This window comes from Somniosus microcephalus, chromosome 11 (assembly GCF_052327205.1).
Source record: "Somniosus microcephalus isolate GS21.2 chromosome 11, FLI_Smic_1.0, whole genome shotgun sequence".
NCBI classification, from domain to species: Eukaryota; Metazoa; Chordata; class Chondrichthyes; order Squaliformes; family Somniosidae; genus Somniosus; species Somniosus microcephalus.
In genome coordinates this window covers 41,761,550-41,833,638 of record NC_140997.1, presented here as the reverse complement: position 1 = coordinate 41,833,638, position 72,089 = coordinate 41,761,550, and the positions used below count along the sequence as shown (strand labels likewise).

The following is a 72,089-nucleotide window of genomic DNA, read 5'->3' as shown; positions in this document are numbered from 1 at the left end:
CCCGGTCGCGCGCTCTCTTCCCCCCCGGTCGCGCGCTCTCTTCCCCCCCGGTCGCGCGCTCTCTTCCCCCCCGGTCGCGCGCTCTCTTCCCCCCCGGTCGCGCGCTCTCTTCTCCCCCGGTCGCGATCTCTTCCCCCCCCGTCGCGCGCTCTCTTCCCCCCCCGTCGCGCGCTCTCTTCCCCCCCCGGTCGCGCGCTCTCTTCCCCCCCCGGTCGCGCGCTCTCTTCCCCCCCGGTCGCGCGCTCTCTTCCCCCCCGGTCGCGCGCTCTCTTCCCCCCCGGTCGCGCGCTCTCTTCCCCCCCGGTCGCGCGCTCTCTTCCCCCCCGGTCGCGCGCTCTCTTCCCCCCCCGGTCGCGCGCTCTCTTCCCCCCCGGTCGCGCGCTCTCTTCCCCCCCCGGTCGCGCGCTCTCTTCCCCCCCCGGTCGCGCGCTCTCTTCCCCCCCGGTCGCGCGCTCTCTTCCCCCCCCGGTCGCGCGCTCTCTTCCCCCCCGGTCGCGCGCTCTCTTCCCCCCCGGTCGCGCGCACTCTTCCCCCCCGGTCGCGCGCTCTCTTTCCCCCCCCCCCCCCCCCCCGGTCGCGCGCTCTCTTTTCCCCCCCCCCCCCCGGTCGCGCGCTCTCTTCCCCCCCGGTCGCGCTCTCTCTTTTTTCCCCCCCCCCCCCCAGTCGCGCGCTCTCTTCCCCCCCCCCCGTCGCTCGCTCTCTCTCTCTCTTCCAACAACAACATGCCCTCAAAAAAAGCCTCGGCACCACCGGGCACTCTAGCTAGTATATATAAACGAGTTTGTCTGTCTGTCTGTCCGGCTATACAATCAAAAGTTGTAGAGCGTACCTACACGCATGTTATATCAAAAGAAAGCTTATCATTAGGGCAGTCTCATAGGCGTATTTACTTTTTGGTCAGACAAAAATTGTTCGGACAGTATGCAAAAAACTTTCAAAGATCCTCTAAACTCCACTCATTACCTGTTGACCAATCCTACCTCTCATTAGCATTGAGTAACGTGCTGGTTGACCAATCCTACAGTTCACTGACCTGATGGTTGACCAATCGGTGCATCACGGGCGGGACCTAATCCTCCAGTCTCCCTAAACTTCGCCGCCATTTTTTTCATCCCCACAGCACCAGCCAAACAAGCCCCCACATTGCGGCTCCGGGAGCGGCAGGTCAGTTTACACACAGCGGGCAGGGGAGCGGCAACGTCCGACCATCAACCACGCCACCCGCGGGGGAGCTCAGCTGGGATCCGTCTCGGCCCGACAGCCCGGCCGGGCCTGAAGCGCTTGGCCCCACACGACCGGTATCACAACGGCACCGGGCCTCAAGCGCTAGGCAGGGAGAGCGGAGGGAGGAACAGAGAGAGGGGGAGGGAGGAGAGGGGAGGGAGAGCACAGGGGGAGAGGGAGGGAGAGAGAGAGGCGCAGACGGGGCAGGGAGACCGCGCGGCCCAAAATTGCCCTGGCAACGCCGGGCACCCCCAGCAAGTATTCTATATATCCTTGTAGTTTCAGTTGAAACAAGTCTTGGTTGTTTGTCTAATCACTTTGAAATTTGCTTGTAATTTTGTATTCAAAATGGGGACAGAAACACGTTGACGTGAATTACTGGCCTGCACTAATGTGTTTATACTGTTTGGGAAGGTTATCTGTGCAGTGTCAGTTTGCACTCACTAATCTGCTAGTGTTCCTGATGGGCTTGTGATTAGGAGTGTATATAGAGGATGAAACAGCCTGGTGTTGGAAATTCTTTCTCTTTTTAGCCTGCTCTTGCTCAAAAATGCAATGTGGCTATTATTTTCGAATAAAAATGGAGGTCATCTTGCATAGATAGTTTCTGCTATTTTGATCAGTGGTTCCACAGCTCTGCATTGATCATTACTGGAATATGTAGCTTTGCCTCTGCTGAACTCAGTTAGAAATAAAAATATACAACCTGAGAACAAAACTGTTGATGACCTGTCTAGGTAGTGTTAAAAATCAGACTGCACTTTTAGCCCATGGATTTATTGTGGGCTCCAGAGAAAAGATTTAGCAGTCGGGTAACATATTGCACATTTTATTTCTGAAGTGCTGAGGTCAGGGTTGTCTTTCTGAACTTTCCTTGGAGGTTTATGACACTACCTCACAGTTTGGTTAATGCATAGTGTAATGAAATCTGTTTGTCTTGATCCTGTATTCATTTTGCACTCATGTATATTACCCTCCCCCACTGTGTATAGTTTCACTTCCTCTTTCCCGACTAACCTGGGAGGTTCCAGGTCTTGGCTCTTGGCTCCGCACCTGACTTCTCTTACATAAAGATCCCAGGATCTGTATGACTCATTCCTGTGAACCAGTCGACGTGTTGAGATGTTAGCTCTGATCTTAGTGATTAAAAGCCAACTTGTTTAAGTCTATAACTTCTAGTTTTGTGGTTATTGAAGGCCCATCAATTTTAATCACTAAAGAATACTAGGATGGATCGACTCCTAAAACCAGAGCGTCTGGACTTGGATCCACATTCTGCTGAAGCATCAAATCAATTTGGACACTGGCTCAAATGCTTCGAACTCTTCGCGGGGGCCTCATCCGCTAGCGAGGTAGATAAACTGAGTCTACTGACTACTCGCGTAAGTCATCGGATTTATTCGTTCATCCGGGACGCCACCTCTTACACGGAGGCCATCACTATCCTGAAGGCCCAATACCAGAGGCCGGTAAACGAAGTGTACACCAGACATCTGCTGGCTACGCGCAGGCAGCGACCAGAGGAATCAATGGACGATTTCTTACAGGACCTAAAGGACCTGGTCCGGGACTGTAACTGCAAGGCCGTGACGGCCAACGCGTGCTCTGACGAATTGGTCCGCGATTCCTTCATCACGGGCCTCAAATCGAATTATATCCGGCAGAGACTGCTGGAGAAGGAGGTCCTGGACTTAAAAAAGGCAGTGGCCACTGCGCGATCGCTGGACATGGCCCAGAAAAACTCTGACTCTTATTCTTCCGGCCATGCGGCCCTCACCGCCTCGTGCGCGCCGAGGGGGCCGCCATCTTGGAATCAGCCATCTTCCCCATCCAGGCCTCAGACCAGCTCTACGCCGCCGGAGTCCCCACACACAAGTTCACCCAGGAGTCCTACTACAGCGGCAATGTCTCGAGGCCTGAAATGCTACTTCTGCGGCCAGGCTAAGCACCCCAGACAACGATGCCCAGCGAAGGACGCTACATGCTTCAAATGTAAGAAAAAGGGGCATTTTAGCAAAGTCTGCAGGGGGAATCCGATTTCCAACTCCGTCACCGCCTCGTGCGTGCCGTGCGGGCCGCCATCTTGGGATCCGCCATCTTTTCCCGACTCAACAGCCGCCCAGGGCCCAACAGTGGCTTCGATCACGGTGGATCAATCCAGGCCACATCCGTTGACAAAATCCATGATGGACGTACAGGTAAACGGGAATTTAACGAAATGTTTAATTGACTGTGGGAGTACCGAGAGTTTTATCCACCCTAGCCTGGTACGGCGGCACTCATTAACGGTAACCCCTACACGGAGCAGAATTGCTATGGCTGCTAAGCCCCACACTTCGGACATTTTGGGCTACTGTGTGGTAACACTGACTAAAAGGCACGGACTACAAGGATTTAAAACTCCTCGTGATGCCAGAACTCTGTGTTAATGTAATCTTGGGCCTGGACTTCCAGTGCCACCACGAAAGTGTCACGCTAGCATATGGCGGGTCCCAGCCGCCACTCACAGTCTGTGGCCTATCAACCTTAAAAATCAGCCCGCCCTCTTTATTCGCTAATCTCGCTCCGAACTGTAGGCCCATAGCGACCAAAAGTAGACGGTACAGTCTGCAAGACAGATACTTTATCAAGGCGGAAGTGGACAGACTCCTGCGGGAAGGCATTATTGAATGCAGTACCAGCCCATGGCGTGCCCAAGTAGTCATAGTTAAAAATAGCGAAAAGAAACGGATGGTAATTGACTACAGCCAGACTGTTAATATTTATACCCAGCTGGACGCCTACCCTTTACCCCGCATATCAGAAATGGTCAACCAGATTGCGCAATACCGAGTCTTCTCGACTATCGACCTCAAATCCGCGTATCACCAGCTTCCCATTAGAACGGAGGACCGCCCATACACCGCCTTCGAGGCGAACGGGCGCCTCTACCATTTTCTCAGAGTGCCCTTCGGGGTAACAAATGGGGTCTCGGTCTTCCAACGTGAGATGGACCGCATGGTTGACGAGAATAAACTACAAGCTACCTACCCCTATCTGGACAATGTCACTATCTGCGGGCACAACCAGCAAGACCACGATCTAAATCTTGCGAGATTTTTAAAAACTGCCCTAAAGCTGAATCTAACCTACAACGAAGACAAATGTGTCTTCAACACAACCCGTCTCTGTATCCTCGGCTGTGTGGTGGAAGATGGGGTAATTGGACCGGACCCTGACCGATTACGCCCCCTAAAGGAACTGCCCCTGCCACACAATCCCAAAGCTTTAAAAAGGTGCCTGGGTTTTTTTTCGTATTATGCCCAATGGGTGCCCAATTACTCTGATAAGGCCCGACCCCTCATTAAATCGACGTCCTTCCCACTATCAGCTGAAGCTCGGGAGGCTTTCACCAGTATTAAACAGGACATTGAAAGGGCTGCAGCGTGTGCAGTGGACGAATGCATTCCCTTTCAAGTCGAAAGCGATGCGGCAGACTTTGCCTTAGCTGCGACCCTCAATCAGGCTGGGAGACCTGTGGCCGCCTTCTCCCGAACCCTTCAGGGACCTGAAATCAGGCACTCTTCTGTCGAGAAGGAGGCACAGGCTATAGTGGAGGCAGTGCGGCACTGGAGACACTACCTAGCCGGCAAACGTTTCACCCTGCTCACCGACCAGCGGTCGGTGGCTTTCATGTTTAATAACAAACAAAGGGGGAAAATCAAGAATGACAAAATACTCAGGTGGAGGATCGAACTATCCACGTTCGACTATGATATTATGTACAGGCCGGGAGCCCTTAATGAACCCCCAGACGCCCTATCGCGGGGAATGTGTGCCAGCATTCATACGGACAAATTACAGGGTCTCCACAACGACCTCTGTCACCCAGGGGGTCACCCGACTATACCATTTTATAAAGTCTCGCAATCTGCCCCACTCCATCGAGGAGGTCAGGGCACTGACCAGGGCCTGCCGCATCTGTGCGGAATGCAAGCCTCGTTTCTACAGGCCTGACCGTGCACACCTTCTCAAAGCCACACAGCCATTCGAGCGCCTAAGTCTGGACTTCAAGGGACCCCTTCCCTCTGCCGACCGTAACGTATACTTCCTCAATATCATTGATGAATATTCCCGCTTCCCCTTCACCATTCCCTGCCCAGACATGACCAGTGCCATGGTCATCAAGTGTCTCTGTAATCTATTCTGCATGTTTGGCATGCCGAACTACATACACAGCGATAGGGGGACGTCATTCATGAGTGACGAGCTGCGCCAGTTCTTGCTCTCGAAGGGGATAGCCACTAGCAGAACCACTAGCTACAACCCCCGGGGTAATGGGCAAGTGGAAAGGGAGAATGCTACTGTTTGGAAGGCTGTCACGTTAGCCTTAAAGTCAAAAGGCCTTCCGACCTCCCGCTGGCAGGAAGTCCTCCCAGACGTGCTCCACTCCATAAGGTCTCTGTTATGTACTGCCACTAACGCTACCCCTCACGAAAAGATGTTCGTTTTCCCCCGGAAATCCACCTCGGGCATATCTCTACCCGCGTGGCTGACGTCTCCGGGGACAGTACTATTGCGGAAGCACGTGAGAGGCCATAAAACGGACCCCCTTGTGGAAAAGGTACAGCTCCTCCATGCAAACCCTCAGTACGCCTATATCGAATACTCTGACGGGCGAGAGGACACTGTTTCCATAAAAGACCTCGCTCCCTCGGGGAGCGGAGAGAACGATGGGAGACTACCAGAGGTATCAATACCCAACTTTAACCTGGAGGACACTGCAGATAACCTGGAAGACACTGCGGAGGCCCGGACAGTGGAGGAACCAGAATCCACTCCCCTAGAGGCACCCCAACCGGCTTTGCGCCGATCACTGAGAACTGCAAAACCTCCTGACAGACTCACTTATCCCAACTTTTAAGAAACATCACCCCGATGGACTAAATCTATAGAAGGGGTGAATGTAATGAAATCTGTTTGTCTTGATCCTGTATTCATTTTGCACTCATGTATATTACCCTCCCCCACTGTGTATAGTTTCACTTCCTCTTTCCCGACTAACCTGGGAGGTTCCAGGTCTTGGCTCTTGGCTCCGCCCCTGACTTCTCTTACATAAAGATCCCAGGATCTGTATGACTCATTCCTGTGAACCAGTCGGCGTGTTGAGATGTTAGCTCTGATCTTAGTGATTAAAGGCCAACTTGTTTAAGTCTATAACTTCTAGTTTTGTGGTTATTGAAGGCCCATCACATAGGTTTGCTGATGATATTGTTCCAAGTCACAGAATCACAGAATCACAGAAACCCCACAGTGCAGATAGAGGCCATTTCAGCCCATCGAGCCTGCACCGACACATATCCCACCTGATCCCCGTAACCCCACGTATTTAATCCCCCTAACACTAAGGGTCAATTTATCATAGCCAATCATCCTAACCCGCACATCTTTGGACTGTGGGAGGAAACCGGAGCACCCGGAGGAAACCCACGCAAACACGGGGAGAATGTGCAAACTCCACACAGACAGTCACCCGAGGCCGGATTCGAACCCGGGTCCCTGGCGCTGTGAGGCAACAGTGCTAACCACTATGCCACCGTGCTGCCCCGTGTTCTTATTAATCTTCCTACTAGCCTGTCATTGGTGGGATTACTATTATAGATGTTGGTGAGGCTAATGTATGTGTGCCACTCACTAACGTTAACTGGGGGTGGTGAGAAGGGAAAGGGAAATTTCTTTTGAGTGATGGATTAGCTTTTCATTTTATTAATAGCAGATTAATCCATTTAAATTATTTTAGAATGGCCTCCTGAATGATATGATTATCATTTAAATTTGCACCTTGCTAAAATGTATGGAGAAAATGATAAAAAGGAAACCTAACTAACACCTAGATACATTTCACGAACCAGTTTATTGGGATTGGTAACTCGCTGAAATATATTGAGCATTTTCCACCAAGTTTAATTTGGTCCCCGCCTACTCACTAGTAATTTACTATTCATTAAATCAGAGATTGTGTTTTTTTTCAGCACATCACTGAACTGGAGTATTAATAGTTAGATTTCACTCGTGTGAGTGCCTTAATGGCCAGTGTTCGTTTTCAAAGAAGAATGGGTCAGACTGTCTAGTTAAGCTCTGAATGAGCTTTATGCAGTATTTGGTATATAATCTGTTTACTGAATAATGTATTTTATGTTTACAGCCCCATCTTCTGAGGGTTCCGATAACATTCTGATGACCTTATTTAGTCGTCTTGTCCTTTTTGTTAAATGTAACCATTAATGCAGTTCGAATGGGTAAAGTGATAACGATTGACAATCATTTAAATGAAAACCATGGTATTATTCACAGCTGCCATTTTGAAAACATCAAAATGAAGGTTACGAGTGATGTCTATTGCACTAAATTAATCAAATATAATAGCCTTTTTGCTAAAAGTGGTGGTTATGAATGAAGACTACTGTAGTATAGAGTATATACTGTATAACTGAGATTTAATGAAAGATTACAACAACTTGCATTTATATAGCGCCTTTAATGTAGTAAAATGTCCCAAGGCATTTCACAGGAGGGTTATAAAACAAAATTTGACACTGAGCCATGTAAGGAGAAATTAGGGCAGATGACCAAAAGCTTGGTCAAAGAGGTAGATTTTAACAACAACAACTTGTATTTATATAGCACCTTTAATGTAATAAAACATCCCCACGGTGCTTCACAAGAGTATTATAAGACAAAAAAATGTGACACTGAGCCACATAAGGAGAATTAGTGCAGATGACCAAAAGCTTGGTCAAAGAGGTAGGTTTTAAGGAGCATCTTAAAGGAGGAAAGAGAGGTAGTGAGGCAGAGAAGTTTAGGGAGGGAATTCCAGAGTTTAGGATCTAGGCAACAGAAGGCATAGCCACCAGTGGTTGAGCGATTATAATCAGGGATGCTCAAGAGGGCAGAGTTAGAGGAGCGCAGATATCTCGGGGTGGGGCTGGAGGAGATTAGAGTTAGGGAGGGGCGCAGCCATTGATGGATTTGAAAAACAAGGATGAGAATTTTAAAATCGAGGCATTGCTTAAACGGGAGCACAGGGCTGATGGGTGAACGGGACTTGGTGCGAGTTAGGGCACGGGAAGCCGAGTTTTGGATGACCTCTAGTTTATGGAGGGTAGAACGTGGGAGGCCAGCCAGGAGTGCGTTGGAATAGTCAAGTCTAGAAGTAACAAAGGCATGGATGAGGGTTTCAGCAGCAGATGAGCTGAGGCAAGGGCAGAAACGAGCAATGTTACAGAGGTGGAAATAGGCAGTCTTATGCTGCGGATATGTGGTCAGAAGCTCATTTCAGGGTCAGCTATGACACCAAGGTTGTGAACAGATGTTAGGGAGAGGGATGGAGTCAGTGGCTAGCGAACGGAGTTTGTGGCGGGGACCAAAAACAATGGTTTTGGTCTTCCCAATATTTAATTGGAGAAAATTTCTGCTCATCCAGAACTGGATGTCGGATAAGCATAATTTAGAGATCGTGGAGGGGTTGAGAGAAGTGGTGCTGAGGTAGAGCTGTGTGTCGTCAGCATACATGTGGAAACTGATGCCGTGTTTTCGGATGATGTCGCCGAGGGGCAGCATGTAGATGAGAAATAGAAGGGGGCCAAGCATAGATCTTTGGGGGGGACACCAGAGGTATCGATGTGGGAGCAGGAAGAGAAGCCATTGAAGGTGATTCTCTGGCTAAGATTAGATAGATAAGAATGGAACCAGGCGAGTGCAGTCCCACCCGGCTGGACGACAGTGGAGAGGCGTTGGAGGAGCATGGAGTGGTCAACCGTGTCAAAGGCTGCAGACAAGTCAAGAAGGACGAGGAGGAATAGTTTACCTTTGTCACAGTCGCAAAGGATGTCATTTGTGACTTTGATGAGAGCCGTTTTGGTACTGTGACAGGTGGAAACCTGATTGGAGGGATTCAAACATAGATTTGTGGGAAAGATGACCATGGATTTGGGAGGGAACAACATGTTCAAGGACTTTGGAGAGGAAAGGGAGGTTGGAGATGGGGCGGTAGTTTGCAAGGACTGAGGGGGTCAAGGGTTGTTTTTTTGAGGAGAGGGGTGATGACGACAGATTTTAGAGGGGGACAGTACCTGAGGAGAGGGAACCGTTCACAATGTCAGCTAACATGGGAGCCAGAAAAGGAAGTTGGATAGTTGGCAGTTTGGTGGGAATAGGGTCGAGGAAGCAGGAAGTAGGTCTCATGGACAAGATGAGCACGGAGAGGTCATGAGGGAAGATCAGGGAGAAACCGGAGAGAAATGTGAGTTTAGGACTAGGGGAGGGGGGAGCCTCAGAGGAAGTTTGGCACGGCGGGCTAGGGGAAGGAATGGAAGTGGCAGATGCTGCAGAACAACAGGTCTCAATCTTAGAGACAAAGAAGTCTATGAGCTCCTCACACTTGAGGGTGGAGGATACAGGGGAGAGGGGTTTAAGAAGACGATTAGCAGTAGAGAGTAGAAGCCAGGTTTATCTTTGCATTCCAGAATGATTCTGGAATAGTGAGCAATTTTGGCAGATGAGATCAGGACCCGATAATGCTTTATGTGGTCCAGCCAAATTTGGCGGTGAGTGGCTAAACCAGTGGTCTGCCATATTCGTTCAAGTCTGTGTCCTTTGAACTTAAGAGAGCGAAGATGAGGGGCGTACCAGGGGAAACGGCCAGGGTGAGAGAGACTAATTATTTTAATAGGGACTAGGGTGTCAAAGTGGTGGTGAGGGTGTGGTTGAGCAGATCGGTAGCTGCAGAAATGTTGTGGTGAATGGAGAGCCAAAGGCTGGACAGTTGGGATTTCATAAGTGCAGTTGTAAGAGAGTTGGGAGAGAGTTTTTTCCAGGGGCGGACATAGAAGTAAGTAGGGTTGGATGGGGGAAAGGGGATGTGGTGGAGAGTGATACGAGGAAGTGGTCAGAGATGGCCTTGTCTGCAATTGACACGATGGGAGTAGCGAGGCTATGAGAGATGGCAAAGTTGAAGGGGTGGCCGTGAATATGGGTTGGGGCGTTTACATGGAGGGAGAGATTAAGGGAGGATAGGAGGTTAATGAACTCAGAGGAGAAAGAGCATGATGAAATCACCGAGGATGAGAAGTCACTCTGTGCAGAGGCTGAGGGAGGAAAGCTGTGAAGATATCTTGCCTACTAAAATTTTTATGGCACTTGGGTGGGTGGTAGAGAACGAGAATTTTAAATGAGGTGAGAGGGGCGGAATAAGGTGAGATGCTCAAAGGGGGAGAAAGTGCTGGAGGAGTAGAGGGACAGACCAAGGCGTGATTTGCTGATGAGAGCCACACCGCTACCATGGCGGTCTGGGTGGGGTAAGTGCTGGAAGGTTTAGCCAGGAGGGGAGGCTTCATTTAAGGGTAAGGTGCCATCACCCCCATCCAGGTTTCAGTCAGGACCATGATGTCAGTGCAGTCATCCACGATAAGCTCGTGGAAGGCAAGGGCCTTGTTCACAAATTAACATTCTGGAGGGAGATGCGGAGATTGTCGGTGATGGCTGACCCACTGCCAGCGTCCACAGGGTCAGCGGTGGGAGGGGTGAGTTGGATGGGGAGGAGATTGGCAAGATTAGCCCGAGAGAGTAGGATGGAACAGTTGGGGTTGCTGCTTGTAAGGAGGCAGCGATGAGTGCCTCGATGGGCCCTTCGTAGTATGCCAAGAGAGGCACAGAGGGAAGCTGTAGGCTTATCTAAGAAGGAGTCAAGCCTGGGATGGTGGCAGGAGAATAGTAAGGTCCAAGGGTAATGAAGGATTGGGGTAGGGATTTGGAAGGGCAGAGTATCCGAGAGAGGAGAGATAAAAGGAGGGATGATGACAGGAGAGAGTGGTCAGGGAGGGATAGAGAGAAAAGGAAAGGTGGGGTGAAAAAAGTGGAAATAGAAGTGAACGGCTTGGGTCCAGAGTGGCAACCAAAATGTGACACAAACACTCAGGTTACATAGGCCTGGTTATGTAGTAATTAATGGGATACATATTTCCTGGTAGTGGCAGAGAATAGGAGGGAGACCAGAGCCCGAGTCAGAGGTCCCCATGGAGGGACAAAGGCGACGTAGGCAGGATGGAGCCGGCACGGATCATCGACGAACTGCTGTCCAAATTCAGAGACTGGTGTAGCAAGCGAGTGAAGTTCAGAAGCTAGTTGAAGGGTAGAGAGTTGGAGGATGGAGGTTGTTGCCGTAGGAATGCAAATCACGAGCGGTGCAGAAAGATGATGGCAAAATTGACGCAAGTTGGAGGTCACTGTAGATCAAAAGCAGTGGAGAAAATGTAAAACCACAAGCCAGCGATCTGCAAAGAGTGTAATCCAGTGTAGTCCAGTCCAGAAGCGTGGTGGTGTAATCCAGTGTAGTTCAAAGCAGAAATGTAGTCTAGATGTCCAGAGAAGTGCAGGAGTTCGGAACCCAATTTGAGAAAAGAATTCAGCAGCTTAAATATTGAAGCGACTGAATAGCAGAGCAGAGTCACAGCAGCTGAGTCCAACAGTGTAGTCAGTAGAGTAGTGGAATCCAGGTGATGGAAGTCAAATTTCATCAGAGTTAAGGAGCATCTTAAAGGAGGAAAGAGAGGTAGAGAGACAGAGGCCTAGAAATTCACTGGCCTTAGCGCCGCTTTTGAGGCGCTAGAGGGCCTAGCGCCGAAGTTATGGCCAGTTTAGAAATTGACAGGGGCCCTAAATCGGCGTTAGGCCGGTAGCGCTGCGCCGGCACCGATGACGTCATCGGTGTGCGCAGCGTCCCGGTTGCCATGGTAACCCGCCCGAACTCGGAAATTGAGTTGCGGCCGCCTCGCTCGTGGCAGCCGCAAGCAACGTTCTGGCAGAGGTGCCTTACAGAACTTTGCGCCGGCGCATTAAAGGCCCCGCGGCGGCCGGCCGCTTTCCCGCCGGCCGCCTGGCCGCAGCTCCCTCCCCGGACTTCCCCCCCCCCCCCCCCCCCCCCCGCCCTGGAACAGAAGCAAGCCCGGCACTTGTCCGAGGTGCCGGGCTCATTTTTAAAAAGATTATCGCGGGCCGCAGCCGGGTGCAGGCAGCTCCTCCTTAACGGAAGGAGGAGGCCTGCACTTCCTGAGCCTGCCGCACCGCAGCAGGCGCCGCAGCGCCGGAATAGCGCCGCAATGCGGCGCGTGGCGCCAGTTTTGAGGCGCTGAGACCCCTCAGTAGCGCCGGCAGCCGTTTGGGCGCGGCGCTACTGAATTTTTGGCGCGCGCAGGGGGACTTAGCGCCGGCACTAACTTCCGGCGCTAAAGCCCTCGCTGCGCCAAAACCGAATTTCTAGGCCAGAGAGTTTAGCGAGGGAATTCCAAAGTTTAGGGCCTAGGCAGCTGAAAGCACAGCCGCCAATGGTGGAGTGACTAAAATCAGGAATGCTCGAGGCTAGAATTAGAGGAACGCAGATATCTCGGTTAGTTGTGGGGCTGGAGGAGATTACAGAGATCGGGAGGAGCGAGGCCATGGGGTAATTTGAAAACAAGGATGAGAATTTTTAAATCGAGGCATTGCTTAAACCAATGTAGGTCAGCAAGCACAGGGGTGATGGGTGATCGGTACTTGGCTGCCCATGTCCTAACTCGAACCAAGTTTTTGATGACTTCAAGTTTACGTAGGGTAGAACGTGGGAGGCCAGCCAGGACTGCATTGGAATAGTCAAGTCTAGATGTAACAAAGATATGGATGAGGGTTTCCGCAGCAGATGAGCTGAGGCAGGGGTGGAGACGGGTGATATTGCGGAGGTGGAAATAGGCAGTCTTCGTTATGGCGCGGATATGTGGCCGGTAGCTCATTTAAGGGTCAAATATTAGACCAAGGTTGTGAACAGTCTGGTTCAGCCTCGATCAGATGCTAGGGAGAGTAATGGAGTCAGTGGCTAGGGAACGGAGTTTGTGGCGGGGCCTGAAGACAATGGCTTTGGTCTTCCCAATGTTTAGTTGGAGGAAATTTCTGCTCATCGGCCAAGCAGCCTTGTCAGCGTACATGTGGAAACTGACACTGTGTTTTCGGATGGTGTCGCCGAGGGGCAGCATGCAGATGAGAAATAGGAGAGGGCCAAGGATAGATCCTTGGGGGACACCAGAGGTGACGATGGGGGAGCAGGAATACAAGTAATTGCAGGTGATTCTCTGGCAACGATAAGATAGATAAGAATGGAACAGGCGAGTGCAGTCCCACCCAGCTGGACGACGGCGGAGAGGCATTGGAGGAGGCTGTTACAAAATAAATGTAACATATGTACCATTCCATATGTTTTTAATGTTTCCAAGTTGGGAAATGCTGCTGTTAGTTTCAGTTGCATGGTTTCTAAATTGAGTTTTTAAATCAGCATTGCCTTCAATTAGAAAGAATTAGTAAATCTTTTACCTGTGTTTGCAAAACATTACCATGTTGCAACTCACATTTTTTAATTTGTTCCTCGGATGTGGGCGTCGCTGGCAAGGCCAGCATTTATTGCCCCTCCCTCAGCTGGGCCATAAGGTTACAAATTGTGGTGGAGTACAATGCTGCTGCTGCTAATGGCCCACAGCGCCTCATGGATGCCCAGCTTTGAGCTGCTAGATCTGTTCTGAATCTATCCCATTTAGCACGGTGGTAGTGCCACACAACACGATGGAGACTGTCCTCAGTGTGAAGACGGAACTTCGTCTCCACAAGGACTGTGTGGTGGTCACTGCTACCAATGCTGTCATGGACAGATGCATCTGCGACAGGTGAGGGTGAGACCAAGTAGGTTTTTCCCTCGTGTTGGTTCTTTCACCACCTGCTGCAGTTCTAGTCTGGCAGCTATGTCCACTCTTGGTGATGGGCATTGAAGTCCCCCACCCAGAGTACATTCTGCGCCCTTACTACCCTCTGTGCTTCTTTCAAGTAGTGTTCAACATGGAGGAGTACTGATTCATCAGCTGAGGGAGGGCGGTAGGTGGTAATCAGCAGGAGGTTTCCTTGCCCATGCTTGATCTGAAGCCATGAGACTTCATGGGGTCTGGAATCCATGTTGAGGACTTCCAGGGCCATCCCTCCCAACTGTATACCACTGTGCCACCACCTCTGGTGGGTCTGTCCTGCCGGTGGGACAGGACATACCCAGGATGGTGATGGAGGAATCTGGGACATTGGCTGAAAGGTATGATTCTGTGAGTATGACTGTCAGGCTGTTGCTTGACTAGTCTGTGGGACAGCTCTCCCAATTTTGGCACAAGTCCCCAGATGTTAGTGAGGAGGACTTTGCAGGGTCGACTCGACTGGGTGTGCCGTTGTCATGTCCGAAGCCAATTCCAAGGTCAGTGCTGAGTGGTCCTCGTTTTTCGTAGCGGTTTTGTACAACCGAGTGGTCATTTCAGAGGACAGTTAAGAGTCAACTGCTTTCCTCCCTCTCAGCCTCTGCACAGAGTGACTTCTCATCCTTGGTGATTTCATCATGCTCTCTCTCCTCTTGAGTTCACTAACCTCCTATCCTCCCTTAATCTCTCCCTCCATGTAAACGCCCCAACCCATATTCACAGCCACCCCCTCAACTTTGCCATCTCTCATGGCCTCGCTACTCCCATCGTGTCAATTGCAGACAAGGCCATCTCTGACCACTTCCTTGTATCACTCTCCACCACATCCCCTTCCCCCCCCCCCACCCACATAGCTGTGGGTCTGGAGTCACGTTTAGGCCAGACCAGGTAAGAACAGCAGATTTCCTTCCCTAAAGGGAAGGTCCCATTGAGATAAATATTTTTATGACAATCCAATAACTGATACTAGCTTTTAATTATTTAATTGAATTTAAATTCCCCAGCTGCTGTGGTGGGATTTGAATTCATGTCTCTGGATTACTAGTTCAGTAACGTAACCACTATGCTACCATCCCCATGTTGCATTCTGATAACATGTTGCATCATTTGTACTTTACATCAGTGCTTTCCAACGTTTCTGTATGGAGGAACTGCAAATATTGACCTACTCCTGGGGACACCCATTCCTAACTAACAAAAGACCACGTCCACAACCAAAAGGAAACAGTACTATCATTGCAGAAAACATGAGTGGCACTTTCAACTTTGGCAAGGCAGGAAACAGACGGTAGTGGATTGGCTGCTTGTTATACACCCCACCCGATTTTCCTTTTTAAATGGAAGTTGAAAGTTCACTGCATATGTTTTATCTATATACTGCAACTGAAATAATGTGGTAATAAGTCAAAAAATATAGAAATCTAATGACTGATGGACAGAAGTTTGATCTTGCGGATTCCCTGGAATCCCCTTGTTACCCTTTGCTCTAGGGACCCCTTTTTGAAAAATCTATGCTTCACCTCTTCATCAAAATTACTGTGCAGTTGTTCGGTTTTCTCTCCCTAGTGACCAAAGCAGGGCCCCATTGAAATAAATATTTTGACACAAATGAAGATAGAGACACTTAGGCCTAGAAATTCAGTGGGCCTTGCGCCCACTTAGCGCCTAAAGCGGTCTTTTGCGCCGGCGGGGTGGTAGCGCTGAAATTGAGTGCAGCGGTATTGGCGGCGGTAGCCGTTAGCGCTGCGCCGGGACCGATGACGTCATCGGTGTGCGCGGTGGCCCGTAACGCCCCGAAACCGCGCCGATCCCCATATTTATTTGCGCCCGCCTCCTCCGAAGCGGGCGCAAACAGCGAACAGAAAACGGGGCCATCCTGCTGCCATAGTGGGGCGCTTTAAAGCTGAAGGTGCGGCCGGCCGCTTTTTCGGCGGCCGCCTGCCCGCACCTCCTTCCCCGGCCTCCTCCATCCCCCCCGCGGCATTGCCGGCTGGTTTCCGTGGAGCCCGGCACTTCTCTGTTGTGCCGGGCTCTTTTGCCGGCACTCGTGACCGGGGCTCCGGCCGTTGCAGGCACCTCCCCCTTAAGAGAAGGGGGAGGCCTGCAGTACCGCAGCCTGCCGCACCGCATCGGGTGGCGCTGCGGCAACTAGCGCGCCGATATTCAGTTGCAGCGCCCCAAACGGAGGCGGGCACACCCTGGTATAGCGCCCGCTTCCGAATTGGGGCGCAGAAGACGAATATACGGCGTGCGCTAATGCCTCCCCGCCCAGCGCTAACTTTTGGGCGCGAGCGAGCTGCCCGCGCCCAAGTGAATTTCTAGGCCACAAACCCTACAAACTTGGAAGCATATTATAAATGAACAGAAATTTTTATTTTGAGAATTCAGTTCTATTGTATTTTTAGGAAGAGATGGTAAAGTGAACAGTAGTGACGTTGCTCAGTGTCAATCCTTACTGGAGCAATGAGACATTCAGAATCCTCATTTTTAACAAAAGGAGCACACGGATTGAATGTCAGTTGTATTCGTATTAGTGGGTTGAAAATGACTGCTTTCTCTCCCTTCAGAGGAGTTAAACCAGGGAATGCGTGGGAAGAGGGGATAATTTGCAACATTGTTAAATCACTGGAAATATGACTGGGTTAGTAAAAAAAAACAAGTAACCCTTTCCTTTTGTAAAACACTGATTTACTGTAAAAATATTAACAAAATTCTATGCTTTTTGAGAGTATCACTTCAAGACCTTGTACTCTTGTATATGTGAGTCTCCATGTTACTTGCTTAAAAAGTGAAACATTTCCTCCATAAATCAGATACACAATTTTTATTTGTAATTTATCAGCATCTAGCTCTATATACATTCCTTTCACTAAAATTAATTTGCTGTATGGATTTCACTGCATGCCTCCAATTCATAGAATAATAGAATGGGTACAGCACAGAAGTAGGCCACTCGGCCCGTCAAACCCATGCCGGCTTTCTGCAAGAGCACTTCAGCTAGTCCCACTCCCCTGCCCTTTCCCCGTAGCCCTGCAAACTTTTTTCCTTCAGGTACTTATCCAATTTCCTTTTGAAAGCCATGATAGAGTCTGCTTCCGCCACCCTTTCAGGCAGTGCATTCCAGATCCTAACCACTCACTGCATAAAAAAAGTTTTTCCTCATGTCGCCTTTGGTTCTTTTGCCAATCACCTTAAATCTGCGGCCTCCTAGATCTTGACCCTTCTGCCAATGGGAACAGTTTCTCTCTATCTACTCTGTCTAGACCCCTCATGATTTTGAACACCTCTATCAAATCTTCTCTCAACCTTCTCTGCTCGAAGGAGAACAACCCCAGTTTCTCCAGTCTATCCACATAACTGAAGTCCCTCATCCCGAGAATCATTCTCGTAAATCTTTTCTGCACCCTCTCTAAGGCTTTCACATTCTAAGATTTGGATCACAGGTCACCCAAAGGGTCTTAGGAGTTGTAAGGCTTTTTATTAGAGAGCTACAGTTTAAGCATAATCAGATACTACTACATACGATTGAAATAGATACAGCAAACATACAACCTGTGACAGATGAGGGCGATCTACGGCCCTGGAACGGAACGGAACGACCGGACGGATAGTGAGATAGTATGGTGGTCTCAGATTGGGTGGATTCCTGCAGTCTGTGGCAGCGGTCACTTCTGTTGGGTTGTCCCTCGAGCTGTTGGAGGTGTTAGGCCGTTAGCCAGCATTGATCCACCTCGGAGGCTAAACCTGACCACGGTGTTAGGCCATAGTCACCTCGGGGAAGCCTTTACTCCTAACTGCCTGTTTTCCTCTCTTGGTTGTCTGTTTTTATACCTTATTTCGATGGGCTGGTGGATACCTGGTGTCAATCATTTTTACCCATCCCATTGTCCAATTACAAGGGAGAGGTTACCTCTGACGGCCTCCCTCCCAGCCTCATGAGGTCATTTTCCTCCTTATCTCTGTTCTAAACGTCTTGTTATGTTTCTTTAAGGACATTTTATGACTTTCTGGCTCCATGTTGTTTTGCATTTTATGACTCCTTCATCACTTCCGTGTCCTGGCCTCGGCCATTTGTCTTTTGTTCTTGTTATCTGACCTTGCTGATATTCCTGCCATTCGTTCCCGGCTGCCTTTCTTCAGTTTATTGTCCTCTGTTCCTTAAGAATTAAAGCCCCATTTTTGGATCTAATAGCTATTTCTTACAACATCCTCCCTAAAGTGTGGTACCCAGAATTGGACACAATACTCCAGTTGAGGCCGAACCAGTAATTTATAAAGGTTCATCATAACTTCCTTGTTTTTATACTCTATGCCTCTATTAGCCCAGTATCCAGTAAGCTTTTTTAACCTGCCCTGCCACCTTCAACGATTTATGCACATACTAGCTGGGGGGAGCCCGGCTTTGCCAGGGCTGTTTTGGGCCGGGCGGTTTAAATCGAGTGCCAGGCTTTGGGGCCCTGTCTGTGTCCCTTTGTGAAACAATGGCTGGCAGATCCCTGAGATGAAAACGATTAGTCCCGCCCACACACACACACTTAATACCTTGAAAGATGAAAGTGAAAGTACTTATAAAACGTTTTTGGTAAATCTTATGTTATTTTTAAAAGAGATACTAACTTTCAAAGTAGTTTGAGCTGGAAGCTGAAGTCATGGCACTGAAACAATGGCTGCCACATCCCCGAGATGAAAACGATTAGTCCCGCCCACACACACACACACCGATTGGCCAACCATCAGGGGACCGTACTGTAGGATTGGTCAATCGTGACGGCACAGGATTGGTCAAACCTTGACGTCAGTCAAGCAATGCTAGCAGATAATGAGTTTAATTTTGAAGGCTTTTTGCATAAGGCGCGAACAATTTTCGTCCGACCGAAAAGTAAATACGCTTACCAGCGTCCCGGAAGCGTAAGCTTTCTTCGGAGGTAACGCGCGCGTAGGTACGCGGTATAACTTTAGAGCGCATAGCCGGACAGACGCACACCCGAGGACAGACAGACAGACAGAAGGACAGACAGATTGACCGCTTTATATATATATATATATATACTAGCTGAAGTGCCCGGCAGTGCCGAGGCTTTTTCGAGGGCATGTTGTTGTTGGAAGAGGGAGAGAGAGAGAGCGACTGGGGAGGGGAGGGGGAGGGGGGGAAGGCGGCGGGGGGGAAGGGGGGAGAAGGGGAAGGGGAGAGGGGAAGGGCGAGGGGAGGGGGGGAGAGGGAGGGGGGGTGAGGGGGGGGTGCGGCGGGGGGCCCCCCCCCGAGGGTCGCGCCCCCCCCCCCCCACCCCGAGGTGAAGACCGCCGATTGCGGCTGTGCAAGACGGCCGGGGGGCCGGTTGCCAGGGTGATGCTTGGCGGCCCCCCCCCCCCGAGGGTCGGGCCCCCCCCCGAGGGTCGCGGCCCCCGCGCCCCCCCCCCCGAGGTGAAGACCGCCAATTGCGGCTGTGCGAGATGGCCGGGGGGCCGGTTGCCAGGGTGACGCTTAGCAAGCCCCGCCCCCCGGCCGAGCCAGAGAGAGACGCCGCGTCTCAGCTCCTGCTGCACGCGCACCCTAGCAGCGCTGGGCTGAGGCTCGGCCCTCCAGCCTTCGAGTGGGACCGGGAGGTGCCTAGCTCGGGCGTGGGTGCGGAGGAGACGGCGAGGCTTCTAGGCCTACCTGGAAAAACGGGGAAAGGTAGGAAAATTAATGAGATTAGATAAGTTAATTACTTTCTAAATCATTTTTTTTAAAAACAATATGTGTTTTAAAAGCAACGTTTTTTTTTAAGACGCAGAAAGCGGGAAAAAGAAAGGAAAAGTTTGGAATCAAGATGGCGGCGACTCACCTCGGTTCAGAACGATAAGGCCCGGCCACACACGCACCGATTGGCCTGGCGGCACACGCCAGCAACCCGGCGTACGATTGGTCGAGCTCGAGGTCACTCTGTCGCTAATGAGCGGATAATGAGATGCTAATGAGCGGAACGTTGAAGGTTTTTGGGATACCGCGGGTGCGATTTTAGCCCGGCCGAAACGTAAATACGCTTAAAACCGTCTCGGAAGCGTAAGCTTTCTTTGGAGGTAACGCGCGCGTAGGTACGCCCTGTAACTTTCGAGCGCATAGCCCGACAGACGCACAGGCGATGACCGACAGAATGACAGACAGACAGACAAATGTACCGATTTATATATATATAGATAGATAGATAGATAACCGCAGGTCTCTCTGTTCATGCACCCCCTTTAGGATTGTACCCTTTCGTTTATATTGTCTCTCCTTGTTTTTCCTACCAAAATGTATCACTTCGCACTTTTCTGTGTTAAATTTCATCTGCCACGTGTCCACCCATTTCACCAGCCTGTCTATGTCTTCTTGAAGTCTACCACTATCCTCCTCACTGTTGACTATACTTCCAAGGTTTGTGTCATCTGCAAATTTTGGACTTGGGAGTACAGGGTACAATTTCAAGTCCTTAATATATAGCAATAAAAGCAGTGGTCCTAGTACCGACCCCTGCGGAACACCACTCTATACCTTCCTCCAGCCTGATAAACTACCGTTCACCACTGCTCTGTTTCCTGTCACTTAGCCAATTTTGTATCCATGCTGCCACTGTCCCTTTTATTCCATGTGCTTCAACTTTGCTGGCAAGCCTATTACAGGAAACTTTGTGTTATCCGGAGGCTAAATGTCCGGCAAGCTTGAGCCACCGGCAAAAATCAGGAGCCGTTTTGTTAGGTTTTTTTTCTTCTCGTGGCTTTTTTTTTTTTCAAACAGTCAGGCTCTGCAAAGTCTCTCTGAAGCTGTTGCTAAGCGACAGAGATGCTTCCAAGGTACGGCCGACTGTTTAGAAGCTGTTGCTAAGCAACAGTGTTTGTTGCCAGATACGGAGCTGAAAAGCTGAGTATGCTTCAACATTAACGCTGGTTTGTCCGGCAGTTTAGAGGGAACGGCAACAGCTCGGTCCCGTCGGTGCCAGATAGCACAAAGTTTCCTGTATGTGGCACTTTATCAAAACGCCTTTTGGAAATCCATATACACCATGTAAACCGCCTTGCCCTCATCAACCCTCTCGGTTACCTCATCAAAAAATTCGATCAAGTTAGTTAAACACTATTTGTCTTTAACAAATCTGAGCTGGCTTTCCTTAATTAATCCACACTTGTCCAAGTGACTGTTAATTTTGTCCCTGATTATCATTTCTAAAAGCTTCCCCGAGGTTAAACTGACAGGCCTGTAGTTACTGGGTTTATCCTTACACCCTTTTTTGAACAAGGGTGTAATATTTGCAATTCTCCAGTCCTCTGGCACCACCCCTTATCTAAGGAGGATTGGAAGATTATGGCCAGTACCTCCGCGATTTCCTCCTTAACCTCCCTCCGGTCCTGGTGACTTTTCAACTTTAAGTACAGACAGCCTTTCTAGTACCTCCTCTTTATCAATTTTTATCTCATCCAGTATCTCCACTACCTCCTCTTTCATCATGACTCTGGCATCATCATCTTCCTTAGTGAAGACAGATGCCAAGTACTCATTTAGTACCTTCATGCGTAGGTCTCCTTTATGGCCCCTAATCGGCCCCACCCCTCCTCTTCCTACTCGTTTATTATTTATATGCCTATAGAAGACTTTTGAATTTCTCTTGTACGCCAAGGGGGTTGGAGTACAAGAGTTAGGAAGTCTTGCTACAATTATACAGGGCTTTGGTGAGACCACACCTAGAGCACTATGCACAATTTTGGTCTCCTTATCTGAGAAAGGACATACATGCCTTAGAGGCGGTGCAACAAAGGTTCACTAGCTTGATCCCTGGGATAAGAGGATTGTCCTATGAGGAGAGATTGAGTAGATTGGGCCTATACTCTCTGGAGTTTAGAAGAATGAGAGGTGATCTCATTGAAGCATATAAGATTCTGAGGGGGATTGACAAGGTAGATGCTGAGAGGTTGTTACCCCTGGCTGGAGAGTCTAGAACTAGGGCATAGTCTCAGGATAAGGGGTTGGCCATTTAAGACTGAGATGAGGAGGAATTTCTTCACTGAGGGTTGTGAATCTTTGGAATTCTCTACCCCAAATGGCTGTGGCAGCTGAGTCATTGAGTACAGGAAACTTCGCGATATCCGGCACCGACGGGACCGAGCTGCTGCCGATCTATCAAAACTTCCGGATAGACCAGCGCTAATGTTGAAGGATACGGAGGTTTTCATCTCCGTATCTGACAACAAACACTGTTGCTTAGCAACAGCTTGTAAACACTCGGCCCGTACCTTGGAAGCGTCTCTGAAGCTGTTGCTAAGCTACAGAGACGCTTTCCAGAGCCTGACTGTTTATAAAAAAAAAATTTTTTTAAATGCTAGGAGAAGAAAAAAACCTAACCAAAACGGCTGCTGATTTCTGCCGTTAGATCGAGGTTTCCGGACATACAACCTCCGGATAAACCAAAGTTTCCTGTATATTCAAGGCTAAGATAGATAGATTTTTGGATTCTAGGGGAATCGAGATATGGGGATCGGACGGGAATGTGGAGTTAAGGCCAAAGATCAGCCATGATCTTATTGAGTGGTGGAGCAGGCTCAAAGGGCCATATGGCCTACTCCTGCTCCTATTTCTTATGTTCTTTTAAAAATCTGTTTTTTTTAATGAGGTATTCGCAAGTGCATTAGGGCAATGATTGGTGCTTCAAACCTCAGTATGAAAATACACTGTTCCTAGACGTAGTGATGCTAAACAAATAACTTATCCTCATGTGATTAGCAGTCACTCAGTGATGAGTTAGTGAATGCTTAAAATAAATGAAATGACACAAGGATCCCCGATGACAGTTCTGCTCCTCCAGTTCGCTGGAGTATGACGGACCTGGCTGGTTGAGTCTGCCATGGATGGTTCACTTCGTTCTAATCTTCTATCACCAGGTGTGTCTCCTTTTTTGAGCAAAATTGACCCAATGAGATCTCTCTTATCTCCCCACTGTTTACTGGTTGGTCATGAGCGGCATTTTGTGCACCACAACTCACTATAAAATATATGTGCATTGTTACCATATTCCTGACCACAGCATGGACATAAACCATACCACGCTAAACAATATACCATCAGTTCGAGGTACGGCACTTGGATAGCAACTGCTTGTATCTGTGCAATCCAATCGTGTTAAATGGAACACTCAATACTTGGCCACCTGATAATGTCTTCCAGCAGCTGTTGTGACAAACCTTTGAGTTCATGCAGCACATATACAACAGACATCTGCTTTTAGCTTGGTGGGGGGACCTGTACAGGACAGCTTGAGATGTGTCAGTCATTCCAATGCTCTAGGTGTCTGTGTCCAATGCAATATACGATGCTTGCTCCTCTCAAGCTATTTAATTCAGGCCTTCATGAGATGAATATCAAAATAAAATTGTATTAAAGTTTTAAAGGGAGTAAAATTAGAAGTCACCGTACTTTTCCGAATGGGGCCAGCAGGAACAGGAGTGCTCCTTTGGCTCCACAAAGTAAGTTATAACCCCTGCTGCCCTGCTTTGCAATCCTCACCATGAAACCCTGCCAAACACTCCCCACCTCCATGACTTGCCCCCGTGCCAGCGAGTCTTCCTGTAGTACCGTCAGTGATCTTCTTCTTCCACCCATCAGCCAGCTGCCACTTGTTAGTTAGGGTATGCAGCTGACCGGTAGCACGTAGATGAGGCAGAGCGTTAAAATATCCTGGACATCAAATTTATGCCAGTGGGTGTGTTTCGCACTCGCCCCGCTCTCTCGCCTACCTGAAACCTGCTGTGCATTAAAATCCACCGGGAATGTCTTACCACAAGTGACTATTTTATATAGAATAGCTGGGGGGAGCCCGGCTTTGCCAGGGCTGTTTTGGGCCGGGCAGTTTAAATCGAGTCCCAGGCTTTAGGGCCCTGTCAGTGTCCCTTTGTGAATCTGCTGCCGGGCAACATTTCTACCTTTTTAATACCTTGAAAGATGAAAGTGAAAGTACATATAAAACGTTTTTGGTAAATCTTATGTTATTTTTAAAAGAGATACTAACTTTCAAAGTAGTTTGAGCTGGAAGCTGCAGTCATGGCACTGAAACAATGGCTGCCACATCCCCGAGATGAAAACGATTAGTCCCGCCCACACACACACACACCGATTGGCCAACCATCAGGGGACCGTACTGTAGGATTGGTCAATCGTGACGGCACAGGATTGGTCGAACCTTGACGTCAGTCAATCAATGTTAGCAGATAATGAGTTTAATTTTGAAGGTTTTTTGCATAAGGCGCGAACAATTTTCGTCCGACCGAAAAGTAAATACGCTTACCAGCGTCCCGGAAGCGTAAGCTTTCTTTGGAGGTAACGCGCGCATAGGTACGCGGTATAACTTTCGAGCGCATAGCCGGACAGACGCACACCCGAGGACAGACAGACAGAAGGACAGACCGACAGATCGACCGCTTTATATATATATAGATAGATAGATATACAGCGCAGAAACAGGCCATTTGACCCAACCAGTCCATGCCGGCGTTTATGTTCCACTCGAGCCTCCTTCCATCCTTCCTCCTCTAACTCTAGCAGCATAATCCTCTATTCTCTTTTCCCTCATATGCTTATCTAGCCTCCCCTTAAATGCAGCTATACTATTCGCTTCAACCACTCCCTGTGGTCGCAGGTTCCACATTCTCACACACACTCTGGGTAAAGAAGTTTCTTCTGAATTCCCTATTTGATTTCTTGGTGACTATCTTATATTGATGGCCTCTAGTTTCATTCTTCCTCACAAGTGAAACACTCTGGGCAGGAGTTTCATTGGGCCGTGGAGGCAGGATTGGAGGCGTGTGGGGGGTTAAAATACCGAAATCGGGGGGCACGAACCCAACCCGCCTCCATGCCAGTTTCAAAGGAGGTGGGTACCCGACCCACACTGGGACCCGCCTCCCCAAGGAGGGAAGGGGATTAGTGCCAATTAACTGCCTGTTAACAGGTAGTTAAAAGGCAGTTTTTAGCCTAATCCCTATTTTTAATGTTGAAGTGTGGGATGCCCGACGGCTCCAAACCACACCAAGCTAGAGAAGGTGGACTGTTGGGATGAAGGGCTTGGAGGGTTCGAGATGTCCGGTGTTCAGGTGAGTGATGGGTGCATGAGTGCAAAGGTAAGCGTGTTTGGTGTGTGTAAAGTGTTTTCAAGAGAAAGGAGAATCAGCTTGTTCATCTTTTCCTGATAGGTATAATCTCACATTTCTGATATCATCCTTGTAAATCTTTTTTGTACCCTCTCCATATATCCATTTTATAATATGGCGACCAGAACTGTACCAAGTACTCTGTGTGGTCTAACCAAGGTTCAGTACAAGTTTAGCATAACTTCTCTACTTTTCAATTCTATCCCTCTAGAAATAATGCTTGACTTGCTTTTTTTAATGGCCTTATTAACCTGCGTCGCTACTTTTAGTGATTTGTGTATTTGTACTTCCAGATCCCTTTGCTCCTCTACCCCATTTAGATTCTTATTTTCCCAGTAATATGTGACCTCCTTATTTTTCTTACCAAAATGTAATACCTCACACTTATCTGTGTTAAAATCGATTTGCCAATTATATGCCCATTCTGCAAGTTTATTAATGTCATCTTGTAATTTGTTGCAGTCCTCCTCTGTAGTGACCATTTCCACCCCCCCCCCCACAATTTGGTGGTATCCGCAAATTAAAAATTGTATTTTTGATTCCAAAGTCTAATCGTTAATATAAATTGTGAACAACAATGGTCCCAGCACTGATCCTCGTGGGACTCCACTTTCCACCTTCTGCCACTCTGAATAGCTACCCTTTACCCCTACTCTCTGCTTTTACCTCTACTCCCTATTTAGTAGAGAATGTAACATTTGAAAGGTAACTGGATAAGTATTTGAAAAGTAAGTATAGAAAGGGATACAGTGAAGAGATAAGGAAATGGAATTAGTGTAGGTAGTTCCAATTGAAGTTTCCTCAATGGGCCAAATAGCCGCCTCCTCTGTGCTGTGCCTAGTTTCTATGGTTTTATGGTACATGTAAGAGACTTTGGCAAAGAGATGTGCTTGTTTTGAGACTGACTTCCCTTTGATCAATGAAGTAGACTAAAATGAAGTATTTGTAATGCCTATATCATGCTGCTACACTAACACTGTGCTATCTCATAATCGTCTATCAACATACTCGTGGATTTTTGATATGTTCTGAAAAAAGCAATATACAGAGTAATAATTTCAGAGCAGTTATGTAACAGGGATGTAGCAACTATAAATTGACAATTTATACCTGCAAATAATTGTCAAAGTTGGCCGTTGCAGTGTGTTGCATTAGACACATGGGTCAAGTGCATCTACACCTCCAGCTTTGACAGCTCAGAGAAGTTTGTTAATATGGAACTGTGCCCCTAACAGGCTTGTCCCTTTTCGCTAATGAACTGTTACTTTCATTGCTTGTTTACTGACTGTTGCGATGTGGAGGTGTGTTGCACTGACAAGAGGTATGCTTGTAAATCTTAAACATCTGTATAAACATTTCCTCTTTTAAGCTACAACTACATTAAAGATTAGTTTTACAGTCTGCAGTTGTGTCAAAAGAGGACAAATGGTTAAATACAGAAACCTGCATTACCAAAAAGCAGTTCATTACATTTATGTTGATTGCATCTAAGCAAAAGTAACAAATCTTTGTTACCACTTTGCATTTCATTGGGATTTTGTTTTTATAAATGCCTGTTGCTGTGCTCACTGACATAGACTGTTTTTAAATTTCATTTTAGAATCTTTATTTTTTGGAGTTATGCAAATAATTGTTGTGATAACCTACAATATAATGTGCCTTTTTACATGGAAACATCTGATTTTAAATTCACTTTTTGAATGTGTTATGGAGAGGCCTTTCCAGACTCAATTACAATGCTTATGACCATTTTTTATGTCTGTCTCATGTAGAAGTATAAGTAGATCATGTATAAGTAGGACGAACAGTAGATAAATAATTTACATACCACTATATAGATAAGATCTGGTAGCTGGCTTGATAAAAGGCATAGGAAGGTGTGTATTCAATGGCAGCTCATCAAACATTGGGTGCCATTTACTTAGAATAATCAATGCACTTTGGTAGGAGCTGCAGTACACAGATGCAATTTACAGGTGACGCTTGTAATCTGTGTAAAGTCTGTGGGTTGTGCAGTTAATAAATACACAGACTTCAGAAGTAACAAACAAAACAGGTCTTTACTATTCGAAGGTCCGGGCGAATCTGCCCAATAACTCCTGGCACAACACTTATATACTGGTGTGGTCACTATCGGTATTACAGTATACAGAAGCCAAACAAATAGTGCCACACCTAAAGTAGTTCCCTTAAAGGTGAACGGTTACATTCAATAGTTCCCTTAAAGATAGACGGGTACATACACTACAATCCTCCCTTTTTAGCTTATTACTTACAGAGTCCCCGTTAAACATACATATCTTCAACTTCCTATAAAACAAATTACAGATATAATCTCGGTGGAAACAGTTCACAGGTTCAGTCTCTGCGGAAACAGTTCATAGATTCAGTCTCTGATCTTGACTCGTTCCGAACAACATCTCTTTGGTGTAGCCGGTTCACATGGCTAACGTGGCTCCTCCATAGTCTTTTTCTTGACGTCACAGTTTGAACTTTCGTCCTGTTGAACCAGCAGTGCGGACTTTTACAACCAACTGGCTGTCTTGACATTTTCCAGTTTTTCAACTAATTTAGCTCCTTTCGTAATGTCCCGCCTGGAATGGTAGAAGTGCTAATATTTTAGACAATTATTATCTTCTGCTTCTTTTTCTTTTCTGCCTTTTTGAAACTCTCGGAGCTCCTTTCTCGGCTGCCAGCTATAGCGCCACCAACTCTCTATGTTCCTTAGACCTTAAGTGCTTCCTCCGGATTTCAGCACTTTGGGAGTTCTCATCACAAGCTGGGCAGACCACATCCTCGTAATATTCAGTGTCACTCAACAGGTCATGGTAATATTCGGGTTCGTCCTGAGTTAGGCCAGCGAGAGAGACTTCTTCTTCCTCCTCACCCGTCTGGACGTTAGCTGACGGTGGTTCCTTCCCTAAACATCTTTCTTGAAAAGCCGCCTTCATGCATTCATATTCATCCCGCTCTTCCTGGGTTATCTGCCATTCCTTCACGACGGACCTCATTTGTGAGTTCAATACCTTCCTTTCCATCGGTAATTGCGTTATCAGGCTATTTAACCCTTCTACTGAAGTAACGGGTTCCACATTCTTCTGTTCACCTTGACATGATTCAACGTACTTTTGGCATCCTTGTAAAATTTGTGTTGCCACCTCAGCTATCTCCGTGACTTTTGAGAGCTCCGAACTCGTTCCCCCTGAAGATTGAAGCTCGTGTTCAGATTGTTCCCCTTGCAGAGTCTTGTCCTTCAGCATATGAAGGAGTTGGCTGACCGTTAACTCTTCCCTGGGAACACGGTGGATCAGAGTCTTCTCCATTTCCTCCACCTCTTTCTCCAAAACTTCCACCTTACGTTCCTCTTGAACTTTGGCTTTCAGCGCTCGGAAAAGTTGCGCCCTGATGCTCTCTAGTTCATGTTCAGGGACCATTCTTACAGTGTCCTGTTCTTCCACTGAAAGGATTCCCAGTTGAATCTGTTCTTCAAGTTGTTGAACCTCGGTCATTGCCACCTCATATTTGTCTTGGGTGTCCTTCAATGTTTTTATAAGTTCTTGGACATCCTGTCTTTCATGCTCTGCCATGATTTTCACCTCTAATTTCTCATCTATGGATGGATCTCCTACCGATGAGTCTGTCTTGGCCTTGAGCTCATCAAGAATTTCCTGCAGCCTTTGGACTTCTTGCTCATGTTCAACCTTTAGTTGTTCATATGCTTCTACTGAAACTAGCTTTTCGGAGGCTGCCGAGTTAACCCCCTCCAGAATTGTAGCCTGGGCCTGTTCATACTGTTCTTTCAACTTCTCACACTCTGCTTGTAAGGAGTCGTAGAGAAGAACTGGAATAAAATCCTGGCTCCCTGAAGATTCCTCTTCCTTTGGTTCATTCTGTAAATATTCTAGTTCCTGAACAGCATCAGGGGAATGTGATTGGTATTTGACCACGATGGCTCTATGGTCGCTCTCTGCTTGAGCTAGCTGTCTCTGTAGTCTTTCCAGGTTCTCCCATTCGGTGTCCCAGAACCTTCCCATATTTTTCATCTCTTGTACGAGACGGTCACTCAACTGTTCTAATTGTTGTCGTACTTTGACATAAGTTTGCGTCCGAGCTCGGTGTTCTTCCGTCATGGATGAATCCTTTGCTTGAACAGGCTCAGAATTCTCTGTCAACCTGGAGTTCTGCTCTGCAGCTTTATTCTTCTTGGTACCATAAGTCCTTCTGCATGTCTTCGTTTTCTTTTCCATCGTCGGCAAGTCCCTTTTAGCCTTGTCTTCCATATTCGACTTGGTCTTATCATCATCCATTTCAGAATCTGAGCTAATAGCTTGCACCGAGTCCTCCCTCATTATGGCTTTTAGGTAATGCCATTCCATGTCTATTTTCTTAATCCACTCCCGTCCTAGAAGTGGTGGTACTCACTCAGGTAATACGTACAAGTTCATTCTTGGGTGTTCTTTACCCCTATCTCTCACCTTGACTCTTATTTTCCCCACGGGGTATACGTTATGCCCCGTGTATGTCTGTAATACGAACTTGGTATTTCTTAAAGGTATGTGAGAGAATAGCCGGTGGTAGTCCCTTCGGTTGATGACTGATAGAGCTGATCCAGTGTCCAGCTCCATTCTTACTTGGACTCCAGCTATTTTTAGTATGACCCAGATGGCCTGTAGATCCGTTTCTTTACCCACATTGTGGATTCTCAGCCTACCCAGCTCCTGGTTGTTTGGGTCTGAGTCTGAATTCTGTTCGTCTGAACTCTTCTCAGCCACCTTGTGTATCTTATTGTACTTTTCTTGTGGTGGCTTCCTTTGATTATTGGTCTTTTTCCCGGACCGGCATACCTTCGCGATGTGACCCAGTTTGCCACATTTCCTACACTCTTGGTTCTTAAACCAGCATTGATTCTGGTCATACGTGGTCTTCCCACAACGGTAGCATTTTGTTGTGCTTGAAGTAATTTGGTCCACCCCAAGTGCCGCCGCCTTTAGTTGCATTTCCGCCATTCCTTTCGCTGCGGCTTCGTGCGATGCAGCTATAAGGACAGCCCTGTCCAGTGTGAGGTCGTTCTCTTCCAGTAGTCGCTTCTGCGTCCCTTCTTTGGACAATCCGCATACGAACTTGTCCCGCAGCGCTTCTGTCAGATTCCCTCCGAACTGGCAGTATTTCGCTAGCCTACGCAGTTCGACCAAGTATTCCGCATTGCTTTCGTCTTTCTTCTGCGTTCTTGCGTAGAATTTGAATCGTTCAGCCAGCATCAGCGGTGTGGGGTTCAAATGGTCCTTCAGCACAGCCACAATCTCTTCGAAGGTCTGATCCGCTGGTTTATTTGGTGCTATTAGATGCTTCAAGAGCCCGTATGTTTTTGCCCCCATCGAGTTTAGCAATGTTATCGCCTTGTCGTCTTCCTCTATTTTGTTGGCTTCGCAATAGATCTCTATGCATTCCACGTACGTGGCCCAGTCTTCTATTTCCGAATTAAAGTCATTAATATTCCCTCGCTTAGGCATTTTTCTTCCCTTGGGAGCAGCACCAGTATTTCTTTAAGTATTCTTATTTATTTGTTTGTTTCTAAGATGGCGGTTTTCCCGCGAAATCGGCGGTTTCCCGCTCTTTCCTTCTCTCCCCGCCCACTTCAATGGCGGTATGTCAATCAAGATGGCGGTTTTCCCGCGAAAATGGCGGTTTCCCGCTCTTCCTTTCTCGCCCCGCCCACTTCAATGGCGGTTTCCCGCTTCTGGCGTCTTCTCCGCCTAATGGCGGCTTCCCGCGTTTCTTCCCGGTGGAAGGGGTACGCTTTCCCCACAGCGGACAGGTTCAGCCGCTGGCTGGCTTCCGCACAGCTCCCCTTACTCGGCTATGTCTTTTCCTCCCGCCCGCACGGCCCAACCGGCGCTGGGTACACCCCGTTAACGGAGGACAGTTCAGCCGCTGGACTGGCTCTCGCGCAGTCTCTCTCTCCATACCCGGCTCTGTCGCTCTCTCACCCGCACGTTCGGTGCTACCGGCCCTGGGTACCCCGTTGGTGGAGAACAGTTCAGCCGCTGGACTGGCTCTCGCGCAGTCTCTCACCCCGTTTTTGGCTGTGTCTCTCACCCACTCCCGCACGTTCGGTTTTGCCGGCTCTGAGTACCCCGTTGGTGGAGAACAGCTCAGCCGCTGGACTGGCTCCTCGCAGTCTCTCTCTCCGCACCCGGCTCTCACCCGCACGGTTCCCGTTCGCCTCCCCAGCCCTCTCGCAGACCGGTGTTTCCCTCCCCGGCTGCGGCTGGGTTTCTCTTCCCGCGCCTACTCGCAGGCTCAGCGCTTCGTGGCTGCGGTCGCTGCCCGGATTTTTCCCGCCGATCGCGGTCCGGCTGTCACCCGACGCCGTTGGACCCGACTTTTGGCCGGCACAGCTCCCCCTCGACCGAGGTCGAGTGCTCTGCCCTTATCCTCCGGATACTTCTACACCTTCCCCTACTCACAGTCTCTTCGGCCGCCTTGTTCCCTGCTGATCGGCTCACTCCGCACCGTGATAGAAGGGTAGTCAGTGCCTGTTGCTAATGGAAGCTTTTGTTGCTAAAGTCTTCCACCTTTCTCCTGTTGCAGCCTCGTGTTTTCTTCCAGCAGCACGACGAGGGCGGTTGCCTCTCTTCGACACTCTTCTTGCTTTGGTAATCTTGCCGCAGGGTACGATCGGACTCGTCGCCACTGTAAAGTCTGTGGGTTGTGCAGTTAATAAATACACAGACTTCAGAAGTAACAAACAAAACAGGTCTTTACTATTCGAAGGTCCGGGCGAATCTGCCCAATAACTCCTGGCACAACACTTATATACTGGTGTGGTCACTATCGGTATTACAGTATACAGAAGCCAAACAAATAGTGCCACACCTAAAGTAGTTCCCTTAAAGGTGAACGGTTACATTCAATAGTTCCCTTAAAGATAGACGGGTACATACACTACAATCTGTTTACTTAAACTCTTCCTAGTGTTCACGTACCATGACAACCAAAAAATCGCATTGTTTGGCATAACAGCTAATTTTAACTTTTACAGTCTATGAGCAGAATCTGATCTGTTTACATTGGTTGTTGCAGTTTTGTTACTCCGTCAAACAGAAATGTTAATGCCTCTGCGGAAGTCTAGTACAGTCCAGTAGCGAACGGCAAGCGATGGTAGCAGCACATCCAAGCAAAAGGTCAACTTTGAATGCTCACATATTCCTTTAGGGGGAAGAAAAGATTTCACTAAGTTTGATGATGACTGTTGTATTTTAAGTTATCTATGCAATATTTAAAATTTATTGAATCCTCCCTTTATAATGTAAAGGAGGGCCTACTATCCAAGTTGCAATCAGATGGAATCATTGCCATCAATTTTAGCTTGAGATGAGGAGGAACGCAGAACCAGTGAAGTGATGTATCCAGCCTGATTTCCCTCCCCCTGAAACTTCAATATGTCCAAGGTTGGTGTATACATTCGAGTACAGAATGTGTTCTTAATTTTAGCTAAGTGAAATTTTCATTTTAGTGTCTGTCCCATCTGATTTATTGATGATCATTTCCTGCAGTCAGACATTTTGGCATGAAACCAACTTAAAACTGCATATATCTTGTGATAAAAACCTAATCATCTGTTCTTTATATTACTTGGAAACAGTAATTTCATTCAAACATTACATGGTGCAACACTGATTTGCACTGATGAGTATGTGTTGAAAATAAAACATAAGGGTTTCTATTTACCAGTAATTGATTATCTATATCTAAATGTTCTGTTCATTACTATGGAACAGCTATGCATGGTGCTGATTTTAAGGATAAAGGTCAGTTGGCTTGTTTTTGTGCTGTATACTTACAGTAAAATTTGTTCTAAATGGCTGCTCATGATCAGTAGTGGTAGATGGATATGTTATTGATTTAAATGTGTGCAAGATTCATTCTGTTGTTATTCCTTATTAATGCATTGTAAAGGCTTGCTCTAAATGTTTCAGACTGAAATTAATCCGACTGCAAGCCGTTTTATCGCCCTGTCGTGCTTGTCGTCTCATACCTGGGTTTTCTGCATAAGAATGTTAACATAGTAGCCTCAGAAGAAACATTTTGTAATAATTGACTGGTTGCTTAGCAACTGTTTTGTGCACCCAGGATGTTTTTGCCAAGACAGCAGGTCAGTAAATTTGAACATGCTATTATTAGAGGATATGGTATATAATTTATTTGATATTGATAACATTTGCTTACGCAAAAGCATGCTTAGCTTGGTACAATGACAATATTATATCAAAATATTAGTACAGCTTAAAAATAATGGCTTTAATTGATGGCTTACTGCTAATTTGGCAATGCAATAAGAGGTACCAGCCACAATAGGAGGTTCAAAGCATAGTCAAAACAATCTTTCCATTAATGACATTTATTTTAAAAATTTGCCTGCTTTCAGTAGCAAATATGAATTGGTTTATATGCAAAGTCCACTGAGTATACTAATAATGTGCCACCTAAAAACAGTACGATAGTAAGAGCCATTGCTTTAGTAGAATGAAAAATATCATTGCTGGAAGGACTTTAAAACAAAAGTACAAGAATCGATCCAATTATTAAAAGTAAATAATATCCACAGGCCACTGTGTTTTCTGGTGCCTTTCGCATGATGTTTTAAAAAGTATATTGGCCCGTAATTTCCGATAGGAGGCTTCCTGCGTGCGGAGGCCTCCTATCGGGGGAAAAAAATCTACGAACTTACCTGAGGGCTCCTGAGGTCCGGACACTTCCGCTCCTGGGCCTCTCCAAAGTCGAAATGCGCAGGGCCCACATATCCCAGGGGCGCATGCAGTTCACAAGTGTCCCTGGGATCACGTAGGCCAGGCCAGCCAATAGGAGAAGGGAATCTCCCTTCATACTTTTGACAGATAGACCTGTCAAATATATGAATGGAGATCACCCCAAAAACACACAAACATTAAATACATTTTTTAAAAACCATCACGTTTTTAAAATGAGTTAAAATTACATTAAATTAAATATTTTAAACATTTTTTACGGGGCTAAAAATAAACTTTTTTTTAAAAAGTTGAGTGGAAAAAAAAAAATTTAAACTTTTTTTCAACTCTTTTATGTTGGTAAAAGCAGGCCTTACTCCTGCTTTTACCAGGCGTAAGCTTTCTAAGGGTTTTCAGCGGGCGGAGGTTCTGCAGAAAGCGAAACTTGACAGAGCATTCTTGACAGATCGGAAATGCCAGTTTTCGCCTGAAACCGGCATTTCCGATGGCCCTACGGGTGTGTAAACAGCTCGTACACACCCATAGGCATCGGAAAATACGGGCCATTATTTTTTGTATATTGATTCTTCACCTATAATATTCAGGTATAAAGGTATCAGTTTAAAAACTTTTATATTCTGAATTTTTGTCCTCCTTAAGATAATTGATGTAGCTGGGGTTTGGAGCACTTCACTTTTGTCAGACTGTGTCAGTATCTGGCATTCCCAGTTCAGGCATAACACATCCTGCATATAGCTCTCTCTGTACGCCGCCCCAACAATGTAATCCTCTCCCAAACTCAGAACAGCTCCCCTACTGCATGATTAGCATTTCCATTCGTAAAACCAACGATTCTTTTGGCCTCCCTTATTAAGATTGCCAATTTAGTGTTGATTTGTGCCACATTACGGGCAGTTTTGTGTTGTGGGGCACTAGGAACTGGATCTAGACTACCCATAGGCAACCCCTAAAGACAGTAGAAAGACCAAGCTTTTATCCAGTTGTGCTGGGCTGGATTTAAATATGGGTCCCAGAGATGAAAGAACACAATGTTAAGCGACTGCTATGTAGTCCCCAATTTAGTACCAATTATTAACTATAGTGTCATCTTACTGTATACCGAGAATAACTTGGTACATAATTGGAGACATCAAGAATTTCAATTTTTTGACAGAATACTATTCTGATTTACCTAATTAACCCTTGGAAGCACAAGCCTAATTGCACCCTGGATAGATTTTTGTATTCAAATAACATAATTAACTTTGATTACTTGAATATGCATGATTTCTGCTTAATTTGAGCGGGTTATGCATGAGCAGAATCTAGATTTACAAGTGCAACAGTAGGATTCTCATTGACTATACAGACTCTTCAAACCTAAGACTGAAATGATCCAACAGTTGTTACCATTGACAAGTAGAAGGGAAAGAGGGACTGCAGCAAATACCATGGAATTTTGTTTCTTTTGATAGCTGGGAAAATACTTGCAAGGGTGCTTCTCAATTGACTGCTTCAAACAGTTGTTGACTCAATTCTCCCAGAACTACAGTGCAGGCTTACAGCAAATGCATTGCTATTGACATAGTTTTCATCATTCAAAGATGTGCGGGTTAGGTTGATTGGCTATGATAAAATTGACCCTTAGTGTTAGGGGGATTAAATACGTGGGGTTACGGGGATAGGGTGGGATATGTGTTGGTGTAGGGGTTACGGGGATTGGGTGGGATATGTGTCGGTGCAGGCTCGATGGGCCGAAATGGCCTCTATCTGCCCTGTGGGGTTTCTGTGATTCTGTGATTCAGAAGAAATGAAGCATGGAGCAGCATAAGGACTTGGTCTTCATTGACCTGACCAAAATTTTTGACTGGGCCAGCCAGTAGGATCTGTGGAATTTGTGGCCAAGTTTGGGTGCCAGAGAGACTTGTGTCAGCTCCATGAATAAAGTCAAACAAGGGTGCGTACTTGCGCCTATCCTCTTTGGACTCTTCTTCATGGCTATACTTGACAATGTAACAAGGGGCCAAGATGTGATTGTTCACATATACTTACACAATTTAGGGAAGCATTTCTACCTGTGTAGACTTTGAGCCTTGACAAACAGCATATAGGAGGCCATAGTTGGACATCTGTTTGCAGCTGACTGCACTCCAGGGGTACACACTCAGGAGGATCTGTAGCTCAAATACTGACTGATTTGCCACAGCAGCAAAAAACCGTGCCCGTATTATAATCCTGAAGAACCCTGACATGCCCATGTATAAGCCATCCCCAGGAAAACTCTCTCAAACTAAGCATCAATATTGGTAATTTTGGCTAAAGTGGCAATTGGTTCATTTATTTGAGTAGAGTGTTGTCAGATGATGTGCAAATAGATGGTGAGGTGCTCTCTCACATCAAAAAAGCCAGCTCTTCATTCAGAAGACTGGAAACACATCTCTTGAACCAGCATGGGATCAAGCTGAAAACAAAGTTGAAGGGGCTTATGCTATCGCCCCTTTTTATATGGTTACAAGGTCCAACTGTCTCGGAGCCTCCTTTCCCTACAAACAGTAGTCCTTGAACAATCCAAACTTCAAACACCTTTTTTCTAACTCACTTAACACAAAGCAAAACCACACAGTACATCTTTCAGCTCTTCCCACGTCCCTTGAACCTTGCCTTTTTATGCTCAGCTGGCTGGGAAGAGTCTCCTCCCGCTCCAGCCATACCTTTAATCTAGGATCAGGGCCCTCATCAACCTGCGGCTGGCATATACCCCAAATCACCCTGCTACAGTGGATATACTGGCAGTCCATTGTGCACACCAAGGGCTGAATTTTAATGGGGAAAATGGGCTGGGAGCGGCGGGGGCTCCGAAGCGGTCGGGAGACTGGGAGAACGGATTTCCTGCAGGTCCTGCCAAATTTAACGGCAGGACCTGATTTGCAGATTGAGAGGCTGGCTGGCTCCAAGTGCGTAGGCCTGCGGCACTAGGCCGCAGGGAGGGAGGGATCACATTTGGGCAGATGGGCGGCCAGGGGCGGGGGGGGCGGTTGGAAGCGATCGGGGTCCTGGACCAGCACAGGGGCGAGGGGGGGGTGGGGGGCGATGGAAGTGATCGGGTGGCCGGGACCAGCACGGGGGGAGGTGTTGGAAGCAATCGGGAGCCAGGACCAGCACAGGGGTGGGGGGCGGTGGTCAGGTGAAGATCGGGCGCCAGAGGAGTGGGGAGGGTGGATGTCGGGTGTAGATCGGGGGCCGGAGGAGCATGTGGGGGTGCTCTCCAATCGCAGGGGTGGGTTAGCTAGAGACCCTGGATCGAGGAGGTAGTTGTAAAAGCACTTATCTCGTGGATCCAGCAGTCCTTGCCTCCCATTAGCTGGCGGATTTCACGAGGCCTGCAATACCGAACAGCTAAAGTTGAATTTAAAATAGAGGTTAAAGCAGAGGCTTCCAGCCTCATTATGATATTTAACTGGACGACCTGCCTCCTGGGAGCGGGTTGGCTGCCTGCCCCCCCCCCCCCACCCCGTCCTGCCTCTGTTAAAACTGGAAGTGGGTGGGTTGAAGACGGGTTCTGGTCTTTAACTTCCCACACGATCCCAACCCATCTGTTTTGTATTAGGATAAAATTCTGCCCCCCCCCCCCCCCACATAGCAGGACAAAAGTACAAACTGCAAAATATTCAATTGAGCCAAGACCACGAGCATTGAGACCATATTCTGTATTAACAGCTTGATCTTGTCAGATAATACAGTGGTGGTTGTGGAGTTGAAGGTAGTGGAGAAGAGATTGAGCTGGATGTCATTAGTATACATGTGGAGGCTGATTCCATGCCCCTGGATCATGTTGCCAAGGAGGGTGGCAGTGTTGGTGGCAGCAGTAGCAGTAGTAGCCTAGGATGGAAGCTTGCACCACTCTGAAGTGACTCTCTGCAGTTGGGAGGAGATGGAAAAAATATGTTGCAAGAAGAACACAGAGAAACTAGACTGGTACCAGTGGACCTTAGTAACTCCTATTGAGCATTGTCTTAGTATGCTTGTACTCTAGCCCTATAACCAAAATGGTGTGCAATTTACAGGATTTTAACTATTTGAAACTGATTCAAAGTGGTCCCAAGGATGCTGGAGATAATTTCTGGCACTTTTTCAGTATTAATGGAATTAATTGTTCTAAAAGCATTTGCAATGAGTAGAAAATAACTATTCATATGCATTAGGTACAATTTAGATGTACCTCAGTACATCTATGTACAGATGGTGTATGCATACAGAATGTATGAATTATTTGGTTTGTTGCTTACTTTCTGCAGAGAGGAAATGCTTCTTAAGAGCAAACCAAATGATGCTGTCCACTGAGGAACTGGCATTCATTTGTCTGGCATATCCAATGGATGTGCCAGCTGTACACACATTAGGTACTCCTGCATAAATAGCATACATTTCACATTATGACATGCTTGTTTCTTGTAGAAGCGGTTCCCATATTTATAGAATACATGTTTCAATGTTTTAATGTGATATGTAAATGTGCTGTGAGATTTGTCACAAGCATCTGTGGTCATATCATGGTAAGGGGTAGAGTCCCTCGGCACCAGTGCATGCTGGTATTCCCATCTGGTATTCATTTACTGATTTCTACAATTTCTTTGTACTCACCAGATAGCGTCAGATTTTGCCAGGAGCTGCAGAGTGTAGAACAACAAAGGAAAAATTTGGTGCTTTTATATTTATGAAAGTCTGCCAGAAAATACAGAACCCAGAATTATTTGTTTTAATGGCAAAGGTATTGGAATGGTGAAATTATAATGGAATAGGTCCAGCTGTTATTGCTGAACTTTAGGATGAGTGGGTATTCTGACCGGAGGAAAATTACATGGCAGGTAGTGATGTGACAGTTGCCGAGCAGTGGGTATTACTCTGGGTTAGATTCTCTCTCTTGAGCATTACATGGGGGTAGATGTTGCCGAACTTGTCGGGAAGAAGGCGAGACTTCCCCTTTCGGGTTTTTGACCCGCCTACTTCGACGTCCGGCCAATCCACGCGATTTTCCCTTGATTGACCTTGTTGAGCCCGCCCAGTGGGCTCATCAGGCCAATTAAGGGCCACCCGGCAACAGGTGACGTCACAGACTGAAATTTCATCTGTCAAGAGTCCTTGACAGATGAAATATCAGCGTTTGACAGCTGTTTGAAGCTGTGAAACACTGACAGTCTGAGTTCTGACATGAGTCATTCTGCACAGACTCAGTTAGAACTCACACTGGCACTCAAAGCTGAAGGCTGTCACTTTTGACAGATCACAGCCATTCAGCTTTAAGTTCCGGCTGAGTGATGGACTCCCGACAGCTACAGTAAGAAAGGCTGTGAAGGTAAGTATAGGTAAGTAAAAGTTCTTTAGACACACCAAACACACTTACCTTTGCACTCATGCACCCATCACTCACCTGAGCGCCGACATCGCGACCCCTCCAACTCCTTCAACCCGACGGCCCGCCTGCTCTACCTGGCGTGGTTTGGAGCCGTCGGGGAAACCCACACAAAACCCCTCAAAATAGGGATTAGGCTAAAAACTGCCTGTTAACTACCTGTTAACAGGCAGTTAATTGGCACTAATCCCTTCCCGCCTGGTTTCGGCGGGTCCCAGTGCAGGGCGGGTACCCGCCGCCCCTGAAACTTACGTGGGGCGGGGTTTTGGGCGGGATGGTGTCGGGACCCCCCAAATTCAGGATATCCCCCTCCCCCCCCCCCCCCCCCACATGCCTGAAACCCCGCCTGACGGCTCCCCGAAAATCTAGCCCATGGCCTCTAAACCTGGAAATTACAGGACCAAACTAAGAGTTTTTCTCCTATGTACAGAGACTTTGCACTTGGAACATAAAGGATTAGAATGGCAAATACTGTAGTGGGGGAGCTTTAAGTACCATGAAAGAGGGACACAAGTTGTTGTCATCTGGAAGAGCTTGTTATTATTGTATATTTTTATAACAGTACTTTTTTCATTATCGGAACATAATCATGGCATTTGTAGAAAATATAGTTTTCTTCATTTACCCACTTTGTTCCCAGATGTTTAAATATTCAGGGAGCTCATCCCTACTACAAAGCAATTGAAATCTATTTTATAAACGTTTTGAGAGTGTCCATTAAAATCAAAGTGTCAAAAGTGTAAAAAAAAGAAAAGCAGTCATTTCAGGCAGCTTTTTTCTGACCCCGGAGCAAGAAATTTACAAGCTCCTTGTCTTCACCAAGCAGTAATTAAGTTCTGACCCCAGGATGTGTTTGCTTACAGCAATTGGACGCTGGCCCTGAATTTGCGGTCAGAGGCTTCCCGTGGGGAAATGCCTCTGATCCGTAAATAAAATGCCCGCGTACTTGGTGGTCCAGGAGGTACGGAGACTCGTGGTCCTGAGCCTCTCCGGGTACCCGCGGATAGAGGCCCACATATCCCAGGGATGCAGGCGGTTCGGAAGCGCCCCTGGGATCACGTGGGCTGGCCCAACGAATGAAAGAAGGGAATTCCCATTCATACATATTGAATCCCCATAAGCATGAATGGGAATACCCCCAAAAATACATCTACACATCAAATACATTACATGTTTAAAATTAAATAAAATGCCATTAATTAAAAATTTAAAGCAAAAATGTAATTAATTTTTTTTTTAATTGTTTTAAATGGGCTAAAAATAACCGTACCTTATTGCACAGGTTTTTTAATGTTTAAATGATTGAAAAAATGTATTTTTATGTTCATTTACACTCTTACGCTGGTAAAAGCAGGCCTTACGTCTGCTTTTACCAGGTGTAAGAATTTCATGGGCATTCGCTGGGCAGAAGTTGGGCAAATAACCCAACTCTCCGCCCACGGATACCCTTTTCCCAGGGATGTGGCGTATTTGTCAAGAAGATTCCTGATGGATCGCAAGTTCCTGGTTTTCGCGCATGTGCTTCACGCGTGAAAACCCGTAACTTCCGCGTACATACCTCATATGCACCTGTAGGGGCCGCAAGTTACGGGCCTCTGATTTTAAAGGGATAGGTCAACTTCAGCACACTTCCATCTTATCAGAATAATGCAAACGTAATTATTCTGTGTGCTTAATAAGAATATAAAAGGATGGCTGCCATTTTCAAAGAACTGATATTTTCACAGCAACAAGTAGCTGGAATAGCTAAATAAAACCAGAGTACATCACTCTGACTTTTCATGTATACTTTTACAAGAATCATTTTTGCCAACCACTGGTTATGTGTTCAATTCATATTCAAATCATTCATTGCAAGGGACTTTGTGAAATGTCATTGAATCACTTGCATATGGCATTATTATAACGAAAATGATGCGTGTCAGCTCTTTATTCCTGCATAAAGACATTGGCTGGAATTTTCCCCTAAAGAAAAAGGTGGGTTTGGAACGCGGGGGCAGTTAAATTGTCCAACCCGCTCCCAGGGGGCGGTACCTTAATTTAAATATTGTAGTGAGGCTGGCAGTCTCTTCACCTCCATTTTGAATTTAACTGCCTGTGGACGGGTTTCACACAATTTGTGAATCTGGCAGTTAAACTGAGGCGGGGACTGCTGCATCCAGGATGTAAGTGGCTTTATACCTACCTCCTGGATCCAGGGTCCCTACCATACCCAACCCCTCCCCCGCGATCAGAGACCCCACCATGAGGCCTCTGATCACCTTCCCAGGCCTCCGATGCCCACCACGTGGCCTCTCCCACCCACCACCCCACCAATGATACTGAGGCCAGCCCCGATCCTCTCTCCTCTTCCCCCCCCCCCCCCCCCCCACCCCCGCCGATCCCCGGCCAACCCACCCTCCCGATCCTGACCTTCCCCTCCCGATCCCGACCTAGCCCATGCCAATCCCCAACCTCCCGCCGATCCTCGGGCAAACCCCCTCTCCCGATCTCCTGCCAATCCTCCGACCCCCTCGGCCGATCCCCTGCCAATCCTCCGACCCCTTCGGCCGACCCCCTGCCAATCCTCCAGCCGACCCCGTCCCCATCACCGACCCCCTGCTGATCCTCCGGCTGAACCCCACGAGGCTCGACCGTGCTGACCCCCAATGCGCCCCCACCAATCCCTGACCATGCCAACCCCCTCCTCGCACCGATTCCCCAACCATGCCGACCCCACGATCTCTCCCCCGGACCAACCCCTCGCATCTGAGGCCTACGCGCCCGCAGCTAGGCAGCCTCTCAATCTGGCTGGCTGCAGGCGGGAATCTGAGGCCTTGCATTCAAATCAGGCCCTGCCATTGATGTCGGCAGGGCCTTCCCGCCCGCCTCGGAGGCCCCTCGCCCCCAACCCGCCTCCCTTGAGAAATTTTCAGCCATTGTCTCCTTAAGGGACTTTTTTAAACATTAGGGCTGCGAAATTCGGTACGTTAGTGCCTCCCATTAGCGTCTGGCAGGGGCGGTAAGGGGTTAGTGCCTGGGCGCGGCGAATGCAGCGACACCCGCGAACTTCAGCGCCGGTTAGTGCCTGGGCCTCTTGCGCCTTGCAGATTGTGACGTCATAAAGTGCGCAGCGCCCCGTTATCGCCCCGGATGGAAAATTGACTCTCGCTCCCTGCTTTATCGCCTCGTGCCGACAAAGTCAGCAAAAAGAGGCATTGTGAACTCGGCTGGCTGCTTCGGGAGCAGTAATTAAAGGGAATGCTTTTCAGCTAGTGCAACCTTTATTACTTGCACCAGTCTTGTGCCTGCGCAAACTTTTTAATGTTTCATTGGTGCAAGATGTCTAAGCCCTCCAGTTTGTGAGAGCATTTGGGGCTGTAATGGCAGTCGCCCAGGTCGCCTTGCAAAACAGAACTGATGACAACTAGCTTGTGCAGCATCATTGGCCCTTCCCTTTAAGCGAGGGTAGCAGCCTCTTTGATGACAGAGTGCTGTTTACAATGCGCTTGAAATTGTTCAGCGCTCTGCCACTACCGCCCCGCTGTCAGACTTTAGCGCCCTAAGAGAAGTGGTTAGCGCTTGATTTAGCGTTCCACTTCCCTCTTGGAGCGCTAAAACTGAATTTTGTGGGAGGCGAGAATGATTAGTGCCTGGCGCTAATTTTTAAAGTTTTAGCGCCTCAAACGGGGCTATACCGAATTTCTCCCCCTTGAGTTTTTTTGGGGCATTATGAGTATAATCATGATGTATGTAAAATTACAGAATACAGTTTTTTCATACACCCCAAAGGCTTAAAATCTGATATATTTATATGAGCTGATTGCTACTAAAAACCAAAAGTTATCTATTTCTACATGTACTGAATAAAAGTCTTGCATGTAGTGCACACTTCCTATTTAGTCACCCTTAATTACTTCCTCCTGTCACGCAATTTCCATTACACCTGGCTATCATGTTTTTACCTTATTTATATGCGTAACTCTATTGAGTCTTCCCACCTGCATCTCCAAGACAAATAGTACTGTGCTTCGCACAGCCACTCGCCCAGGCCACCTCAGTTCCACCTCTTGCACACTAATGTCCTTTAGGGAAGGAAACCTGCTGTCCTTACCTATATGTGACTCCAGACCCACAGCAATGTGATTGACTCTTAACTGAAATGGCAAAGCAAGCCACGCCGTTGTATTTAAGGCGGCGGCTCACCACCACCTTCTCGAGGGCAATTAGGGATGGACAATAAATGCTGGCCTTGCTGGCAACGCCCACATCCCAGGAATAAGAAAAAGCCCCTGGCAGGGCTCCTGCTGTGAGTAGACCTGGCTTTAAATCCCTGAAACATTTTTAATGCTTTTAAAAACTCTGAAACACAGAATTTCTAACTGTGGAGGTAGGATTCCCTGTAGGAGTTTCCTGCTATGGTGGGAAGCCCTGTTACTGCCACTCACACCCCTGCTGGGATCCCCATCCTTCAGTGAACAGCTATGCCCTGCTTCAAACCCTAGTCTCTCCACTAAGTAAGACTGCTTTTAAGTTCCTTAAGTGCTTTGAGCACTTTTAAGAAAACGTATGTCGATAGATTTCTGACTAGTAAAGGCATCAAGGAATATGGCGATGGGGCCGGTGAATGGAGTTGAGGCAGAAGATCAGCCATGATCTCATTGAATGGTGGAGCAGGCTCGAAGGGCCGAATGGCCTACTCCTGCTCCTATTTCTCATGTTCTTGTGTTCTTTGATAGAATGCCTTGTTTCATTTAAACAGCACTGTTCACTGTTTTTAAATAAAACAGGGCTTTCCAGCATAGCAATGGAAAGTCCTGTAGATTTTCAAGTCTTCCACTCCCACCCATCCGAGTACACATGCATTTCCCCCATCTGCTCTCCTATCACCTCTTGCCAGCTGCGCACCCACCCCAAGCGCCCATGGTTCCCCCCCAGCACCATTCCTTTTATCCACTCCCTTGCGCTGTCTCTCTTTGTTGATTTCCCTTGAGTTTCCCCTCTCACCACTCCATGGTTGCTTGTGCTGTCTCCTGTCACTCCTGCCTGAGGCACTAGTACCTTTTCCATCCTTGCTCCCTCCTGCAGCATTTTCCTGCTATCAGCCCCCTTAGAACATCGAACACCCCATCTTACCAATATGTTTCCCCACAGAGCACCCATATCTTCATCCCATTGTTAACCTAGCCCAAACAAAAACCCCTATTTTCCACTCTTCCGGCCTCGCCCACCCCACCCTCCACCCCAGTGCACTCATAACCTGACATTCCACTTCCAGTCCTCCTATACCTTGGTGCCCCATGACAAAAATTAAGTATTTTTGTCTTGTTTTAGTTTGGTAGAGGTTCCTTTAGCTCAGTCACAGGATTTTATAAATATATTAAGAGTAAGAGGATAACTAAAGAAAGGGTAGGGCCTATTAGAGATCATGAGGGTAATCTGTGTGTGGAGGCAGGAGACGTCGGTAGGGTTCTTAATGAATACTTTGCGTTTGTTTTCACAAAGGAGAGGGGCAAAGCAGACATTGTTATCGGGGGAGGAGTGTGAAATATTAGATGAAATAAACATAGTGAGAGAGGAAGTATTAAGGGGTTTAGCAGCTTTAAAAGTGGATAAATCCCCAGGCCCAGATGAAATGTATCCCAGGCTGTTTAGCGAAGCAAAAGAGGAAATAGCAGAGGCCCTGACCATCATTTTTCAATCCTCTCTGGCTTCAGGAGTGGTGCCGGAGGACTGGAGCACTGCTAATGTGGTACCCTTGTTTAAAAAGGGAGAAAAGGATAGACCGAGTAATTACAGGCCAGTCAGCCTAACCTCGGTGGTGGGAAAATTATTGGAACGAATTCTGAAGGACAGGATAAATCTTCATTTAGAAAGACACAGATTAATCAAGGATAGTCGGCATGGATTTGTTAAGGGAAGGTCGTGTCTGACAAACTTGATTGAATTTTTTGAGGAGGTAACAAGGAGGGTAGATGAGGGTAGTGCGTTTGATGTTGTGTATATGGACTTTAGCAAGGCTTTTGATCAGGTTCCACATGGCAGACTGAACGTGAAGTTAAAAGCCCATGGGATCCAGGGCAAAGTGTCAAGTTGGATTCAAAACTGTCTCGGAGACAGGAAGCAGAGGGTAATAGTTGATGGGTGTTTTTGTGACTGGAAGGCTGTTTCCAGTGGGGTTCTGCCAGGCTCAGTACTAGGTCCCTTGCTTTTTGTGGTATATAGCAATGATCTAGACTTGAATATAGGGGGTATGATTAAGAAATTTGCAGATGATACTAAAATCGGCTGTGTGGTTGATACTGAAGAAGGAAGCTGTAGACTGCAGGAAGATATCAATAAATTGGTCAGGTGGGCAGAACAGTGGCAAATGGAATTCAATCCGGAGAAGTGTGAGGTAATGCATTTGGGGAGGGCTAACAAGAAAGGGAATACACATTAAATGGTAGGACACTGAGTAGTGTAGAGGAACAAAGGGACTTTGGAGTGCATGTCCACAGATCCCTGAAGGTAGCAGGCCAGGTAGATAAGGTGGTTAAGAAGGCATACGGAATGCTTGCCTTTATTAGCCGTGGCATAGAATACAAGAGCAGGGGGATTATGCTTCAACTGTATAAAACACTAGTTAGGCCTCAGCTAGAGTACTGCGTGCAGTTCTGGTCACCACATTACAGGAAAGATGTGATTGCACTAGAGAGGGTACAGAGGAGATTTACAAGGATATTGCCGGGAATAGAGAATCTTAGCTATGAGGAAAGACTGGATAGGCTGGGTTTGTTTTCCTTGGAACAGAGGAGGCTGAGGGGAGACCTTATTGAGGTGTATAAAATTATGAGGGGCATAGATAAAGTGGATAGAAAGGACTTATTTCCCTCAGCAGAGGGGTCAAAAACCAGGGGGCATGGGTTTAAAATAATTGGTGGATGGTTTAGAGGAGATTTGAGGGGAAATTTCTTCAGCCAGAGGGTTGTGGGGGTCTGGAACTCACTGCCTGAAAGGGTGGTAGAGGCAGGAACCCTAACCACATTTTAAAAAGTACTTGGATGTGCACTTGGGATGTTCTAACCTGCAGGGCTACGGACCAAGAGGGATTAGGCAAGGGAAGTGGGATTAGGCTGGATAGCTCTTTGTTGGCCGGCGCGAACACGATGGGCCGAAATAGCCTCCTTCCGTGCTGTAACTTTCTATGATTCTATATGAAAAGGGGTAGATATTTGTGGGGGTTCTTCCTCTCATCCGCAATAACTTCAGTGGAAGAGCTACGGAAACCTTGGAAAAACGGCATTTTTCCAGGATTTCCATGGCTCTTGCACTGAAGCTACAGCAGACGCACACAAGAATGCCTGTGAAAATTCAACCCCAAAGAGTTAAAAACCAGCTGCAGTTGAAATCCATGTCACAACCTAACTTGATACAAATCTCATGAATACAGATGGTCTGGCTTTCTAACTGAAATACTGCAGGGAACAGCCAAGCCACATTCAGACAAACGCATGCTGTATGATTTACTCCGATATATGTAAGACAGCCAGTACTGCCAGTTATTGAAATCCAGGGAGCCCACACCAGCTAATTTTGGGGGTGGTTCTGGATTTGAATAACTGATCTGAAGCTACTCAATGAGCTGAGTAGCATCGAGTCAGTTGAAACCTTCAGAGGAAGTTAGGTTAGACTTGCTGGCTCTCCTAGTTAGGAAAAACTGCATAAGGACGTTGAGTACAAAAGAATAGCTTAGAACATAGATTTTATTGCTTTCTAATAGTTCAAGGAATTGGCTAGTATCCTATCTACGTAAATATATATGTATTGTATTATCTTATATTTTACTTATATTTGTTTGTTCATTTGTTCAATAAAGTTGCTTGATAGTTAAAAACCTAAAACAAGATCTAATATGATGCTGTCTGCTTTTCAAAGATGAAAGAAAATTTCTGTAAAGACACAAGATAGGAAGTAACTAGCACAAATGTTTTCCGTTATCCTGGGCATGGTGTGAGAAATTTATCTAGATATCAAGGCCAATGGAGATACTCTTGACCATAAGGAGCGAAGAGTTAACTGAGAGTAATCTAAAAATACAGAACCCGTATTATCTAGAGTAAGAGAGGCAGAAAAGATCCAACAACAAAAAGGCTCTCTTCCTACGAGCTACCAAATTTTTGATTTTGGGGATTTTTGATCATCATTTCTTCATAGAAAGGAATTAGGAATGAACTGTGTTTAAATGTTTTTTAAAACAAAGTGAATTAAAAAAAATATCACCAGGCTGCAGACATTGAAGCTGAGTATTAAAACCAGGTTTGCCAGTTTGTGGAATGTTCCAGCTCACAGTTTATTTCAAGCTGATACAATGAGGGTCAATTTTTTAATTCCCAGCCCATTAAGCCAGGATGTCCCTTAATTTATTCTGAGAATAGCAGGAGATGTTTTCTTTAAAGCCACACCCAAGAAGGTGGTGGTGGGGAAAGAAATAGCTGGTTTTATTGATGGGTCTGCTGGTGAATCATTGATCAGGGAAGGAATCAAAGGGACTGCCCAACCACTGTCTTGGTACACATAGAAAAGGGACAAGCCAGTCAGTCAGCCATTTGGAATTAGGGAGGAAAATTTACACTTCTCAAACCCAGAGCCAGTCAGAATCAGAAGGCTGACCAGGAACATTTAAGTGAGCCTGCTAATGGGGCATTTTTAAAAAATGCTCTCGAGGAGAGTCCGAAGTTAGTTGAATCAAGGTGAGATTTGATTACACCTGTTACTTTATCACTTGCTCTCTGTAAAGTTAAACAATCTAACAATGAGAGGTGAGGATACAGGGGTTGAGTGAATATTTCAAAGGGGTAGGTGTAATGATAGTGAATAAGGTAGCAATGGGTGAGAAGAGGTAATTGCAAGGGTGATGGGAGAGAGGGCTTAGGGGAGGGAAGCACAACTGATGGGGCGATGGGTGAAGGGATCAGGAGGGAGCTGCTGAAGGCCATATTTTGCCTGCAACACCCACCAGAAAATGAACCTTGCATTCAGTGGTGGCTTCTTTCCTTTCCACACCACCCAAAATGAAAGAAGAAAAAGACAGAGCGCAAAGCAGAGGAGGAGAGAGAAGAAAAAAATAAGTTAGTGAGATAGATGGGAAGAGAAAGTGAGGCAGAAGGAGAGAAACAGCAACACGGACTCATAGGTGGGAATGTGGAGTAATCAGATCAGCCATGATATCGAATGGCGGAGCAGGCTTGCGGGGCAGAGTGGCCTACTCCTGCTCCTAATTTGTATGTTTGTTCAGAGACCGGTAAGAGAGATGAGAGGTACCATATTCTCTGACTTACCATGTGAGATCCATTAATATATAATTAGATATTATTTTAACTCATTCCTTTTATTCACAAAACATTTAAAACCTTCCAGTATACAATATTACCTTATTTTTCAATTAATTTAATTTCAACTTCATTGTAATTTGTTTTTAGCACCTACTGTATTTTAAATGATCTTTTTTACCTTTAACCACCATTCCTTTTATTCCCAACAACATTTGAAATGTATCATCTGAAACATACATTCTCTGATACACTATATAACCCTCTCTCCTTGTTAAACAACAGTTGGGACTGATAATGAGATGGCGAGCACCCAATATTGTTGAACATGGAAGACTGAGACCAGCCCCATGTCCAATACATATAGTGAGCCCCAATGCAACCAGCCACCAACTGGAGTGCTCCAACCCGCATACAAACTGCACATAAGGCTCAGTAAGACTGCCAAAATAGTTCAATTATGGAGTCTCCCCATAATGTGATCAGAGTGCCTGAACAGTTACACAGCTCCTATTTGAAATAGACACTGAAGGGAAGGCCCAAGGAATAAAACTTTAAAAAAATTCCATTGCAGAGACATCCTGCTCTTTCCCATGAAAACTGCCAGTGCTCTATAGACAAACAGCAGCTTTTCACTGGCTGCTTGCACCAACAATTCCACTTCTGATGCTCCCAGGAAACAACACAAAAATATTAAAATCAGCTGACCTTGCATTATAATTTGTGTTGATACAGGGACAAAGGGTCCCATTATGTGCAAATATGCACACGGATATCACCAATCCATCTATAACATTCTGTAATTAAATAAAAGCAATTTGGTTTATTGAATCAGCATAGTCAATGTCCTGATAATATTTCTACATTAAATGGACTAAAATACATGTGACTCATTCATTACATAGGATAACATCGGATATACAGCACTGACACTGCCATTCGGCCCAACCAGTCCATGCTGACGTTTATGCTCCACTCGAGCCTCCTCCCGTCTTTTCTCATCTAACTCTATCAGCATAACCCTCTTTTCCCTTCTCCGATATGCTTATCTAACTTCCCCTTAAATGCATCTATACTATTCACTTCAACCACTCCCTGTGGTAGCGAGTTCTACATTCTCACCACTCTCTGGGTAAATAAGTTTCTACTAAATTCCCTATTTGATTTCTTGATGACTATCTTATATTGATGGCCTCTAATTATGCTCTTCCCCACAAGTAAAAACACTCTCTGTATTTACTCTATCAAAACCTTTCATAATTTTAAAGACCTCTATTAGGTCACCTCTGAGCCTTCTCTTTTCTAGAGAAAAGAGACCCAGCCTGTTCACCCTTTCCTTATAGGCATACCCTCGCATTTCTGGTATCATCCTTGTAAATCTTCTCTGCACCCTCTCCAGTGCCTCTATATCCATTTTATAATATGGCAACCAAAATTGTACGCAGTAATCCAAATGTGGTCTAACCAAGGTTCGATACAAATTTAGTATAACTTCCCTACTTTTCAATTCTATCCCTCTAGAAATAAACCCTAATGCTTGGTTGGCTTTTTTATGGCCTTGTTATCCTGTGTCGCTACTTCTAGTGATTTGTGTATTTGTACTCCGAGATCCCTTTGCTTCTCTACCCCACCTAGACTCGCACCCTCCAAGTAATAAGTGACCTCCCTATTCTTCCTACCAAAATGTAATACCTCACATTTATCTGTGTTGAAATTCATTTGCCAATATATGCCCATTCTGCAAGTTTATTAATGTCTTCCTGTAACTTGTTGCAGTCCTCCTCAGTATTGATTCTCCCCCCACCCGCCCCCCCCCCCCATTTGGTGTCGACCACAAATTTTAAAATTGTGTTTTTGATTCCAAAGTCTAATATAAATTGTGAACAACAGTGGTCCCAGTACTAATCCTTATGGAACACCACTTCCCACCTACTGCTACTGTAATTAGCTACCCTTTACCCCACTCTCTGCTTTCTGTTTTGAAGCAAGCTAGTTATCCATTCTGCTACTTGTCCCCTGACTCCGCATTCTCTGACCTTATTCATTAGTCTATTATGTGGTACCTTTATCAAAGGCCTTTTGAAAATCTAGATAAATTACATCTATTGCATTACCCTTGTCTACTCTCTCTCTTACCTCTTCAAAAAATTCAATGAGATTGGCCAAGCAAGATTTTCCCTTTTGAAATCCACGCTGACTATTAATTATTATATTTTTGGTTTCTAGATGTTCTTCTATTTTCTCCTTTAGTAGGGATTCCATTTTTCCTACCATCAATGTCAAGCTGACTGGTCTATTGTTCCCTGGACATGTTCTATCTCCCTTCTTAAATATAGGTATTATAGCTATCCGCCAGTCCTCTGGCACTACACCTTTTTCTAACGAATTATTAAATATGAGCAGAGTCACAGGAGATTCACTAGTATATACACAAGTTCTGAGTATTAAACCTATTAAAAACAGTAACTACTTGCAGACTTTTGAATAAATTCAGAATTAATACATTCTCCTTTGGTAACAGCAATGCGACTTCTGATTTGCATATGTTGAGTAAACCAATCAAGTTGTACTGATCTTCAACAAAAGGCTACCAGTGTTATTTATATTTCATATTTTATATTTTATGAATTACTTTTATTTCTGCTATATTGTCACTCTTTGGAAGAACTGTTACTGCATCAATAAACATACAGAAAATTAGATACTGATTCTACTTTAAGTGTTTCAGGTCTTTTCTATTGTACTGGTTAAAGAATATAATAGCAAATTAGGTTGTAACCACAAAGCATATGTTTTTGGATAGAAATATATTCAAGGTTGAAGACTGCACAAAGTATTTTGTTTTCTGCTTGCCTCACATAGGAATTATTGTTTATTCTTGCCATCATATAATACAAAGTATTAGTTTTTTGTGTTTGCTGTTTTGTGACCAATTTAATGAGTCATTGATGTACGGACGGGATTGTGTGATGTTTGTCTTCCATTGCAGACCTAAAACATACAATTACATTACTCTGTCTATAAAGACAAATTTACCCTTTGTAAATTAGTTATCTCATGAAGTTATATAGCATTTTTTGCGTAATTGAATTGCACTAGCGCACGCACACGTTGTTTTGCTGGCATGGCAACTAGCTCTTCTGGTTGGATTTGTTTATGCTCAACAGTTTAAATCTTACTGCTGGCTTTTATGATCATGTTTACCGTATTATTTTTTCTAATTACTTGCAAATAAAGCTGTAGAAGTGATTGTGGTAAAGCATGCACATGCTGTGTAGTGTTGGTAACACTGGAATGAAAATCCTGAATGGGGTGCATTGTAACATAACACCCGAGGTGTGCCAGCCAGGAACCTCTGCTTCTAACATAAGAACATAAGAAATTAAGAAATAGGAGCAGGAATAGGCTATTTGGCCCTTCGAGCCTGCTCCACCATTCAATAAGATCATGGCTGATCTTCTACCTCAACTCCACCTTCCCGCACTATCCCCATATCCCTTGATTCCTTTAGTATCCAAAAATCTATCGATCTCTGTCTTGAATATACTCAACGACTGAGCATCCACAGGCCTCTGGAGTAGAGAATTCCAAAGATTCACAACCTTTTGAGAAGAAACTTCTCCTCATCTCAGTCCTAAATTGCTGACCCCTTATTCTGTGACTGTGACCCCTGGTTCTAGACTCCCCAGCCAGGGGAAACATCCTCCCAGCAGCTACCCTGTCAAGCCCTGTAAGAATTTTATATGCTTCAATGAGATCACCCCTCATTCTTCTAAATTCTAAGGAATATAGGCCTAGCCTACTCAATCACTCCTCGTAGGACAATCCCCTCATCCCAGGAATCAGTCCAGTGAACCTTTGTTGCACTCCCTCTGAGGTAATTATATCCTTCCTTAGGTAAGGAGATCAAAACCGTACACAGGTATGGTCTCACCAAGTCCCTATATAATTGCATTAAGACTTCTTTACTTTTATATGTCAATCCCTTTGTAATAAAGGCTAACATACCATTTGCTTTCCTAATTGCTTGCTGTTCCTGCGTGCTAACTTTGTGATTCACTTACAAGGACACCCAGGTCGCTCTGAATACCAACATTTTGCAATCTCTCTCAATTTAAAAATATTCCTCTTTTCTATTTCTTCCTACCAAAGTGGATGATTTCACAATTCTCCATGTTATATTCCATCTGCCACATTTTTGCCCACTCACTTAACCTGTCTATACTCCTTTGCAGCCTCTTTGTGTCCTCCTCACAGCTTACTTTCCCACCTAGCTTTGTATTGTCAGCAAACTTAGATACATTACACTCGGTCCCCTCATCTAAGTTATTAATATAGATTGTAAATAGCTGAGGCCCAAGCTCTGATCCTTGCGGTACCCCACTAGTTAAAGCCTGCCAACCCAAAAATGACCCATTTATTCCTACAATGATCATTTTATTCCTAGCAGACTTTCCAGAGTCAGGGAGAGGTTCCTTCATATGGCTGCCAGTAATGTGCGACTAGGGGTGCATCTTCACCACCTACCTATTGAAGACATTGGAAAGAGTGGCATGCAGGGGGATAGCTTTATAATTTTTTTAATTGCTCATCCTCTTGGATCTCACGTGCATCCCACGACCCTAGCCTGGGTCTCCAGGTGAGCCCCACAACAGCTGGCCTCGCCTCTGTCTTTGCCACACCGGGCCCACTGAGGATCAGAAAAGCAGTAACTCTAGACAAAGGAAGTGCCCATTTCCTCCTTTGTCGATGGCCATATTTGGGGCGGCAACAGGTCATCCGGAATCCCCGATATATGGGTGCACCTGCCATATCTGGGCACCGGCCTAGTTTCTGGCCCTTCTGGTGGGCTCCCACCATAATGCAGCAAGAATCTTGGATTTTCAGAGCCATTGGGCTGGATTTTGATACTGGAGGTGTGTAGGAGGCAGGACTACAACTTTTGGGGTTGAAGTCCCGCTTCCATCGAGTTGTGGCCAACCCATGCGATTTTTACTTGATTGACCTTGATGAGCCTGCCCAGTGGGCTCAGCAGGCCAATTAAGGGTCACCCGGCAACAGGTGACGTCACAGATTGACATTTCATCTGTCAAGAGCTTTTGACAGATGAAATATCAGCGTTTGACAGCTCCTTGAAGCTGTCAAACACTGACAATTTGTACACTAAGTTAATTCCTTCCTCTCAGGCTAATTTAGAGATCTCTCCAGAACAGAAAGCTGAATGCTGCAACTTTTGACAGCTCGCGGCCATTCTGCTTTCTGTGCCGGTGAGATGAGGGACTCCCGAGACCTGAAGGAAGGAAGGCTGTAAAGGTAAGTAAAGGTTATTTAAACACTTTACACACACCAAACACACTTACCTCTGCACTCATGCACACATCACTCACCTGAACACCGGACATCTCGAACCCTCCAAGCCCTTCAGCCCGACGGTCCACCTCGCTAACTTGCCGTGGTTTGGAGCCATTGGGAATCCCACACTTCAGGAAAAAAAAATAGGGATTAGGCTAAAAACTGCCTGTTAACTACTAATCCCCTTCCTGCCTCGGGAAGGCGGGTCCCATCACAGGTCGGGTATCCGCCTCCTTTGAAACTGGCATGGAGGCGGGTTGGGGGCGGGATGGATTTGTGCCCCCCCGATTTTGCGATTTTTAACCCCCCCACACGCCTCCAATCCCGCCTCAACGGCCCAATGAAAATCGAGCCCACTGAGTTTAATTTGATGTAGTGCCCATTTTGATCAGTTTAACCGCAGCTGATTTGAGTACATTATTTTTAAGGGGGACAAAGTAAGCACAAGAACACTATTAGTAAAGTTATGAACATTGTAAGTTTGTGAATTTAACGCTTTAAAACTTCAAATTTAATTTCATGGTGCAACTATTTTTAAACAAATGATTTTGATACTGTGAGTATATGTGTACATTGTATATTACTTCATTTATCTCCTTGCAAATGGTGATCTGTTCACATGACCGAGCTTCCATCTGTAATTTAGGGCTGGATTTTATCAATGGGGGCGGGACTGCTGGTTGTCGGGTTTCAGTACCGCCCCCAACGACATCCGACCAACCCACGCCTTTTTCCCTTGATTGACCTTGATAAGCCCGCCCTGCGGGCTTAGCAGGCCAATTAAGGGAAAGCCGGCGACGGAGGACGTCAGCGTATGATGTTTTATCTGTCAACAATTTTTTACAGCTGAATTGTCAGCATTCGACAGCTTTGAGAAGCTGTCAAACACGGACAATCTCTGTTCTATGGTGAGCCCTTGTACTGAAGACTCACCAAGACCTCTCTCCTTAGCAGAAATCAGATGGCTGCTGCATCGGAGAATGCAGCAGCCATTCTGTCATCTCTGCCATTGAGATGAGGCACCTCCAGATCCCCAAGGGTTGAAGCCTGCAGGAAGAAGCAAAGGTAAGTAAACTTTTTCTAACACTTTGCACTCACCTCTCATACTTACCTCTCCACACTTGCACCCATCACTCACCTCCACAGCACACTTTTTGACCCCTCTCACCCCCGCAGACCCACTGCTCGCCTCGCTGACCCTGGTGAGGTTCGCAGCCATCGGGAAGCCCACACTTGCAGGGGTAAAATGGGGATAAGCCTCTTAACTGCCTGTTAACTATCTGTTAACAGGCAGTTAAGTGGCTGTAATCCCCTCCCCGCCTCAAGGAGACGGGTCCCTGCGCGAGTCGGGGACCCGCCTCCCGGGAAGATGGCACGGTATCCGCTCCCAGTTTCTGCCATTTTCCTGACAGCCCCGCCTCCACACCCGCCTTCCAAGGACTGGCAAAATTCCCCCTTTGTATTCACTATATATTAGTCAATAGCTAGCTGGCAACACACTGTTAGAAAGTTCATTTACGGAAATAATAAAAGGACACTTGGAAAAGTCTATGTGGAAATGTTTTCAACTTTCAGGAAAAAATATACGCTGCTTAAGTCTTGTTCAATTTAACTTCAAGACATTTCTTTATTAATATTTCTTTTATGAAGAATAGGCATTTTCTTCTCTATACAGATTTACACTTACAGATAGTGATAAACCCGTGAAGGAGATATCCATGGTTCTGTGATGTTAGAACTGTTCACTTGTTTCATATTAACATGTATGAAAATGCTCCCACTCAGTTTGCTACCTGAGCTCTGAAATTTAAATCACAAGCATTCCTATTTAAATACTATTGGCAGGAACTGACTGAAAGTTCAATTTCAGTCTCAATAAACAAAGGGGGAAATTTTAACCTAACCTACAACGGGGAGGAATGGGCAGGTTTGGATTGGATGCCTTATTTACACCCTGCCCGATTTTATGCTCCAGGGATTTCAAAGGAGAATAAAATCCGGTGGGGTGTAAAATGGGCGCCCAGCCTGCACCGCCCTCACTCACCCCCTCGTCTCCATGGTTAGGTTAAAATTACCCTTAAATTCTAATAAGTTGGAGACTTGTCATGATTGATTTGACAGCAGTTTCATGTTGATTAGCAAAATTCAGTGCAAAAAATGTAACTCTTCCACCCTAGTTGTTTCATTCATTACTAGTATAAGAACTATGTAATCCCCATAAATCTAATGTAAAGGATGTGTTTTCATGTATCCAAAAGCAGTGACATGACAGAATAGTGCACGAAGCAAAGTTTCCCTGTCTGTGTCATGAATGGATAAATGTTCCATTTTCCTTTACTGGATGGAGCAGTGCCTGGCAGTCCTGTAAATCTGTCGGATGCATGCCTTTGTTATGTCATATTACGAAGACTCTTTATACCCCACAAGGCATCATATCAATCTAGTGCTGGAGTCAATTTAATGAAATTTAAATGTGATAAGAGTTTTTTGTATCAAGTTATATAACCTATATCCAGATTTTCTTTATTTAGAGAATAACCAAGGATTATTCTGCAGTTTGTTGCATTATTTTTTAATTCAGAGCATTGGAAATGGAGAGAAAAGGACTTGCAATTATAAATTACTGTCCCCACCACTTATAACGAGCACATTGGTGTTAACGTGATTTGCCCGCTATAAGCAGTGGTCAGTTGGGCCAAAAATTCGGGTCGGGGGCTTCCCGCGGGTGCAAGCCCCCGATCTGCACTCACCCTGCGCGCTGACATCTGAAGCCCGGGCCTGCTTGCATTTCCTGTCACAGGCCCGGTTCAGATGTCAGCGCGCAGTGCTTACCTGATCCAGCGGCGTAGTTAGTGCGATGTGCCGGCTGGGATCAGGTGAGCACTGTACAACCAATCAGGGGAGGGGAAGGTTCATTCATGAGTTTGAGAGTAAGAACTGCCAAACTCATGAAAACTACGGGGGCCCAAAACACTATTTAAACTTTAAATAAAAATTTAAAAAAACATCCCAATCATTAAATTAAGTATAAATAAGTTTTAAAAAAAATTTAAACAATTTTTTTTTTTGAAAATAAATTTTTAATAAAAAGGGTCTAAAACTAAACTTACCTTATTGTAGATTCTTTAAAATAATAAACCTGTGGGGAAAAAAAATTCTAAATTACACTAAAACACCACTTACCTGTAAAAATAAATACTTACGTGTGCTTTTTACAAGCGTAAAGACCGGAGGCCTTTACACATGCGAAAATCCCCCAAAACGGAGGAAATCCAAGACGCACGCGCTGCCCCCTACAGCGCATGCGCTAGCCTCTTCAACTCTTGGGTTGGAGGAGAGGAAATGCCGGTTTTCAGCGCATGCGCTGTGCATGCTGAAAACCGGCATTTCCTCCGGCCAGACGCGTGAGTACCCCTTCCGTACTCGCGCGTTTGGGGAGGAATTTCTGCCCCAATACGTTAAGTCTCCTCATCTCGATATCAGTGTTAAGCTTCCTCATTCCATTGCTGTAACAGACTGAAGCTAGCTAACATATTCTTAACAGGCTGAGATCAAACAATATTTAGTTGCTAAGGATTAAACAGCAGCCTATGAATTAACGTCCAGTTTCGATTGTGCATTTCTCTTCCTCTCCTTCACGGTTCTATTTTGATGCTTTTGACGAATGCAATTACTAACAAAGGGCTGATTTCACAAATAAAGAGCATTAACAAGGTGCAAACATATTGAAGAACCTATTGAATTGCCCAAAATAACCGGCACACTTAACATGTTAGAAGCAGCACCTTTGTAATTAACTCCTATGGTATTGGCACATGATTAGTGCTATTTGCCCGATATAGGCAACTGCCCATGACAAGCGTGGACTGTATAAGTGGTGGGACTGTATACAGATTTTTTTGAGGGTGAAAGGCATATGTGGTTTGATCTTGTGTGTGATACAAATTGTATAGCATTATAGTCCCAGCACTATTTAAATGATTGGATTAAAATCTTTTGCATTTAAAGTAAAAGTACAAGCTTTACTATATAATGTAATGGACCAGTTTTTAAAAAAAACGCGAGGAGTGAAAGATTTCACTAAGCTGTGTTAAGTAAATGTTACGTTTGTAAGAAACAAAGGATTTGAAGTTGTGCTGTAATAAGATTAGTACACAGCTCATTAAAATTAATAGGTTAACAGCTCTGTTACCGTATCGAATTAAGAAATTTAATGTGAATATGTTAACGCTCATAAGATAACCTTCACAAAGTGCCATTTTAAAATGGTTGTGTATTTCAAACTTAGCCTTTGGAAAGAGGCGTTAGCTTCCTCCACCCCCATTCACTTTTGAAATAAGTACTTAGTACCCCTGTCATCTATGTATGAATGGAAAGGAAATTAAATGGTTCTAAAACCATTTAGCATGCACCTTTGTGTTTTATGTCACTTTCCCTGCATTGCAACAGTGACTACAATATTAAGCGCTTTGGGATGTCCTGAGGTCGTGAAAGGCACTATATAATAGCACGATCTTTCTTTCAAGATACAAAAGGTGAAAAAAGATCAGTGAGCGATTGCTCTGACGGGGACATTCTATTTATGTGAGAAAGAGAGATGCATTGTATGAGTGTGCCAACCAAACAGATAATTTATAATTAACAACTGTAGAAAAATTGTGAGGAAAAAAAAATTAAGAAGTTTTTTGAATTTGTAATTAAGATTCAGGTTTCACGATAATAAAAAAATTGTACGAATGTTTCAGAGCTACCCATTATGAGGCATCATACATAAGCAGGAGATTGTACACACACATAATTACACATAGATTAAATATACATACAGGATATATGTGCAGTTAAATAATAACATGGTTATGATTTAAAATTGTGAGGGAGATCCATTTTTGTTGTCCGGAGAACATTTTGTCCACTGAATATAGATCCAATATTGAACTAAACCACATTGGCAAAGAGACTTAATTGCAGTGTTTTCTTTTATCTTCTCATGAAAGAATGCTAGATTTTCTGTGAACGCTTGGGTGAGATGACAGATCCATAGAGGAATATTCCTGAATGATTTCCCTAGAGGTTCCATGAGACTTCAGTGTATAGTCTAGAAACTACTGTGGTTCCAAAAACTTCACATCATATCTATAACTTGTGTTTCAGTTTATGGATCTATGCAAAATAACCACAAAGGCTAAGTTGGCTGTAATGTAATACACTCTGCATAAAATCCTATTCTGGTGTTCCACACTGCTGGAATTATATTGTGTCAAATCCTCCTCAAATCTCCCTCTTAACACAAAGCCAAGACCCTTAGACAGAGACAGAATTACTGCCAGTAAGAAATGTATTTGTGGAGCAGCTTATTGTTCATTGCATAGGCCTGGTAGAAAAATTACACCTTTAAATAGGAGGGATGGTCGGCAGGCCAAGCTTTTGAACCTGTATCACAGTCATACAGCACTGTGCCATTAGCAATCTCTTTTAAGTAGCTATTCCTACAGTTGATTAAGGTGGTCTGCATCCACCTGCTTATCTAAGTAAATGATTCATTGGCCCAGAAATTTGGGTCGGAGGCTTCCCGCGGGTGCAAGCCTTCGCGCTGCACTTACCTAGCGCGCCAGCTGTTGAGCTGTGGGCCTGCGAGGGATTCCGATCCTGGGCCTGCTCCAACTGCCGGCGTGCAGTGTTTGCATATCCCAGGGGTGCAGTTAGTTCGATGCGTCCCCTGGGATCACGTGGACCATGGAGAGCCAATGGTAGCAGGGAATGCCCATTCATAAAATTGACAGGAAGAGCTGTCTAAACTATAAGCCCCAAAACATCACTAAAACTTCAAATTAAAAAAAAAAAAATCACATTTTTAAAATAACTATAAATTACATAAAATAACTTTTAAACAATAATTTAAATTTTTGAAAAAATTAATTACATTTTCTAACGGGGCTAAAAATAAACTTAGCTTTCTTTAAAGTATTTAAAAATAATAAACCTGTGGAAAAAATGTTTTAATTTTAATTAATTCACCACTTACCTTGTTAAAAGCAGGCCTTGCACCTGCTTTTTACATGTGTAACTCCTGGAGACTTACCCTCCTAGAGAAACCTGGGGAAAAAAACGTAAGTTCCATGTGCACGTGCTGCCTCTCCGGCGCACGCGTTCGACCTCTGAACCCCTTTAAGGGAACGGAAGTTCCGGTTTCCCGCGCATACGCAGTGCATGCACGTAACCGGCACTTACGTTGGGCCTACGGGTGAGTACCCCGTGCGTACTCACCCGTGGAGACCCGAATTTCTGGGCCATTGTGTCTACGTTTCACTTAGCTAGTTCGATTATGCTTAGATCTATAGAATATCAAAAAAAATTAGTTAGCTTCATTGAGACCAATAGGTTGTGGGAATTTCTTGAGCACATCTAATTAGCGACACCGGCTGGAATTTTCCGGGGGTCAGTGGGCATGACTGGTGGCGGGTCGGGTGGGAAATTTGATTTTTTGACAGCGGGTCAGGACCCCGCTGTCAACCCACCACAACGTGCCTTTCCCAATGTAGGGTCTGTCCGCGCTGAGCAGACCCGACAGGCAGCGGTAAGCGACCCAATTAAAATCATTAGCATCTAGATACAGATGATTAACAGGCTTTTTTAACTTCCCTTTTGACTTTAACTTCATGGCCACGGGAACCACACTGTTCGGGGACCACGGCTGTTAACCTGAGGTGGGAATTCAGTGGCCATTGCTCCAGCTGATTACTTGACAGCTTCAAATGTACAGTAAAAGCTCCCACCTGACAGATCATCACTTTCCTCAGCCACAAGCTGTTTCTCAGTCCATTTCCAGCACAGATTCTGCAGGCTTTCCACTCTCCATCCACTCTTATCTCATTGGAAGAACTCTCTCACCATTGACAGAATGCTTCTGTCATCTCTACTTCACCTGCCATCTATTCCATCAACATGGTGCTCTATCTACTGTCTCACCTTGGTCCTCAGAATCCGATCACGATCAGCCCCAACACCAGGCACACCAGCAGTACCAACAACAGCGCCAACCTTCTCCGCAATCACCTGGTGCTGCACAGGACAGAGGGCATCAACACCCGACCACATTGCTGCCAGGGATGGCCACACCATGGCCAGATTTACTTCACTTGACGCTGTACACCCTGGCTGCCACGTGATATGGGGTACCACAGGGATCGGTGCTAGGACCCCAGTTATTCACAATATATATTAATGATCTAGATGAGGGAACTAGATGTAATATCTCCAAGTTTGCAGACGACACAAAGCTGGGTGGGCGTGTGTGCTGTGAGGAGGATGCAGAGAAACTCCAGTACAATTTGGACAGATTGGGCAGATGCAGTATAATGTGGATAAATGCGAGGTTATCCACTTTGGTGGCAAAAACAGGAAGGCAGATTATTATCTGAATGGCAATAGATTGGGAAAAGGGGAAGTGCAACGAGACCTGGGTGTCCTTGTGCACCAGTCGCTGAAGGTAAGCATGCAGGTACAGCAGGCGGTTAAGAAGGCAAATGGTATGCTGGCCTTCATAACGAGAGAATTCGAGTACAGGAGCAAGGAGGTCTTGCTGCAGTTGTACAGGGCCTTGGTGAGACCACACCTAGAGTATTGTGTGCAGTTTTGGTCGCCTTATTTGAGGAAGGATGTTCTTGCCATGGAGGGAGTGCAGCGAAGATTCACCAGAATGATACCTGGGATGGCAGGAATGACGTATGAAGAGAGATTGGGTCGATTAGGCTTATATTCGCTAGAGTTTAGAAGAATGAGAGGGGATCTCATTGAAACTTATAAAATTCTAACAGGACTAGACAGACTAGATGCAGGAAGGCTGTTCCCAATGGTCGGGGAGTCCAGAACCAGGGGTCACAGTCTAAGGATAAGGGGCAGGCCATTTAGGACTGAAATTAGGAGGAATTTCTTTACCCGGAGAGTGGTGAACCTGTGAAATTCTCTACCACAGAAGACAGTTGAGGCCAATTCATTAAATATATTCAAGAAGGAGTTGGATATATTTCTTAAGGTTAAGGGGATCAAGGGATATGGGGAGAAAACAAGGACAGGGTACTGAATTTGGATGATCAGCCATGATCGCATTGAACGGCAGAGCAGGCTCGAGGGGCCGAATGGCCTACTCCTGCTCCTATCTTCTATATTTCTATGGCACCAACCCACACCAACACCATAAAGCATCCCTACAATGTCCAAGCCATTCCTTTCACACTCATCACCATTGCAGGGTGTAATGCCTCGCCATTCATTGCAACTCACTAATCCGCTTCCAAAGGTGCACACAAATCTGTCCAAGAATGCAAAGTGTTGAAAATAAAGGTTTCAATGTTTGACAGCACATTAACAGAAGCGTTACATGAACATTGGATAAAACACCCAAGTGGCTACCCTTGTGTGGTGTTAGTTGGTATGATTGCACTAGGATGAGAGTGAGTGTGAGAGGTGGCTAGTGAGATGGCGATGTGATAATGTAGATAGAGAGAGAGGGATCGGTGAAGGTGCAAGGTAAGCTGCTGTGAATAAGGATGTGCAGGAGTAGGGTAGGGAAGGCAGAGTGATGGGGATGTGATGAGAGGCACAGTAGCATGAAGGTTGAGTGTGGCTTTGCACTAACGTTTTGTGATCTAATGAGATCATTGAAAGGTTTGCGGCACTGCACCCAGGCCCTTCTGACAACATCCCTGTTTGTGACCTCCTCTGCAATGTGCAACCAGGCTGTGTTGATCTCCTGGGGAGGTGTCGTCTGCCCATTGGAAAGGAAGAGGATCTCCCTGTGTGCTCTGACTCCTTCCATAAGCATATGGAGGGAGTCATGGGAGAGCCTGGGTGCAGACCTGCACCTCTGTGCGGTCATTGTCAGTATTTGCAGCACTTTGAGAGCACAAATGTCAAAATAAAGTTGGCCATGGTCCCTTTAAGGAAACCGGCTGATGACGCGTTATGAATGACGTCATCAGACCCGCTTCCCCTAATTTGGACCGGGAAACACACTGGATGGGCTTAACAAGCCCTATCAACCAAAAATAATTTTCCAGAGCGGAATGGAATCAGCAGTGGGGCCGTGACCCACCACTGACCCTGGCCGCACTGGACCCACCAAGGTAAAGAAAATCTAGGCCATAGAAGCTACTTTCCAATTTTAAAAAAGATTAAAATGGTAGCAGCTTACCAGCATGGTTTCATAAATAATGTAAATGCTGTCTTCAACATGAGAATATTTTAGTTCAGTGCTGATCAAATCAATAGCTATATTTAAAAGGTGTTTTATGTTTGGAATTCCGTTTTGCAGGACTGGATGATGCAGCAGGGTTTTGCTAAGACTAGCTATGTACTTATCCAAACTGCTCTAATGAAACCTTTATGTGTTAATTATGTATCAATTTCTACCTGTCCTTGACACATATAACCTCCAGCTATTTAATAACACTGATCAGTTTCACTTACAGCTTAGTATTTTCTTTTCTGTTTTAATAGATAATCCTACTGGAGATAAAAAAAAAATTTGCCTTCAATATATTGGAGACTGAGACTACAAATCATATAGTTCTTAAAAATGTCTAATAGGAAATGAAATTGAGAAAGTTGAATTGTCCAGGAGGGTGCTATTAAATTGTCATCTTAATCTGCTGGCTACACTGTTGCTAGGTGAGAAACTTTCATTGCAAATGATGGTCAAAATGATGATATTGATTGTGCTTGAAACTGCTCCAAGGAGGGACTAGAACTTGAGTGTGAGCTCATGAACTAGGGATTGGAACTTAAGTGGTAGGCAGGATGGAAGAAGCTGCAGGAAATCATCACTATAGTTCATTTGCAGCAGCAAAGAAATTGTGAGGTAGACATGTAACTCAATCTTCAGTCATAAAAAAAACTAAAAATGGAGGACTGCTGGAGGGTAAATGTTGATCCTTGTAGATAAAAATGGCCAAAGCATATCAAATTGTGGACCACCAGAGGTTCAAACAAAGGAACCTGAGGCTAATAAGAAGCTAAACATTGATTTTCCTGAATCAAAACATGAAGATGTTCCCATGGCTATCTACAAGGTTAAGAAAATGATGAAGTAAACAACACTGCATTGAAGGCAGAGGGAAACATATCACAGAAACTTGTACAGTAGCTTAGATTTTCTGCTCGGGTGAAATCCTAAGCAGAAAAATGTAAGAGCGCAGTTTGCATCTGCTTGACGAGAAGTAAACTGACTCTGCCTCAGATTCCTGGGTCAGTCTAATTAACACAATGAGGGTGAGCTCCTGGTGTTTGGAGCTTGCCATTTGTGAGCTAGCATGCTGCTTCAGGATTTCAAGGTCTTCAGAAGTTTAAAGGGGCTCTGGAGTAGATTACAGAGGCCACAACACACGCACTTATTTTGGATGCACAACAAAAAACTTGTTGACTTGATTGTGAGGTCTGCAAGAGGGCTCAGAAGTACCGAGTTCAGGGATGAAGGTGTAAAAGTACTTCTGCACAGAGCCAGGAAGAGGAGAGAGGCATTGTTTGGCATGGAGCGAATCCGGCCTGCAAGGAGCATAACAGCAGTGATGGGAGATGGCTGGAGCAGTCAGTGCCAACTTTAGCACTGAGTGCTGGACAAAGTTTAATGACTTTACCAGGGCAGGCAAGGTAAGGGGTGCCAGCCACACCATCCAAGAATGCACTGTACTCAAGCATATCACCCACTTACAGCAACCTCCCCTCACATCTGTTCAAGTACTTGATTTGCTTGCCATCAATATCCGGAAGGCTGCATGGTGCTCATTTCCTCTATGTGCCTGAAGAAGAAACAGAGGAAAAAAGCAAACCAGCCTTTACTGTGTGAGGCCACTTCACACTATCTGCTGTGCCCCACTCTCTTCCTCTCGAGCACCAATTCAGAGGTATCCATCCTGGGGGAATTAGAGTGAGCCAGAGGGGACTGAACAGGTTGATACACAGAGCATGAGTCAGCCAGGAGCAGCTGGGGATGTAATATGAGGAGGTTGGTGTTGCTGGTTGGAGGGTCAGGCAATATCCCTCAGCTGAAGAACTTGGGGTTCTAGATCTCACACATCCCGTTTTCAATAGAAGGATGCTTGGAGAGCATCACACATTCTTTCTATCTGAAGTCAATTTTTAATTCACATATATGTTTTCTATGTAAAGTGCTAGAGAAATTTTCCCATTTGATGCAGGTGGAAAATTCTACTTTCATCATAGTGACAACCACAAAATTGCAGCACTATACAAAGTAACTCACAATTTCCAGCATTCTGATTGAGAAGCGCAGGCCTTTGGCTATATCGGCATGATATCACTGAAGTGATTGTCAGAGGTATGCTGCAAGTGTGAACTGTTTATAAAAAAAAAAAGTCTTATGAACTTGTCTTTGGTGATTGCAGGGAGCAGACAATGACTTGGGTAATTTGTACTAGCATGCTGGCAGGCAAGTTCATGTCAACAGTACATGCTGCAAGGACCAGCTCAGTAAGATAGCAAAATACTGCAGATGCTGGAAATCCGAAATAACAGAAAATGCTGGAAAAACTCAGCAGGCCAGGCAACATCTGTGGAGAGAAAATAGAGTCAACGTTTCGGGTGAAAACCCCTTTGTCAAGACTAAAGAAGCACAGGAAATGAAATGGATTAAGAGGCCAGGCTGGGAGAGAACAAAAGAGAAGAGACATTAAGAGGTATTCAAAACGAAACGAGATGGTGATAGGACTAGTGGAGACAAAAGACGGCTCTAGATTAGGTGTGAAATACGCTGGCAGAGTGGGAGACAGCTGCCATGTGGGAGAGAGAGGGAAAAAAAAGAAAGGCGGGGTGGGGGGGGGCGCGGGGGTGGAAAGGCCAAAACAAAGGTGTGGATAAAAAATGAGCAAAAATGTGTAAAAATGTAATAGGGGCTGAGGTTATGATCTGAAATTGTTTAACTCAATATTGAGCCCGGAAGGCTGTAAAGTGCCTAATCGGAAGATGAGGTGCTGTTCCTCGAGTTTACGGGTGAGCTTCCGTGGAACAATGCAAGAGGCCGAGGACGGTGAGGTCCGAGTGGGAATGGAGCGGTGAATTAAAATGACAGGCGACCGGAAGCTCGGGGTTACCCTTACGGACTGAACGGAGGTGTTCCGCAAAGCGGTCACCCAATCTGTGTTTGGTCTCCCCAAACCAGCTCAGTAATGTTAATTCTGTATTTGAACCTCCTGTGTATGAGAGACAGTATGCTTGGCCATGCTATTGTCTGGGAAAGATTGGTTGATAGGAATAGCACTGTTTGAAGCTTTGCTACTTGTATGTCAAAGTAAGGATCACTTGTATATGCCTCAAGTCATTCATTGGTTCTGTATCAACATCACAACAGTCATTCCCACTGTCTCTAAAATACTATTCTACATTGTTGTTTTCATCATTATATTCATAACTAGCTGAAGTGCCCGGCGGTGCCGAGGCTTTTTCGAGGGAATGTTGTTGTTGGAAGAGAGAGAGAGAGAGCGACTGGGGGGAAGAGAGAGAGCGACTGGGGGGGAAGAGAGAGAGCGACTGGGGGGGAAGAGAGAGAGCGACTGGGGGAAGAGAGGGAGGGGAGGGCGGGGGGGGGAAGGGAGGGCGGGGGAAGGGAGGGGGGGAGGGGGGAAGGGGGAAGGGAGGGCGGAGGGAAGGGGGAAGGGAGGGCGGAGGGAGGGGGGGAAGGGAGGGCGGGGGGAAGGGAGGGGGAGGAGGGTGGAGGGGGGAAAAGGGGGGGGGCGGGGGCCCCCCCCCCCGAGGGTCGCGGCCCCCCCCCCCCCCCGAGGTGAAGACCGCCGATTGCGCGCGCAGCAGGAGCTGAGACGCGGCGTCTCTCTCTGGCTCGGCCGGCGGGCCCGGTTGCCAGGGTAACCGTGACGCTGACCAAGCCCCGCCCCCCGGCCGAGCCAGAGAGAGAGACGCCGTGTCTCAGCTGCTCCTGCTGCGCGCGCGCGGCCCCCCCCCGAGGGTCGTGGCCCCTCCCGAGGGTCGCGGCCCCCCCCGAGGGTCGCAGCCCCCCCCCGAGGTGAAGACCGCCGATTGCAACTGTGCGAGACGGCCGGCGGGGGCCGGTTGCCAGGGTAACCGTCGACGCTCAGCAAGCCCCGCCCCCCCGGCCGAGCCAGAGAGAGACGCCGCGTCTCAGCTCCTGCTGCGCGCGCACCCTAGCGGCGCTGGGCTGAGGCTCGGCCCTCCAGCCTTCGAGTGGGGCCGGGAGGTGCCTAGCTCGGGCGTGGGTGCAGAGGAGACGCCGAGGCTTCTAGGCCTACCTGGAAAAACGGGGAAAGGTAGGAAAATTAATGAGATTAGATAAGTTAATTACTTTCTAAATCATTTTTTTTAAAACAATATGTGTTTTAAAAGCAACGCTTTTTTTTAAGACGCAGAAAGCGGGAAAAAGAATGGAAAAGTTTGGCATCAAGATGGCGGCGACTCACCTCGGTTCAGAAGGATAAGGCCCGGCCACACACGCACCGATTGGCCCGGCGGCACACGCCAGCAACCCGGCGTACGATTGGTCGAGCTCGAGGTCACTCTGTCGCTAATGAGCGGATAATGAGATGCTAATGAGCGGAATGTTAAGGTTTTTGGGATACCGCGGGCGCGATTTTAGCCCGGCCGAAACGTAAATACGCTTAAAACCGTCTCGGAAGCGTAAGCTTTCTTTGGAGGTAACGCGCGCGTAGGTACGCCCTGTAACTTTCGAGCGCATACCCGACAGACGCACACGCGATGACAGACAGAATGACAGACAGACAGACAGAAGTACCGATTTATATATATATAGAAGATAACTTATTGAATTGTTACTTGTAGTGCTTTCAACTGAGAAGATTTCAGGTCAACTCTGCATATGCTTGAAGCTCTTAACAGACACATTGCTTGTAGAGATAATCGGCTGAAAATTCAGTAGCCTTAGCGCCTCATTTGAGGCGCTAGAGGGCCTTGCGCCGGAGTTATGGCCAGTAGTGAAATTCCCTGGGGCCCTAAATCGGCGTTGCTCCGGTAGCGCTGCACCGGCACCGATGACGTCATCGGTGTGCGCAGCGTCCCGGTTGCCGTGGTAACCCGCCCGAACTCCGAAATTGAGTTGCGGCCGCCTCGCCCGTGGCAGCCGCAACCAGCGTTTTGTCAGAGGTGCCTTACTGCAGTTAGCGCCGGTGCATTAAAGGCCCCGCGGCGGCCGGCCGCTTTCCCGCCGGCCGCCTGCCCGCAGCTCCCTCCCCGGACTTCTCTCCTCCCCCCCCCACACCCCCCGGAACAGATGCAAGCCCGGCACTTGTCCGAGGTGCCGGGCTCATTTTTAAGCAGATTAAGCAGTTAGCGCCCTTTTCCAGGCGCTAAGACCCTTCAGTAGCGCTGGCAGCCGTTTGGGCGCGGCGCCACTGAATTTTTGGCGCGCGCAGGGGACTTAGCGCCGGCACTAATTTCCGGCGCTAAAGCCCTGGCTAAGCCAAAACCCCAATTTCTAGGCCAATGGCTCGGAACTTGTGGTCCTGACGACTGCGAACTGGCAGCATTCGCTGTCATTTCGCCTTTGAAACTGAGTGTAACTTCAGGATTTAGCACATGGGCAGCCTAATGTGGAAATCCTGAAGTTGAGGTCTGTCATTCGCTGCTCCCCCACAGGCTGCCCCCCCCCCCCCCCCCACAACCCCTCCAGCACCGGCAATCAGTGTAATCTGTCAAATCATGGAAACTGACAAAAACTTCAGCTCCTCTGTGGTGATACCGCTGTTAAATTCTGCATTTTGATTGGCTGATTAGACAGCTTGTTGACGTCACAGCAGCTCTTAGCTGGGAATCCCCATTAACTTGTATTGATTTCAATTATGCGTCGGAAAACCCGAACTTCTCGCCACAGCGATCGTGAGATCTTTGTGCGAAGCTTATTTCGGGGCCAGCGGTGAACGCCTTTGCTTCGCCACTGACCGCAACTTATGGACTGATAAAGAGCTTATGAGTAAGTACTTTTAGGTCTTACTAATTTAAAAAAATACTTTGGTTACTATTCAAGTGGTAGAGATGGAAAATGTAGAATTACTGACAAAGCTACAGAAAAATAGTGATTCATTGTTTCATGAGAAGCATTTGCTGTCATGTGGATGGACAACTGTTATTTGTTTCTAAATGAAGCTGGTATTATCTTGCAACCAACACAGCGAGCTGCTTAGGGGTAATAGCCATATCACAGGGATGTCCTATTTCATGTCATTTATGTAATCTTAAATATCACCTCTTACTCTGGTTATAGAGGAAGCCATTAAAAATTTAAAAAGTGAAGTGTTTTTTAATTGTGTTCATACCTCAATACTTATATTTCATCTTTTATGTATTTTAATTTCTCGAAATGTGTTTAATTATAAAACTACATTGTTCATAGTTCTTAGGAGTCATAAACATTTATTTTCTCATTGTCCACTTTTATTCAGTCTTTCTGCTTGAGTAGTGGGAATGATTTTATCGCCAAGAGGCAGCTCAGTTTGTAGTACCACCTCAGTTGATGATTGGCAGTTAATGTCCTATTTAGGCATAAAGGGATAAGTAGCTGTGTATTTATTATTGGCTTTTAAAGAGCAGAGAATATTTTGAGATGAGATGGAAAAATTAATGCTAAAGTTGACGCAGTGGTACTATTACCTAAATAAGTATATATGTTCTAATTCCCTATTCATATTGGATTTTACATATGTATAGATAGTGATCAAGAGTTGCAATCCTGTCTTTTTTTCTCCTTCCCCTTCCTAACCCAACGGCACTGAAACTGATTGGAAACCTGTCAAGTTCCTTGGCTGAGATCAGCTAACTCCGTGTATTCTGGTTATTGAATAACACATTTTCCTGGTCTTTATGGTTTCACATTAAATTGGTGGGTGGTGTACTTGCCCACTGATTCGGAGAGCGTTCCACAGATTTTTATGTAGAGTACAAGTATGCAGAATTTCTTTGTACGGGTAGTATAAACCTGTAGTGTGGGTTACACAATATGAAGATTAAATAAAAGGAACATTTCTATTATCAGTATATTCTTACTTGACATAATAGTTCAGAAACAAAAAAAAGTAATTTTTTAATAAATATTCTTCATGACATTGGCCTTATAAATTTTAAAATGATTGCTTTCTCCATTAAAATGCAGTTATTATCTTAATTCGCCTGCAGCTGCTTATTTCACACATATCTATTCATTTCAAAATTGTTTTATCCCAAAATAACAATAGCCTTTTAATGGAATAGCAAAGTAGGTCATTGTGCCTTTTAACTATGCCGCAAGGTTACTTTCCTGTTGATTTGTCATGATGATCACAATATGAAATAAGATAGAGGAATGCCATTTCACAGTCATTGCAGAGCAGCTCACTGGATCTCAAATTAAGAATAAAAATTCTCTGTTTTAATAAAAAAAATGCCCTTTATTGGTTTTCCATCCTCAATCTGTTTTTATATCTTTTTTTCTTTTACTGTAGTTTTGATGTTTAGTTTTTTGTCTGTTATTCTTTGTCACTTTTTTTGCCTTTGATTTTATCGGTACTTTTTCTTTATTATTCTTTCAGTTTTTCTTTCTTTTTCTGTCCTCTTGATTTTCTGCTTTGGTTATCCTTCATTTTCAAGCTTTATCTCTGCCATGTGCTGGCTGTAATTCTGATTACTGCCACTTGTAAATGATTTTTGTTACAATTAGTTAATGTACAAATTCCACGATATACTTTGATGCAATTTATACATTTGTTTATAAACCAATGAATGAGAGGTTCCCCAAACACACCGTCATTAAAGAGTGTCCCTTTAATAGTGTACACAAAACAAATCATTTGACAGTAGTATAATTGTAATTACGAATTTTGAAGTTAAGACAACTAATTTAGATGCAGCTACTATAATTAAAACTAAACATAAAGCATTTATTATCTTAAAAAGAAAAACTAGCAGATCTCAAGTGGCATTGCTCATAGAAGAAATGTTTAGACAAATGAGTAAAAAACATAGAATAATAATCATGGGGGATTTCAACTACCCCGATATTAATTGGATAGAAGAGGTAGATAAAGGGGATATGGGAATGGAGTTCCTATAATGCCTACAGGACTCCTTTCTAATCAATATGTAAAAAGCCCAACCAAGGAGGATTCGCTATTGGATCTAGTTATAAGGAATGAGCCAGAGCAGATAAGAGAAGTAAAAGTAGGGGAACATATAGGCAATAGTGACCATAATATAATACACTTTTTAAGCTGATAATAGAGAAGGACATATTTATGACAAAAACCAGGTGAATAGATCGGAGAAAAGCTGATTTTGAGGGGCTGAGAATAGAACTTGGGAAAATAAAATGGGCAACAATATTGACAAACAATGATGCAGCACAGCAATGGGAAACATTTAAAACGGTGTTCAACAGGGTGCAGGAACAATATATTCCACTAAAAGGAAAGAACAAACTAAACACTAATGAGACTCTGGATGAATAAAGACATAAGGGAACAATTAAGAGTAAGGAAAGCGGCATACATTAAGTACATAGACAGCAGAGGAGTGCATGATAAGAGAGAATATGAAGGGATTAGGAGGGAAGTCAAAGAAACAATTAGGAAGGCAAAGAGGAACTATGAAATTAAATTATCAAGGAACATAAAACAAAATAGTAAAATATTTTACAGGCACCTCAATTTAAAAAAAAAAAAAGGAAGGTTGGGATGGGAATAGGACCATTAAGGGATAGACAGCACATAGAACCATAGAAGATAGGAGCAGGAGTAGGCCATTCGGCCCCTCGAGCCTGCTCCGCCATTCAATGCGATCATGGCTGATCATCCAAATTCAGTACCCTGTCCCTGCTTTCTCCCCATATCCCTTGATCCCTTTAGCCTTAAGAAATATATCCAACTCCTTCTTGAATATATTTAATGAATTGGCCTTAACTGCCTTCTGTGGTAGAGAATTTCACAGGTTCACCACTCTCTGGGTGAAGAAATTCCTCCTCATTTCTGTCCTAAATGGCTTACCCCTTATCCTTAGACTGTGACCCCTGGTTCTGGACTCCCCGACCATCGGGAACATCCTTCCTGCATCTAGTCTGTCCAGTCCTGTCAGAATTTTATACGTTTCAATGAGATCC

At 45.8% G+C, this 72,089-nt stretch overlaps 1 protein-coding gene across 2 annotated transcripts; it reads right to left on the bottom strand.

Moving 5' to 3' along the window:
* Positions 1-27,210: 27,210 nt before the first annotated feature.
* On the bottom strand, positions 27,211-57,247 carry LOC147110513 (uncharacterized). 2 transcript variants are annotated; one of them, XM_086000546.1, is made up of 3 exons: positions 57,172-57,247; positions 54,004-54,096; positions 27,211-32,378 (listed from the first exon to the last, which is right to left on the bottom strand). In XM_086000546.1, the coding sequence occupies exon 3, from the start codon at positions 29,543-29,545 to the stop codon at positions 27,866-27,868; it is 1,680 nt and encodes a 559-aa protein (XP_085856672.1). In that variant the 5' UTR covers positions 29,546-32,378; positions 54,004-54,096; positions 57,172-57,247; the 3' UTR covers positions 27,211-27,865. The 2 variants fall into 2 exon arrangements, with proteins under 2 accessions (XP_085856672.1, XP_085856673.1); XM_086000547.1 differs by lacking the exons at positions 54,004-54,096; positions 57,172-57,247 and adding an exon at positions 49,325-49,480.
* Between the last annotated feature and the right edge of the window lie 14,842 nt (positions 57,248-72,089).

What these genes read in the sequence shown, in the direction of transcription:
- LOC147110513 (XM_086000546.1), bottom strand. Translation starts at nt 29,545, where the DNA reads ATGGAATGGCATTACCTAAAAGCCATAATGAGGGAGGACTCGGTGCAA.